The following is a 72,089-nucleotide window of genomic DNA, read 5'->3' as shown; positions in this document are numbered from 1 at the left end:
ACCGACATATGTGGACCAATCACCCTTGAATCTTTTAGCGGTAAAAGGTATTTCATTTCTTTTATCGATGATTTCTCACGAAAAACTTGGGTTTATTTTCTTAAAGAAAAATCCGAGGCATTGGAGGTGTTCAAAAAGTTCAAAGTGATGGTGGAAAAACAACTGGTAGACACATCAAATCTGTACGATCTGATAGAGGTGGCGAGTATACTTCGACGGCTTTCATGGAGTATTGTGAGGAGCAAGGCATAAGACGATTCCTAACCGCACCGTACTCTCCCCAACAAAATGGTGTGGCCGAGAGGAAGAATCGGACTATTCTCGACATGGTTCGATCAATGCTCAAGAGCAAGAAGATGCCGAAGGAATTTTGGGCGGAAGCCGTGCAATGTGCCATCTATGTGCAAAATCGATGTCCACATGCGAAGTTGGATGATCAAACACCACAAGAAGCTTGGAGCGGACAAAAACCATCAATTTCTCATCTTAAAGTATTTGGTAGTGAGGCCTATGCACATGTGCCGGATCAGCGAAGAACGAAGCTCGAAGACAAAAGCAAAATGTTTATTTTTATTGGGTATGATGAGAAAACAAAAGGATACAAGCTACTCGACCCGATAAGTAAGAAGGTTGTGGTAAGTCGTGATGTACGATTCAATGAAGCAAGCGAGTGGGATTGGAATAACTCAACGGAGGTTATCACCAAAGATGGAGGATCATCAATCACTACACCAACAATCATACAGACAAATCCTGAAACTACCGATGATGAAGATGAACCGCAACAACCAAAAATGCGAAGTTTGCAAGATTTGTATGATTCAACAAATGAGGTACATATTGTATGTCTTTTGGCAGATTCCGAGATTATAAGTTTTGAAGAGGCTGCACGGGACAAGAAGTGGCAAACTGCTATGGATGAGGAGATTAAAGCAATTGACCGTAACAACACATGGGAGTTAACAGAATTGCCGAAAGGAAGTCAACCCATTGGTGTGAAGTGGGTGTTCAAAAGAAAGATGAATGCTCAAGGCGAGTTAGAACGGTACAAGGCGCGACTTGTTGCAAAGGGGTATAAGCAAAAGGAGGGGATCGATTATGATGAGGTATTTGCTCCTGTTGTAAGAATGGAGACAATCCGGCTGCTCATTGCACAAGCGGCACAATTTAAATGGCCAATATTTCAAATGGATGTCAAGTCGGCATTCTTGAATGGTGTGCTCGAAGAAGAAGTCTACATCGAACAACCACCCGGGTACATGAAAAATGGAGAGGAGAAAAAGGTGCTGAAATTAAAGAAGGCACTTTACGGGTTGAAGCAAGCACCGCGGGCATGGAATACTCGTATCGATACATACTTCAAGGAGAATGGGTTCAAACAATGTCCTTATGAACATGCCCTCTACGTGAAGAAGAATGGAGGTAATATGTTATTTGTTGCTCTTTATGTCGATGACCTCATTTTTATGGGGAACAATGGTAAGATGATACTGGATTTTAAGAGCAAAATGACACAAGAATTCGAGATGACAGATTTGGGTTTAATGAAATTTTTCCTTGGTTTGGAGGTTCGACAAGAAAGGACAGGTATTTTTGTGTCACAGGAGGCATATGCAAAGGAAATTTTGAAGAAGTACAAGATGACACATTGCAACTCGGTATCAACACCAATGGAACCAGGTGTAAAACTCTCGAAATTCGATGGAGGAGAACGAGTCGACGCAAGTAAATACCGAAGTTTGGTGGGAAGCCTTCGCTATCTCACTTGCACAAGGCCTGACATTTCGCTAAGTGTTGGCATTGTAAGTCGGTTCATGGAGGAGCCGGTTTATTCACATTGGAAGGCGTTGAAGCGAATCCTACGGTACATTCAAGGAACGGTGTCACACGGGTTATTTTATTCAAATATGGAAGATTACAAGTTGATTGGGTATTCCGACAGTGATTGGTGCAGAGACTTAGATGATCGGAAAAGTACATCGGGATATGTGTTCTTTATGGGTAACACAGCATTTGCTTGGCTTTCAAAGAAGCAACCAATCATGACACTATCGACATGTGAAGCTGAATATGTGGCAGCATCTTGGTGTGTGTGTCACGCTATATGGCTCAGAAATTTGTTGGGTGGGTTGGAGCAACAACAACTTGGTGCAACTGAGATACGAGTTGACAATAAATCAGCGATTGAGTTGGCAAGGAACCCAGTGAATCATGAGAGAAGCAAACACATTGACATTCGTTTTCATTTCATCCGAGATCATGTAAAGGAAGGAAGTGTGAAATTAGTGCACGTGACAAGTCGGGACCAAGTCGCGGATATCTTTACAAAACCGCTACCGATGATACTCTTCGACAACTACAAGAAATTAATCGGCATGAAGGATGGCAGAAGCATTTAAGTTTACAGGGGAGTTTTGTTAAATAAACTTAAATGAAAGTTAAGAGTCATGTAAGTGAAAGGTCAAGAGTTGAAAGGTCAAAAGTTATATTGTTTTTTAATGGGTTTAAATTAGTAGTTTCTTGTTTAGGAAAATGAAAGGTCAAGAGTCATTGGTTTATGGTTATTATTAGATTTTAATATTTTCAATTTTTGTTGTTTTAAATGGTAAACTATAGCCTATAAATAGTTTGTAAGCTTTTGATTTTATATGAGAGAACAATTTTATATTGAGAACATTTTCCACAGAAACGAAGTTAAAAGTTTCACAATGTCAAGCTCATCTTTCCAATTAGTCTTCATATTTTGTTTTTCCATTCTTCTTCTTCTTATCATGCCCACCTCCATGCAAACTGTCTCAGCTGCTACTACTAACAAAGCTAGTGCCAAAACTTACAAAAAATTTATCAAATCCGCCTGTTCAACCACATATCCCAAAGTTTGCTACAAAGCTCTCTCTCCCAGTGCGTCCGCCATTAAAACCGATACCAACAAGCTTTGCAACATCGCCTTGTCCTTCACTCTAAATGCCACATACAATGCATCTTCATCGATAGACTCGTTATAAAAAATGAAGGGATTGAGTCCGTCCGAGAAAGAAATCACCCATGATTGCGCTGAAACTACTGGCGAGGCCATCGACGAGCTGGAGAAATCCTTGAAGACATTGGCTAATTTACAAGGCTCGGATCACAAGGCTGATGAGATGAATGATTTAAAAACTTGGGTGAGCGCTATCTTGACGGATGAGTACACATGCACCGATGAATTTGATGGCCAGAAAGTAAGCAAAGCTGTTAAGAACACAATCAATAAGAGTGTGTTGTATCTTGCTCAATTGACCAGCAATTGTTTGGCTCTTTTTAATCTTCTGGATTACTGATTTAGTGTTTTCATTAATAACTTCCATCTTTTATTCTGTTTAATAACATGTATGTTTGAGTATATTCTCCAAGTTAGTTCTGTGGGAAGGGTGCTCTGATCTTTTACATACATGCATTATCGATGTAATATAATTTGTTGCAATATGACATATGCTGCCAGTTATAGGTAATTTACATGTTTTGGTATACCGAGAATAACTAAAATAATTCCTACATAATTACATATAAACATTATATTCATTGCTAACAAGGCTTCCACCGTGTTAGTCAAGGTTGAGATATTGGAATCTTCATACTCTAGGATCAAGTTTTACTATAATTGGTATGTGTGCTTCTCTTTCAGAATTATTCTTGTTCAAATCTAGAAATATTTCGATTTTTAATTTATTATACTTAGCTTTATATTGATTTTAGTTTCATTTATTCAAAATTAGAAATTTATTTTTAATATGTATATGGATGGCAAAACTACTTAGAACACAAAATATATATGGTTTGAAACTAATTAATAATAACATATGAAATATGTACAATATTAAAATGAAAAAAAATTTAAATTGTAAGTAAAACAAAATTTAAACATGTAAAAGGCATCGGATTAAGAATACTAAATACACTACAATTATTTATTATGGTGTTGTCATCAATCTTTAGTTGGTATCAAGTTAACTAGTGACACCAACTTGATCAATAACTTGATCAATACTAGAAATTTTATCATATATGTATGCATGTTGAAATTGCATGATATTTAGAAAATAGAAGTGTGCTTGAAAATAATAAAACAATAAATAATAAAATGTATGATTTGAAACTAATTAATAATATCACACGAAATATTTATGATATTAAAAGAAAAAAATTAGATTAAATTGTGATACTAACTTAATTAACAACATTATTAAAATTTATGCAAGTGATGGAGGTAATAAAGTATGCATAATAGAATTAAAATGAATCAAATAAAAAAAATTTGTTTTAGTTGAATGGTAAAATTAAAGTTTTATTAACCCAAATGAAATGGGTTCAAATCCTAGCACTTTCAAATTTTTTATTGGCTCTTTTAAAAAAAATAAAAAGACTAAAGAAGTTAGTTTTAAAAAAATATAAATAAAAAGACTAAATAAATTGGTGCTCGGTTGACTCTAAATAATAGTATAGATTAAACCAATTTAGACATAGAACTCCTATAATTCATATAATATTATTTAATTAATAAAAAATATAAAAATATTAATGAAAAGTCTTGACTTTTAAGGATCGGTTATTAAATTTTTTATTATACATCTATTTGATAGGATTTGAAATTGTATAAGAAAAATAATGGCATGACTTATTTAGTTCTCCAATTTTATAAAAAGAAAAAAATATATTTTAGCTCTCTATTTAATTTTTTGTATTTTTTAGCCTTTAAATTTATATTTTTTTGTCAAATCAGCTTAACATGGATGAAAAAGTTAATATTTTTTAACTTTTCTGACATGGTTTAATTAATTGTTAAAAATTTTAAAAATTCAAAAAATATATATAAAAATATTTTTTAAAATTAAGAATCATTAAAATTATTAAAAAAAGTATAATAGTTATAAAAATATATATTTTAAAATTTTAAAAAATTAATTAAATGTCAACATGTCATCTACATGGTAATAGATGTGTATGTCATGTCAGCAAAGTTAAAAAAAGTAATTTTTTTGTTCAATTTTAAGTAATCTGACAAAGAATGTAAATTTAAGAATTAAAAAATTTTAAAAAAAATTAAATGAATACTTAAAATAATTTTTTATAAGGTTAGAGTGTGAAAAATTATACCAAAATAAAATCATTATGTGATTTGTATCAAGACACGTCCAACAGGTGCGAAACTTAAGAGAACCTTCAATGTACGAAAACTAAAAGATAAACAATTACAATAATCTGGTAGCATGTGCTGCTCTGGACCGTGGTCTGTACTCCCCACGAATAAAGGACATGCCAAATTAATTATAATTAGAGTTAACTTATAATAAAATGTAAAGAATTGAAAATTAAGATTTATTTCAACTTAGATTGAAATAAATTTGAGTAGGTTTACACATTATAAGATATAAGTTGTTGCCCTAAGTTTTATTTGATAAAAAATTTTAATATAGCAAACGAATAAACCATTTAACAAAATTGTACTTCAAATTATTTCTAAAATAAAAAAAATATTAAATTTATACTTAAAAATATTTCACGGCCAAGTAAATTAAAAATAACACTTTAAAAAAATTTTCAAACAAGTCAAAAATGTTCCAAGCCAAAAAGTATCGATACTTTTTGTCAGGAATCGATAAATTTCTAGAAATCGATACCAAAATAGGTTACTAACTTGCAGACAATTTAACAAGTATCGATACGGTATTGATAAATTTTAAATGGCATCGATTTTGACACACTTTATCCCTACATTTTTCAGTATCAATACGAAATTAGCATTATGTCATTTTGAGGTATTCATTAAGTATCGATATAATATTGAAACCTTTTATTTGGTATCGATAATTTTATCTTGGTATCAATTTTATCGGTTTTAATAGTCACTGAATCAAGGCATTAAATGCTAAATTATCGATACTTTTTCAAATAGTATTGATACCCTTTGTTGCATGTGAATTAAATGCACTGGTATTTTTATTTCAACGGCTCTATTAACTTCTACAACAACCTTAATGGTTAGAAATGAATTAGAGGGTATAAATACTATCTTACCTAACGGTTAGAAATGAATTAGAGGGTATAAATACTATCTTCCAAAGGTCCTACAACAACAAGAAAGTATTTTCAAGCAAAAAAAATCAATCAAACAACCTTTGTGCCAAATATTTTCATACTTTTCTTTCATACACTTGTGAGCTTCATTGTTATTCTATTACCTCAAGTGTTTTTCCTTGTAATTGAGCTTAATTTGCCACACTTTGATCTTGTAAATATTATTTCTTTGTTTGCTTCTTTGTATCTCTTTGAGAGGGTTTGTGTCTTAAGGTTTGGGTAGAAACTTTAAGGGAGTTTGTAAGGTTAAACATTATCCTCAAAAGTTATCAAATTAGTGAATTTGCACTACAACAAAATAGGCTTTTAGCGGCGTTTGAACAAAAAACGCCGCAAAAGTTGTACATTAGTGGCACTAGTTAGAAAACACCGCAAAAGATTAGAGTTATAGGACAAAAACGCCGCAAAAGGTCAAGCATTAGTGGCGTTTATTTGCGGCGTTTATGAAACAAACGCCGCAATAGATTGAGAATTAGCGGCGCTTTTCGAAAAACGCCGCTAAAGATCAAGCATTAGTGGCGCTTTCCCGAAAACGTCGCTAAAGATCAAGCATTAGTGGAAGATCGAGCGTTAGTGGTGCTTTTCAAAAAACGCCGCAAAAAGTTAACCAAAACGGCATCGTTTTATTGAGCTTTAGTGGTATTAGCGGCGCTTTTCGGAAAACGCCGCAAAAGGATAAGCATTAGCGGTGTTTTTCGAAAAACGCCGCAAACGAATCATTTTATTTTAGGATTTAAGGTTTAATGTCTATGGTTTGGGGTTTTAGGGTTTATGATATAATATTTTATTATTTTGTGATTAGAGTTTTGAGTTTAGGGTTTAGAGTTTAAAGTTTGTGGTTTAGGGTCTATTGTTTTATAGTTATGGTCTTAGTATTGTTCATGGTTTTAGGGGTTAGGCTATTAGGGTTTAAGGGTTAGAGTTTTTGATAAAATGACAAAAAATCAATTTATTTTAGAGTTTAGATAAGCAATAAAATTCCTTTTAATTACTTTTGTCCCTTGTAATATATATTTAAGATTTAGGGTGTAGGTTTATGGTCTAAGATTTATGGTTTATGATTTAGGGGTTGGGGTTTGGGGTTTATGGTTTAATTTTTAGGGTTTAAGGATAAATATGGTGAACTACTTGTGTATCTTGGAATTTTTTTATAATATAAATCTAAATAAGATAAATATAAATTATTATTTTAAAATATATATATCAAAATAGGTTAAATCCCAAAAGCATACATGAACAATGGTTTAGTGTGCAATGTACACATGAACTTTAATTTGATCCAGTTATTGTAAATTATTAACAGAATTATTGATATAACATCATTTTATATTTTTATATTGTATACATAAATATTTATATTTATTCAATATAAAAATATATTGATGTATTTATTTTTTAAAATGTGTATGATTAAGTCAAAATTAAAGTTTAATTTCAACTATATATTTAAACCACAATTAGAATTTCATGTCTACAATTACATATTAAACCGAAATTCATTTATAATTCTGAGATGTATCTCTATCAAAATTTAAGTGTTTACATATATAATTAAATGCCATTTATATAAAAGAATAATGTTGATGAAAAAAGAAAGAAAAAAGAAATCCTTTCAACAGTACTAGACCATGCCATACCCATCTATCAATTTAATTCCTAAAAGAGTTGATCACGGTAATTAAATTTTAACTTTCAATATTTATATATTTTTTATCAATTTGATTCTTATTTTTTGAACCAAAATTACCTTCCACTTTTTTAAAAATTGTTAAATATCATTTTTAATAGGAATGTAATTGTAAAATTAAAATTTTTAATGATATTAACGTGAAAACCTGCAAGGTAATTCACATGACATGATACTAGTTTTTTTATATTTTAATTTAAAAATTATAAAAATCTTCAAAAAATTTTAAAATTTAAAAATAAAAAATTAAAAACTTAAAACTTAAAAATTTAATATTTTAGTCCATATTTCAGTTAAAAAGTTCAATATTAAAATTTTTTTGAAAAAATTCTAAAAAATGATAATCTCAGCATAAAAAATTTGAAAGAAAAAAAGGAAAAAAATATGTTAAAAATGAAAAAAAAATTAAAACTAAAGAATAGTGGCGTTTTTAGCTAAGATGCCACAAAAAGTTTAACTATAGTGACGTTTTTAGTGAAAACGCCACAAATATGACCTAAATGGCGTTTTTGTAAAAACGCAGTAAAAAATTTCCATAGAAACGGCGCGGTTTATTTTCCCCCTCCCCTAAATCCCCAATTTTACCGGAAATCCTTTATTTTTTTCCCCATTTGATTTTCCCCAATTTTGCCCGAAATCCCTAAAATTTTTTCTATTCCTCTGCATCATCGTGCTGCATCTCCGTCGGTAGTCTCTTTCATTTCTTCAACTTATTGTTTGTCCTATTTCTCCTTTTGCTTCCAACCAAAACGAAACTTAGTGATAGCATTTCTAACTTCTCTTCTTCTAGTTTTTCTTTTGAAGTCATAAGAGAAAACCATGCAATATCTTTCTGTATATATAGAATTATATGGTTCATTCCACAGTTTAGCTCCTGTTTTTAGAACTTAGTTCTCATATATCATTCACACCATTTTCTGTGAATTTTGATTGTCTCAGGTTATTTTGTCTTATTCATGCTGAGAAGCTGGTCTCCGTTTATTGCGGTGTCGGTTTGATAGGAAAAAGCTCCTAAGCAGTTTAAGATTGTTATATCAAGAATTCCTGTATATTTGACGGCCAAGAAGAAACAAGTAATGTAGTTGATTACAGTTATCTCACTATCTGTTCTTTTCAATTTTGGAAATTAGGAGAAGGTTGTGAATCCATTGTTTGAGAAGCGTCCAAAGCAATTCGGTATTGGAGGAGCTTTACCTCCAAAGAAGGATCTGCACCATTTTGTGAAGTGGCCTAAGGTTGTTTGCATTCAAAGGAAAAAAGGATCCTTAAGTAGAGGTTGAAAGTCCCACCAGCACTGAACCAGTTTACAAAGACTCTTGATAAAAACCTTGGTACGTGATAAAATCTTCGCCTGTAAGCTGAATGGGTTGCATTTCTATTAAATCTAGGAAGCTACATAGTAAAATGGTTTTACAAATTTGGAAAAATAATGCAGAGGGTATTATTTAGTCTGAAACGAAAGATGTCAATAGTAATTAATTAAAAAAATCTTTCTTTAAAGTTAGGATTCATTGGAAAATGAAGATTTAAATTTGTTTAATGTCAATTAAAAAAAAGAAACTACGTTAGCATGCGCAAGTGCCATGTTTCCTACTCAGACAGCTCCTAATAAATCCTATATTTAATTGGATAAAAGGCTATGAATTTAGCTTCACACGTTTAATTAATTAAAGCTAAGCTAGTTTTCCGTATTCGGCCACACATATTTAAGTAGCAAGGGAAATTAATAAACGCAATTTTCCCAATTTTTTATGGCTATTGATAGGCTGATATTCTATGTTGGAATGGTGTGTTAGAGAACATCACAACTGGAACTGTAAACATTGGGAGTGAAGACTGTGCAGAACTTGTTGAGAATACTTCTCTTCAATTCCAGTCCTTCATTTCATTAACGCGTGACTATCTTGCTCATCTTCTTCTCTGGTTAGTCCACCTCCCCCCCATTCAATCACACACTCTTCTCATTTCTTTTAGATGATTTTGACCCAAGAAGCTTATGTATAATTAAAAAAAATATAAAATAAAATGAAATTTGGTTTTTCAGAAGTTTAACTGGATATCTGCAATACTATGTAATTATTTGCTCACCATACGGTACAATCCTGTTTAAATTTGAACGTATTTTTTGTATTTGACCACTACACTTTGTAAGAAAGAAAGATGTCCGAATGTAGATCTGAGAGATTTTCTTGTGTTTAAACTTCGAATAAGCTTCAGTCACTCTGTCTAAGATTCAAAGAATTTGTCTGAACCCCATCACTGTATTATAATATAGCTGAGTTCTAATATTCTCATATCTGTCCTAAAGGTGCATGCTGTTGGGGCACTACCTTAGAGGCCTCGAGTATTGGTTGGAGCTAATGGAGCTTCTATTGTTGACAAGCAGTCCCGGCAATAATAGTTGTGGTGATGAGCAGGTTGTTTAGAATTGCTCTTTGATTCCAGTGCTACCATCTGTATATATGTGTGTAAATCGGCATATCGACTAACTTCTTTTACTCGAAGAGGTAAGAATCGGACAAGATTAGGCCCTTCACTCTCTTGCAGATGGCGAATTTTTTTATGTATAAAAACGATACATTGTTTTGTGTTAGTGTCAAGTTTAGCGTTTGTATGTTAATGTTTTTTTACCGAGAAATGGAGAAACCTTGTTGATAATGCTCATCATTAGTTGCATTAAGGTTTGCTTTGAACCATCTTGAATGTCATTGTTGCAAGCCTAAACTAATAAAAAGGCAGTTTAACCGTCGCTTTATATTAGCCCTTAATTATTTCTTTAATTTTTTTTATTTCTTCAGTGTCAACTTTCAAATTTTAGTGAAAATCTTTTTCTTTGGACGAAAAATTTGACCAAACTGTTAAAATTTTAATGTTACTATGTTTTTTAAAATTTTAAAATTTTGAAAATTTTTTATTAATTTTATCATGTGTGGACTGCCAATAACTTTTCCGAAGAAAAATAATTTGATTAAAATTTGAATTTTGATGGTGAAAATGATAAAAATGAAAGAATAAGTGTTAAATTTGTGATTATGCTATGAAAAAGCCTTCATATATTTTCTGCACTTTTTCCTTTTAATTTGTATTCTAGTTAGTGGTTAATGTGCAAATATGTTTTAGTTAAAAATTGAATTTTTTTATTATACTTTTGGTTATTGTATAGAGCCTCAATACTTCTTTGCATAGTTCTAAATATGCCTTTGTATGTTTTTGTTTTTCTGCAGTTCTACTTCTATTGAACAGTTATGGCTTGGCTGAAACATTTAGCCATGCTTTTTATTGGTTCCTTATCTATACATGGTTACTAATAAGTGTTAAAAAAATGTTTTTCCTCTTGTTATTACCTGCTGTTGAGCTGCTCTAGACACAAACATACACATATCTTTTGGCTTTCTTTCTCTATCTTAATTTTCACTTTAAATTTTGAGATGAAGCATATGAATGGGTTTTCCACCTCTAAATGTAGCTAGTAATCAACAAGTTGTAAATATCTTGTGTTTAATATACCCTGTCCACCTCCATATTAAATCAATCATGATTATATTGTCAGGAAATTTTCCGCGGACTACTTTTATCAACTTTGGATGATCCTAATAGAAAACTTTGCACAGCAATCAGTATGACTGTAGCAGCTATTGCAGTCTACAACTGGCCAAAAAGTTGGCCAGACTTGTTGCCGTTCCTCCTAAAGTTGATTGGTGATCAAACTAGCATGAATGGAGGTAAGAAATATAGCATTCGTGCTCTAATTAATACTATTGCTTTTTGTTTCCTGATCTTGAACATTTTCTCTTCATGTTTCGGTGGTTTGATAGCCGTCCTAGATGGTTTACGTAGATGCCTTTTTTTGTAATAACTTAGTTTTGAATGATTGATGGCTATTCTTTCTAACCTTTTCCATAAAGTTCTATTTGTATTTAAGTGTGTTATTATTAGTATACTCTGAGAATTTGGTGTCTGGTGAAGGATTCATTGCTTATTTATGTTTTTGTTGTTATTAAGGAGGTTTGTGTAGATACAAATCTTCTCATCTGGTTATCTATTATTTTTCCCTTATATATTTTTTTCTTTTTTAACTCAGATTGGTTACTGTTTACTATTTAGTCATATGGAAACTGACTTACCCTAAGCTGTAGCTTTGAAACAATTATAGGTAGCTAATTTTATGAGAAGATTTTTAGTTTGATTCTACCTATGTCATAAAAACTTGAATTGATAGATGAAAAAATATTGAGTGAAGTGATAACCTATATTACATTTTAAAAAGAGAATGTATGTTTAAATTTTGAAGGTAATATTATTGAAAGAGACAGATACAAACTTCAAATATAATATTAACAGTAAATTTGACAAGAAAAATATAAAAAAAAATCATAAAAACTTTGAGTTTTAAATCAAAAGAGGAAGGGCAAATGTTGAGTTGAAATTAGAAACCTGTTGATTGTTTCCCCGGGGGGCCTCTGAGCTGGAACTGTGTTTGTACTTTGCATTTCGTGTTTAAATGGTTTAAATTTTCCTATAAATTACAAGAGAAATAATTTGTTTTTTTTCACAAGGTACATCCACTATCTTGTTTTTAGTGTTAGTAACAATTGTGGTTGTTTTGAGACCTCATGATTAATTAAAACTAATAAGTAAAAAAACCATCAATAATTGAGGTTTTTTATATGATAGAAGATATTTTTTATGCTGTTTTATCATTCATAAAAGTTAATTTTTTTTCGATGTTAATTTTAGATGTTAACTTTGAAGTACATTTGTCCGATTCTCAATGCATTTTCTTATAAAATTTTCTATCCAACATCCATTCTTTGGTCACAAAATGATTAAAATATATATGATTAAAATCATAGACTTGTTTTGATGTTTTTGTCTCATATATGATTAAAATATATATGATCTAAAAGCAAGAGAGAAGGAACTTAAAGCAAAAGAGGCTGAACTGAATAAGCGTGAATAGGTAATTTGTTGTTGGCTGTTTACAGTCGAGTGAGGCTGGCCCTTGAATAATAAGTGTGGTGCTTCCAATTTATTTTTGCGGTATTCGATACCAATTGTGATAAGTTGTTCCTTTCGTATTGCAGTTACAAATGATACAGATTTCTGAAGTAATTTAAATATTGCTATCTTGGCACAAAAAAATCAAAACCATAGTTTTTGAATCTGAATTTCCAATTCATATTTCAGTTTAGTTTTTCTGGCTGATTGCTTGTAAAATATCTTTATGTTCTGTAGTCTTTTTATTATGAAAATACTAAAATTATGTAATGAATTGATTCTTATATGTTCGGATGCAATATGTAACTGTGTTGTATGTAAGGTGATTTTGCTATTCATTTTGCTCTTAGATTAATTTATCCTTGTAGTAACTGAATGTTAACTTTATATTTTGCAGGAGTTGAGAAGGAAAGAGGATGCAATAGCACGAGGCAGGTTCTTTTTTATTTTTTATCTTGATAAGCCCCGAGTTTATCCATTACCAGTTTGATTTTGACATGAGTCCCTTAAACATCTTTTGCTTTTTTCTTCCAAAAGTTTAACGTCTTTCCATTAGAGTTTCATCGTCAAGTTTATCTCCTCTTCCTTTTGATCGACATTTTCAATACTTTGGGTTCAAGATCCCCTATATGCTAGAGGTATAGAGTTCGAACTTTGCCATGAGCTTGTTTTTCAGCAACTATGGCATTTTGCTCTCATCTTCAACGATTAGACATTTCAAAGTGACTAAAGATAATACCAAATTTTTTTGAATGAAAAAGAATAACTTTATCAATGCTATTGGACATAGAAATTATGATTATGATAAGTAAAAACCTGTGATATTTGTGAGCTTAATAAAAAAAGTGAAACATGTTATGAGTCGCATGAAATCGAGAAAGGAGATAAGACATTAAACATGTGAGGTTCGTCATAACATCTCCTTTAACCTTCAGTTGACCCTTTTTGTCTTTTTCATATATGGCTACTTATTTTCTTTTTGAGGCCTTTACAATTCCATTAACATGAAACTGGCTTATGCTTGTCACTTATTTACAGCGAAATTAGCATTTACGATTAGCCTAGCATCAGTTTTTTTATTATGGGTTTACATTTTACTGATTTCACTTTCATTACAGTAAATGGCATAGCTAATTTTCTTGTTTTGCTCAATCAGGTGACCAAGATTCCGTTTAACAATTTTCTTTATTGCTGGAACAAGTCTTAACCAAGATCAAGATCGAAGTACTTCATTAAGTTATATATGCAGGCACTGCAATATTTTGGCTTCATCTAAGCTTGAACCAGCCCTCTGTTGTATATTGTTTTTTCTTTTTTGATCTTTTTCCTTTGACAAATGAGAGGTGATGATGATTTGGCATTATTTTCTCACTAGGATGAATTTTGTTTTAGAAATTGTAAATACTTTGTGTGCCTGTGTGTGTTTTTTTATGTATTAAATTTAAATTCATTAATTTGTTATATTTAGTTTTGGAGTTTAAATTTTAATGGAAAGTTTAATTTCATTAATATTTTTTATTTATCCTTAAAAGTATATAGTTTGTTTAAATTTCAAAAATTAAATATAATATAATATTTAACATAGAAATAGATATTATTTAATTAAAATAAAATAATTTTTTTTAAATGTCATGACTTTTAGAGGCGTTTGTGGGTAAAGTGTCGCTAAAGGTCATGACTTTTAGCGGCGTTTTTTTCAAAAACGTCACAAAATGTTTGCGGCACTATCTTTAATGGCATTTTTTGTGGCGTTTGTAAAAGCGTCGCAAATAGTTTTAGCGGCGCTTATAAGTGCTGCTATAAATCTAAAAAAACGCCGCTAAAAACCTGTTTTGCTGTAGTGTTGGGAAAAACCTTAGTTGTGGAAAGCTAAGATAGTAAAGTAGGCAATTGGGACCGAACCACTCTAAATTCTTATGTTCAATTTTCTATCTTTTCTCTCTAACTTTCACAAAATTTTTAACAGTCAATTCACCCATTCTTGGCAATTTCGATTTGATTATTTGAGCTAACAATTGGTATCAGAGTAAGTCCTTTTTAGACAATTTAACAACCAAATAAGAGATCCTTAAGGAAGCTCAACATTCTACAAATCAATCCACAAGATACGACATCTACATTCGGTTCAATTTTCCTTGAAGAATCACAATCTATCTCTAAGCGTCCTTACTTCAATGGTGCCAACTATTCATATTGGAAGACAATAACGATGTTGTTCATACAAGCAAATGATCTTGTTGTATGAGACATTATCATGGACAGTCCATCCATACCTCTCAAGTAAGAAGGAGAGCTCATTATTCCAAAGAGCAAGAAAGAGTGGAATAAGGAAGATAGAAGAAGCATTCAGTTGAATACCAAGGCAATGCACACCTTATTTTGTGCACTTGGACTGGAAGAATATAGTAGAGTTTCATCTTATTCAAATGCCAAGGAATATGGGATAAGTTCGAAGTCACACATGAAGATACTAGCCAAGTAAAGAAGTCTAAAGTTGGCATTCTTACTTTAAATTATGAAACCTTCAAAATGAAACCCAAAGAAGATATCAAGATGATGTCCGATTGATTTACTATAATCATCAATGGATTGAATTCTTATGTGAAGACATATCCATATGAAGAGGTGGTAAGGAAGATGCTTCGAAGCTTGCCTAAATCATGGGAAGCCAATGTGACTGCAATTGAAGAAGCAAAAAATTTAGAAACCTTGACTTTGGATGAGCTCATCGGTTCTTTACTTAGGCATGAGAGGAGGCTTAATGAAGAGGCTGAAGAAGCCAAAATTGAGAAAAAAAAAAATGTTGGTGTTACACTTAAATCCACCACAAATGAAGATAGTGAATCAAGTGAAGAGGTGGATGAAGACAAAGAAATGGTCATGTTTACTAGGAGATTTAAGAATTATGAGGTCCAATAGAGGGAGAAAATTTTAAAAGAAGGAAGGTCTCAAGCTTGAATCTACCAAGGAGAAGGATCCTATCATATGCTATGAATGCAATAAGTCAGGACACATCAAGTTTAATTCTCCCCAATGAAAGAAAAAGGGATCAAGCAAATAAAAGCTCAAGGCTCATGTTACTACTTAGAGTGATGAGGATTCATCCGATGATGAAGATCAAAAAGTAGTCAAACTTTGCTTTATGGTTATAAATGATCCTAAGGTAACTTCTAACTTATCTAATTCAATTTCTTATTCATTTGATGAGTTACAAGATGTCTATAATGAGTTCGGTTTGGATTTTGAAACTATGGTTTCAAAATATCATAAAAACATTTCAAAATTAAAGGATGGTAATAGTTCACTCTCTAAAACCAATCATGAACTTGGAAGTAAAATTCATGATATGCAAGCTATTGTTAATGATTTTGAGAAAAAGAATTAAAATTTGCATAATTTTCTTTCAAAATTCCATGATGATCTTCAAAAGCAACTTGGGTTGCTTGAAAAACAAACTTCATCTAACAAAGTTTCTCCAAAAGATTTTAAAAAGGGAGAAAGTTTAAGGGGAAAATTTGTTAAATCAAGTACCCCAAGTTTTTACAAAGGAAATATTGTTAAAAGTGTATGGGTCCCTAAAGAACTCATAACTACTCAAGATAAGGATCTCCTTTCCGAAGGGATACCTTAAGGGACTAAAATTATAAGAACTAATACTTATGAACCCAAAAGAATTTGGGTACCAAAAAAATTTTTAATTTTCTGTTTGTAGGAAGAGGATTATTGCTTTAAGGTGGGAATTCAAGAAAAAACTCATGGTACCTTGATAGTGGATGCTCAAGGCACATGACCGATGACAAGAGCCACTTTATCAAATTGAAGCCAAAAAGTGGATGAGAAGTTACATTTGGTGACAACTCCATTGGTAAAAACTCTTCAATTCTTATTGAAAATGTTTTCTATGTCAACGGTCTTAAGCATAATTTATTAAGTATTAGTCAATTGTGTGATAAAGGTCTCAATGTCATTTTTAGTCTAATTGATGTAAAGTAATTAACATTGTTTCTAATAAGATTATGATTGTAGGATGTAGGATACGAAATACTTATATGGTCCATTTAGCTGACTTACATGATTCATTATTGTGGCATAGAAAACTAGGACATGCTAGCATGAGCATATTGCATAAACTAGCCAAAAATGAATTAGTTAGAGGATTGTATAAAATTGATTTTAATTTAGATAAATTTTGTGATGCATGTGTTAAAGGAAAACATAAGAGAGTTTATTTTTAACCTATGAATGTTGTATCTACTAATAGAGTTCTTCAATTAATTCACATTGATCTTTCTGGACCAATTAGGACTACTAGCTTGGGTGGAAAACAATATGCTTTTGTGCTTGTAGATGATTATTCTAGATTTACTTGGGCTCTTTTCTTAAGTACTAAAGATGAAGCTTTAGAAAAATTCATCACATTTTCAAAAATTAATCAAAATGAAAAATTGTACTTTATCATTAGTGTTAGAAGTGACCATGGAACTGAATTTCAAAATCTTGGTTATAACACCCTATACTTGACCCGATTTACTGGTTCTGAACTTAGGATGTTACTAAACTTAAACACTTAACAAAAAATTTTAAGACAGATGAAGACTTTACTGAACGTGCTGCTTTACTATTTACTTTTTGTTCTTAGTTAAAGATTTATAAGCTAATCGCTTATTCGGTTACAACTGATTCTCAATAATAGTGTAAGACAATATCACTTAAAACTTAAAAAAAAAAAAGAAACTCAATTATGGCGTATAGTTTTATTTTCTATTTAAAAACATATTTTCAAAGTGCCCCTCTGTATGCATAATATTGCTCTGCGATCATCGACATTAGTGCATTCCTGGCTTGGACCTCTTTGGTGAGCTAGTTCAACCTTAAAAACTTGCATTTCAAAATAGCATTCATAAGTTCAATAGAACTTAGTGAATCTTAATTAATTTTACCTTTAAACGATGGTGTTGGTTTCCTTGACGAAAAAATTCTGGACTTCCTTTCAAACTTTGGAGAATACGTTTTTTATTCTTGGTGGATAGCAATACGCCTGCCTCTACTCTTGAACACCCTATAGACAATCCATCTAACTAGTGGATTTCAACTTCGCCCAATAGTCTGAATAATATTTCACTATCCCTTTGAAGATAGCAGCTGAATTCATTCCAAAAGGTATTATTCATATGGGTACTACTCTTTGATTGTCTCTCCTACTAACTCTTGTGGTCATCAACTTAGTTCACACCAAATCTTCCAGTTAACCAACTCAGTTCACACCAAATCTTCCAATTAACCTAGGCAAACATATTTACTCGAACAAATGTAAGGTTTTGATCACCCAATAGAATTCCATATAACTGGATACATAATGTGAAGATTCCCAAGTTTGGCGGACTCTTACACCATCGTACCTCTAGATATGACAAGCTCACCCTCCTAGTGGTTTACTAAGGTGGATTTCTCAGTCGGAGACAATACTGAAAACTCTCTCAGGATCTAATTCCAAACCATTCCCTAATTACATGGTAAGGATGGTCTAACCACTCGTCATTTAGGCTATACGGAATTCGTTATGCAGTCTTTCCAGATAATACCCCACAAAAGCTTTCATAAGATTAGTCATAAAGGCATTCCAGATAATACACCACAAAGGCTTTTCATAAGATTAGATATAAAGCCTTTTTAGATAATACGCCACAAAGACTTTTCAGATAATACGCTACAAAGGCTTTCTATAAGATTAACCCCAAAGGCTTTTTAAGTAATTTGTGTTTACTGTCCCGACGAACCATCTTCGTGGATGCGATGGGGCTTCTTCCACATGGTATTATACCTTCACACCCTGTTAGCGTATTATCATATGATGCCATGGCCATGGATTTTTCACAACTTTATTCAATGATCTTCAAGTCCAGTTAGCATTATAGCTTCCTGACGAGCTACACAATTGATCTTCGTTTTCACAGTGATCTACCTATCTGGTCAACATTATACCTACCCTATCGGAGGCTACACAAATGGGTCTCTTTCTCACCTTTTTACATAACTCAAATTTTTCAGGTACTAGAATCAAATAATAGGAAAGTATTTAGCAATGACCATGCACACACCAGTAATAACATCTTATATCACGCACATCATATCATGTTTCTCTTTGTTTAGCTCATTTACATATTTGTGGATATCTCTCAACAAACACATATACACATATTTACATGACATGCAGCACTCAAGTTTAGAGACTCACTATAGACCTACCATTATTTTTACTAGAAGTTTTGTTTCGATTGTCTTTCCTAATCCAGTAGCAGCAACTACTTAAAAGGCCATAAGATTTCCATTAGAATCCCTATTGCAGACATTTTACTAACATTTCAACTACATGCAACCCCCATACAAGGCCTTCCAGTATCATTCTTCCCTTCTCTAATCGTAAAGTACAAATTTGTAAGACTTACTAGGATGTAGAATCATCTACTCATTTGACAAGATCTAAGTCTGATCTTAATCAAATAATAAGAAGAGAACGTGAAGGTTAGAAAGAAAAACATGAACATTAAACAGATGGACAAACCATCAGAAATACCTATTCTCATAAATATACTCTTGGTCCCACTAATTTCCCTACCAAATCAAGGGTAGGTATAAGAAAATTTGACAAAAGTTTTCCGTACTATTAACCGATCATAGGGAGGGTTAAATCAATCTAATTGACTCTTGTTGAGAAATGACCAGTCGTGTTGCTTGTGAGCTTGTTTTAGTGTACAAGCAATCTTTCACACATCTTAACACTTTTCTTGTAATTTGATCTCTACTTCTGTTTCTACAGAATCCCAAAAGCTCCCAATGAAACTCAATACAAAATTCAAGTAGACAGTACTCATACAAATCGGGTGTACCATATCTTGGCGATAACTCACCTTTGGTGTGATCTTAAAGACAATTAAGTCTTTTACAGCTTCCTTATACGCTTGATAGGCTCTTAGTGTTCAAACAAAACTCTGAGGCGTACCCCATCATAGGCGCACACTATCTTGGGCACAATCTTTCTTCACTTGGAAACATCCTACGATCAATTCCTTAAATACTGCCAATAAGCGGATGCTTTAACACTATTATGCGTCAATACTCTAACTCATCATTTGGCTAATAGGGTGGCAGATTATGTTACCACAGCATGCCCAATAGTCTACATATCTACCTTACCTATCTTTTTGGATCCATCGATTTTCGGGGTGTGACAACTCTCCTCTCCTTCAAGAAATTTCGTCCTCAAAATTTTTACCAACTTGGAAATCTCCATTACCATCAATGCATGGCCAATCTCCCTGGACCAAGTGTAATATACAACTTAGCGGAAAGCCCAAACCTAGCCATAACTGAGAAGTCTATGAAATACATTTTGTGGATCCCAACTGGCATGAATGTAAAAAGTTAATCTCGATTGGTAGATTCTAGGCTCGTAGGTAAATATTGCTGGGTACTCCCATGTTTTTAAATGTCCCATAACCCCAGCCTTAACAAGTGTCGAGCTACGATTAAAGGATTTGAATACTTGGCCTAAATTTTAAAACTTCTCACAAACATTTAGTTCTTTAAAAATATTGAAACCTAAACACTTCCAAAACGGAACCCTATATTTATTTTCTATCAGATCTTCTTTTTTCATTTCATCTTCAGTTTACATTTTCTTCAAAGGTAATTTCCTTTCTTCATCTTTCTTTCAAAATTTCAAAAATGGTTAAAAATAATTACCCGTAGAAGAGGAAGTGGTGGTCCTACCCAAAGTAACAGAAGTAATAGTCCCCGAAACACTGCCATGATTAGACCCAAGGGTCCTAATGCTATCCGTCGTATAGTAGGTCCTCTTTTTCAACTTGAGATTGGTTTTCATATGCTTATACATGATTTCTTTTGCTCGGTGCTCAACGAGTATAGTATTGCACTAGGGTAACTCTCTGCCATTTTCTGGTGGACTTTGGTGGCCCATTTCATTAACTGTTGTTTACACAATGAGCCATCATTCTTGGCATTGTCCAGAAGATTTACCATTGAAAATAAAAAGATAAGGTCCTTCGGTAATGACCCATTTCAATACATGCCAAGGTTTCGAGCCCATCATCCAAAACTGGGCCTCAAACCTCCACCTCAAAAAAAAATAAGTTCTTGAGGATCACATGTAAGCTTCAAATTGGTTTTGGCTTTCCCACTTTTTGGTCCCTGCCCTCGGAGGATATTTGCCAACAAAGCTAGCATATTGATTTGAATGTTGCTTGGAAACAATTTAAGTGACTTAGAAATGGGCATGTCCTAAAATTAAGGGAGATTGCTAATGTCTGAAACATTTTCCAATATTATTTACAAGGGCTGAGCCGCAACGGTCATTAAGTGAATGATCTACTTTGGGCAAACTCCCACAATGTCCTTTCTACTAAGAGGGCCTGGCTTTACCATGCCGACGATAATTTAGCACGGATCTTAGTAAGGAAGATCAGGAAGCTTCCGTTCATTTTCTAAAATCATTGTGGACTGCACCCAAGCCATTGGAACATCATTTGTCATGTTACATCTTCCACTCCTTCTTCCAGTCAAGCTAATTCTCTTGTTGATGCTGCAGGGTCTACTTCCAGTTTTCATACCACACGCCCATTTTAGTAGCCAATATGGATGTCTTAGCCTTATTAGATGAGGTTCAAAGAATGAAGGTGCTACTATTGCCTCAATAAGAACAGCGGCTGCTAGGAAAACTCAAAAGAGGCTAAGGGTGGAAAGAAGCACCCAATGTACTGAAGATATTAACCGCCCACAACTGACACAGCATAGACTCAGAAAAGAGCTTGCTCTTCCAAGAGTCAACACTCCTCTATTCTTTACCCTTACTCATACACCTACCTTTAATTAGATCAAAATGAGTTTAAAATCATTTTTAAACAATCTCTTAGCTCACAATTACGAGATTTACCATTTTCAAGTGAATGAAATTAATGGTAAAGATCTATAAATAAATGTTAAATATGATTTTATGTGGTAAGAATTTAGGATTAAGTTAAGTGAGAATAAAGAAATTAGAGTCCGAAGGAGGTGTGCGAGGTGAGCTCGCCAGAGAGGTGCGAATGGCAAGGTGCTAGGTAGGTAGGAAGGTTGTCTTACTTTAGATTGATTGTAACCTATTATGTGTGTTGTTATGCGAAGCCTTAGGTCGTGAAGGAGCATCCTAGAGCAAGGACAAAAGCAAGCAGAAGTTTACCTAGGCTCGACAAAGCAATGAAGTTGTGATAGGTGAGTGCCTTACATACTACAATAGCACACAAGTCATGTGTTAATGGCAAGCTTAAGTAGCCTAACTGCCTATCCTAGGTTTCTAAAGCAAGTGTTCCTACCTATGAGAGCTCTATTATTTATGCGAACTGTGTTAATTTGGTGAACTGTGTTATTTATGCAAACTGTGTATCGTGACATTTTATGGTATATGTGAGCCTTGATATGCGAGCTATGCCATATACAAACTAAGATTGTATGAGAGCTATGCCATATGGGAACTCAGCTTTTATGCGAGCTATGCCGTATACGAACTGTAACAGCCCGTTTTTTAGTGGTGTTGGAAGAGTGGTTTCAGGACCACAAATCTGATGAGTAAGTTCATATAATTAGTATTTAAATTATACGAGCCAATAATAATTTTTATATTGAATTTGTTTTGATGATTTTAAGAAATTGAATTAAAATTTAATATAAGTGGTTTGGTTCAAAAGTCAAGTCGTTATTGAAAATGAGGTATTAGGACCTCGTTTTCGTAAATATTTTTATTAAATATTGAGAGAGTCGTATTATCGGTGAATTGAAGTTTGGTCAGGTAATTTTGATGATTGATTACTTAATTAAGGTAAAAGGATTGAATTATAAAAGAGGTAAAAGTTAATTATTATAGATTTAAAATAGTAAATGGACCAATATTGTAATTAAACCATGGTAAAAAAACCCAAGCGGTGGTGGCATGATTAAATCCACTAACTTTTGGGCTATTTTCTCGTTTAGTCCTAATTAGTTAAGATTAAATTGTAATTAAGTTTATTTAGTTGGAATTTAAGTTAATTGAAGGACTAACTGTGCAATTAAACCTTCCTTAAATGGTAATTATACCATGTTTATATATATTGGACATTTTTGGGCATGTTTTAGTGACTTATAACTTATAAATTAAAGGTTGATTTTGTAAATAATTAAAGAATAAGTTAAATTAAAAGATTTAAAGGATGTTATTATCAATTTTCTTTCTTCTCCTTGTTGGACAAGCCGAGTGGTCATGGAGACATGGGAAACCTTTGGTCAAGCTAGGGCACCTTGATTGGGTAGGTAATTATTGTTCATTTTTAGTAATTTTTATGTTTTTGAGCTTGTATTAGTTTAATCTAGCTAACTTGGGGATTAATTTGTAAAAATTTAAAATACTGACGATTATGTCATTGATGAAATTGAGATGTTTATGAAGTTTTATGAAATATTATTGAGTTTTGTTGTTAGTTAAGACTATTGTGTAAAGTAGTTTTTGACAATTTTAACATTTAAGGACTAAATTGTTAAAGTGGTAAATTACTTGTACATGGTGTGAAATAATTGCAAATAGGGGCTGTATGGAGACCTTTGAATAATCGGTCAAGGTGGGTTTCAAATAAAAATGGTTAATTTACATGTTTGGGGATTAAGGACTAAATTGAATAGAAGTGAAATGTTGAGGGCGATTTTGTAAAAATATAAAAAAGACTTAATTGCATAAAATGAATTAATATTGTTGTTAAAATTAGTGAATTGAATGGAATTATTATTTTAGATCCTAAATGAGTGGAAAACTGGGGAAAAGAGAAAATTATCAAATAACTCTTGTACTTTGTTGTTGCTGTAATTTAGTCTAGTAAGTTTGTACGGTTTAAATTTAGTATATTTTTCAATGTATTATATGCCTTAATTGTATAATGTTTGGATCATATTGATGGGTGCTGATTGAAAATGAAAATAATGAATTGACAGAAAATCGATCATTGATTGAGCTATTCTGGACTGTTACTGCAAATCAGTCCTGTTAGTTCGTATTTCTAATTTTTATAATTAGTGTTTCTTTCCATACATTTTCTGTATTTGAGATGTGGAATTTCTAAGCATACTTGATCAATTGAGAGTTGGTGATACGAACGATTAAGGTGATTTGGCCTTGGGCTGGGACGTGAAATGATGAAATGATTAAATATTTTGTTATGATGGTATAGATCATTCAGTGGCTGAGAATCCTACATAAGTTGTGGATTTTCGACAACTTGTGTGAGCAACATTGAGTAGTGAAATGACTGCATGCTCTATTCTGATGAATGAACCGTAATGATGGCTGAGGTTCTGCATACATTGCAGATCCTCGTCAGCTTGTGTGAGTAGTATTGCGAAACTATCAATGTTCTGGAAACTAGCTCAAATGAGCGATACCCTGCATTTCTGAAATAATGATCTAATGACATTTGAGAAAATTGATTTAATGAAACATGTAGCTCTTACCTGTGGTGAATTGTGAATGGCAAGAAATCACCTTATTAGTTATTCAGTTGTGTTGTTAAGTTAAATTGTGGTAAGCTTTACCGTTATTTTCACGAACTTACTAAGCTTCAAGTAAGTTTACATCTGTTTGTCCTTTGTTTTGTAGATTTTGTTTTGCGGTTGGAAGATCGGATCAAGCTCAAAGAAACACACTATCTCAAGGACTCTTTTGGTAGATTTCAGATAACTTGGTTATATGGCATATAATAGGAATATCTGGTTATGTTTTGTTATGTCTCATTATATCTAAAATATGTGTGCGTTGGGTATTTGATGTTGTGAAGGAAGTAATTAAATGAAGTATGCATGTTTCATCCCGAGTTCAGTCAAGAAATAGTAAGTTGAAAGAATATGGCATGATAAATTTGGTGTATGAGTTATGATTTGTAGGTGTCATATATGATAGTGGTTTGGAATAGATAACATTTTTTGATTTCAAGCATGACATCATGTTCCTATATTATGTGATTGTTGCTTTTATTTGTGGTTACAGTTGCTTTTATTTGTGGTTACAGCCTTGTGAACATGTAATATGAATTGGTATAGGTACCTGTGCATATGGTTGGAAATCAAGCTTGAAATTGGTCATTTTTAGGCATACACAGTCTGAGACTTGGGCTATCACACGACCGTTTGATACACACAGGTAGGCCACATAAGCGTGTACCCAGAACGTGTTTAAAAATAGTATGGCTACAGTTTTCACACGGGCTAACACACAACTATGTGATCCAAATTAGAGAGTTACACGGTTCATGCACAAGAGCGTGTGAGGTCGAGCATGGGCGTGTAGGATAGCCACACGGGCATGTTTGGAGCCACAAAGGCTAGGTTTTGTCACATAGCCTTGACACACGGCGTGTGACCCTTGATTTGAAAATTTTTGAATTTGTCTTGAAAGTTTTGATTTGTTCCAATTTGGTCCCTGAATGTTCGTAACTTATTTTTAGGGTTTTAAAAGCTCGAATTTAATGTTGTAATAAAATGTTTTGTTTCATTATGAATATTATATGTAATTATTCAATTAAATTAATAATTGAATACTATTTGTTATGCAATGTTCCGACTTGTACGGTCATACCCAGTAACCCTATTCTGGTGATGGAAATGGGTTTGGGGTGTCACATGAACTAAGATTGTATATGAGCTATGCTGCATGCGAGCTATATTATATGCGAACTATGCTTTAATGAGAACTGTATGAGATGTGAATAATGTGTATTGCAAATTGTGCTATTCTACGAACTATGCTGAATTGCAAGCTGTACCATGTACGAGCTCTGCTAAAATGCGAGCCCTATTATATTCTATACTGTGAATTTGTTAAGAATGATATGTTGACATTGTGAAAACTTGAAACCGTTGGATATCATTGGTATGTCATAGGATTGTGAGTACTCAACAAAGAAGAGCGATGGATGAACGACTTTCCTCTTTTTTGAGGACAATAAATGCCCATGGTAGAACTTCCACCATATACAGAAAATTTTATTCACATCATATTGTGATAAGACACTGTGGCCCGAAGATTATGTTGGATATCATGCGAGCTATTATGCCGTTGTTACCATGCGAGCTGTATTTTGTGTAAACTGTATAGCATGACAACTTTTAACTTGATTGATGTATTCACTTGTAACATGTTTTGTATGCTCATTGAACTTCAATAAGCTCACACTTCTTATATTCATTGTACAAAAAAGTAGCTCGCAGGGCAATTGAGAAGTGGGGCTTTCTAGTGATCCATTGCAAGGCAAATTCCTTGAGTATGTATTGTGTTTCCAAACCCTAATGTGAAGGCACTATGGGACTATTCCAAAGGACTAGATTTAGATTTAGATTTTAAATAAATTTTGATGGGATGTAAAAAAGACATTATAGACGGTTAATTGTGGATTTTTGTGTCTTTTATAACTACTTGATTGAGTGATTGAATGTTTGGATTGTAATGGCATGCTGATTTGTTTGATAAATTAATGGACTAACAAATATATGCAGACTAAGGAGCTCACTGGACAATGAGGTACACGTCATTAATTCTTAAGTATGTTTAAATCAATTATTGTTTGGTATGCACGAGAGATAAATTTTCACTTGTAGTGTGAAATTATTGAAGCCTGCAAACTATCTAGTTGATGATTGAATGAGTAGGAAAAAACATTTTAGGGGTCGCAAGACTAAGGGGTTGTCATGTAGAAACATTAAATAGATGTAAGGTAAAAATAAGAAATACAAAGGGTAGAGTTTGCCAATATAGAGGTAGAGTTCGCGGATGGACTATTTGTAAAATCAATCTGTCAAATTCGTGAGGGTAGGATTTTTTTAGAGTTCACAAGATTTGGGTTCGCCAAGAATAGGGGTTCATAGGTTAGACTACGTGCTACGGATTCACCGAGTTGACTACAAGCTAGCAAAGTGTGAGCCTTGCCAACTGCGAGTTGTTAAAATCTTTCCTTTTGAGCTCGTCGCAAGGTCAAGTCGCAGGTATCGTATGATTGACTTTCATAAAATATTTTTGTTGATTTGATTAGTAAAGCATGTTCTAGGATTTATTTTTAATATGAATTAATCATATAATTGTGAGGTGTGATAGGTTGGATGGTGTGATTTGTGGTGGTTAATGGACAATCATTCTGGTGGCTAATGTGACGTTCAAAATTTGGGTCGGATCATCTTGTTTGGGTTTGGGGCACCTCAATTAATGTTCATGAGATTGCATAAATCAATGTATTCCAGTTCTATGAATTGAGTGGCCCTTATACCTTTCACATTACAGGTCTCTTAGTCATTTTACCTTCCAAGCAAGATTCACATTGTAAAAGATGCACCTTTTTAAATGATCTTAAGGTTACACCTTTCACAAGTCTAGTGGTTATATCCTGGTTAATATATTCAAGCCTTAGATGCCATAAGTATGTCTCATTAGAGTGAGAAATTTGAAGTTTCTTATTCACGAGTTCAATTTTTAGCAGTGAGTATATCATTGGTTTGATAAAATAGAGATTATTTTCCATCCACCCATGATAGATAAAAGAACAATAATTATGAATTTCAATACTTATATTAAATCTTACGATATACCTATCATGAAATAAACCTGCAACAGAAATTAAATTTACTGTTTCTGCTGCCACACTGCTCCCATCTCTAGTTTGCAATTAGTGATTCCTATCTTGTAGATTTATCATTTCTAGAACCCCTACAAAAAAACACAAACATGATTAGTGGCTCCAAAATTAATAACTCAATAGTTGCTTGAATATTCCACTAAAGAGATTTCAATGACTAAGATTTCATTACCTTTCTCTTTCAAGGTTAGATAGTCCTTATACTCTTTGGAATATACTTTGAAGTGTCATTTCTTATTGCAGAAGAAGCATTTAGACTTAGATAAGTCTTTAAGTTTTCAAGACTAGGATCGAATTCTTGGGCACAACCTTGCTAATGTCCTTATTGACAGTTGGATGGTATGTGTTGTTCCCTTACAACTAGATACTCTTCTACCATATAGAACCACCAGTTGCCCACCTAACTGAACCATTACATATATGCCTCAAAGGTTGGAAATTACTGTCTTCAATAATTTACCCATATATGCATTACTTAACTCGTTCGTCTCATAGCTCAACCTATCATGTATGTTTCATCAGCTATTTCTTATCCTGCTTCCTCAAATCTATCTTATGAAGTCGCTCAATGTTTTGTGGGTCATTTGGAATATCTTAGATGAACCCAAAATGTTATTTCACCTAGTCAGAGTGTTTCCACTCCATGATGTAGAAATTGATTATAGGCATCCACACCTTGAAAAACACATATGCTCAAAAGTTATCTTTGATATGATGGAAATTTTATTGTCCAAGTACATCATCCATAGAAATCACAAATATATACAAATAAAGTTATATACATTAATATAAATATTGAATTTAATTAAATGCAAATACAACATCAACATATGTCTTCATCAACTTGTCGATCGATTTCTTATTACACCCAAATCAAGTCCTCACTATAACAAGTATGATCTAAGCAACCACTAAATTCCTTCAAATATTTCATGCAATAAAGGATTACAAATACCAGTAGATGAAGTCATTTCAAGATATTGTACAAGATTTTGTTTTTACCTTCTATTGATAGAGAATTCTTATGGTTGCGAAAGGATGGGTGGTAACCACAACTTTGTACCCATCCCATTGTTTGCAAAAGTAGGGAACAATTGTTCAATTCACCGATTGGTTCTCATGTCACCCTACATAGCACTATGTACCTCCACACTAGAGTTGTAGAACCCCAACTAAACCTACCGACAGCCTTAAAAGGCTTTAATAGAGAAAGATATATGTAATGGACAATGTTTTGATACTTGCCTAGGAACAACATTTCCCTCTACCATCCAAAGTGTCCAAGCTCTAGCATATCAATCTATCAAGCTCTAGCATATCAATCTATCTCCTCCACTATTGCATGAAGTGGATGGGTCGGTTGGACAAGCCTTTCCAAACACGTGCATATCATACAATCCCTGTCTAGTTCATTCCCTGGCTAATTCTTAGATGGGATGGCATCCAAAAAACGATAGCACTCATACGTCAAGCGCCCTTCGACACATCCAGGAATTTTAGACTATGCCAAACTTGAAGAACTCAATTATCCAATAGTTCAAAAAATCATAAAATAAATATTAAATTTCTCAATATTTAAAAAATATTTCTGCAAAAATTACAAAATTTCAAAAAGAAAAAAAGAGTTTGAAACTTTACCATATTGATGGCATAGTTTGTAATGTATTCTTTCATAAACTTTGAAGCAATCATTTTTTCCTTTAATGAAAGAAGTGCAAAATCATGATTGTTTTGAACGAGATCAAACCAGTTAGAACGAAAATAGTTCAAGGTACCACCCGAGAGAGAGGCATCAAACCAATTGACCTCGAAACCAGTACGGACCGATTTAAAAAGCTAGTTGTACTAATTTTTTTTATTTTTTATAATTTTTGATAATTTATTTAATTGAACCGATTGACTGATTATACCAATATATCGGTGGCCTGATCGGTTCAACAACTCTTCCAATTTTAAAAAGCTGGTACAAAATAATAAAACTTTTTTTTTTAAAATTGAGAGAATTTTAAGTATAAAGAGAAGAGAAAAGGTAAGTATGTATAGAGTGAAAGTCAAGAACTATTGAAGTCGACTTCCAAAAATTTAAATAGTTTGATTGAGACAACAAGTAAATAAATTACCTAACTAAAGTTAAAAGCTCTAAACTTAACATTTATGAGTGTCTGAATGTATGAGATATTGTTGATTATAATTTACAATACTTTTCTCATAACATACATGACACAAACATCAAATTGAACTTGACCTCTTTAGATATCTTAAAATATCCCTTAGAAACATATTTGTTACTTATTTTAAAAAGTAAGATTAAAATCTATTATACCTAACTAAAAAACCCAGCAATGATTTGCGGAATACAGACATTCACTAACCCACGAATAACACTTATCGCCCTTTTGTACTTCAATTTATTTTATAAAATATCAGAAAAACATACATAATAGTATACTGAGAGGAGCTTTGCTTAACAGCTCACTTATCCAGATCAGATAAAAAATAAAAATAAAAAACAAAACAGCTGGAGCCTGGAATTGGCAGATGCCTCTGATATGGAGAATTATTAGGCATGTTTGGTATTCAATACTTGTTTCAGTCCCAGCTGTAAGTAAATCCAACCTTTTTTCGGGATTCATACGCTCCCAATCACACGAATTGATTTTTAAGCGACCTATGGCCTCTTTGCTGTCATTCAACTTTCCACGCATACACAAACAAGCAATATTCAGACGATCCACTGTGATTAAACCCTTCTGATGGAGCACTGCTCACTGTTTCAGAGGAAGAAGAAGAAGAAGAAGAAGAAGAAGAAGAAGAAGAAATAGGCTTGAATATAAACAAAGCATGCCTTAAACCAGGGCTAAAAAGCCAATCATGAACATTCCAATAAAGTTCAACTCTTGTTTTGTTGACATAAATGGATTCATTGCCTCTAAATTTCCATTGGAGATGCTTGACATGTAGGACTACATGTCCATCAATTCTCATCTCCATTTCAGGTTCATCATCAACCCCATTCTTGCATTCGATTGAGATCTCATGAAACCTACCTTTTTCATGAAATTTAGCTCTTGAACTGAACTTCTTTTTCCCAAATATATGCTCTTTTCTCGAGACAAAAATGGGGTTAAAACTTGCAGGCCTGCATCCGGTTTTCCTATAAGCATCTTGCTTTAGATCCCCAAGGAGTAAAACAATCTCTTCCTCGCTAACAACAGCAACGTAGTAATCAGATCCAGGCTCGGTTTCGCCGTTGAATTTAGCAGATTTCAAGTCCCAGAAGATATCAAAGGGTTTACCATCATCGACTGTGAAGCGTTTGGAGCCTTGTTTCCTCCAAAAATACCATGGTTTAAGCTCGATTTTGCAGGTATACTGAGACTCCCCCTCTGGACCTTCCACTGATATGGAAAGACCATGAAGCAACAGATTCTTGCACCAAGTGACGGTGATCAAACGACAGTGATCCGCCATTTTTGTACGGTAAACTGACATGAAAACACTCTGACCCCACCTGGTTACCGCCGGATCATGGTCGGTTGGCTTCTCACCTGATGAAAAACAAGCGGGAATCCCGATTGGGTCTTGCATGGTTATCTACAAGAATTAATAAAAGTGGAGTTGATGGATCAAAGATTGAATGAAGTAATTAAGGAGTAAGGTAGATATACTATATATTGTGACGTATGAACGAGTATGAGTGAGATATAGTGATGGTGCCAGAGGTGTTATTGGCTGCATTAATGGATATTAAAAGAATATAGTTCCAAACTGGCAAATGGATGTCAGTGAATTATGAGTAAAGATCGAAGAACGAATCATTTTCTTTTCTTGGGTTTTATAATATAGCAATGCTCAACTTTTTTCTTGCATGGATCAGTCTCCTTTTTTCTTTAGCTACTTTATAGGTGTTTGAAAGCGGAGATTCCCATGTTTTTCACCGGATTTGGAGTCTTGATTTCTTCGTTACTAGATGGAGTTCGAGGCAGGTGGTTTAATTGCTATTCTTTTTTCCTTCTTTATACACATAAAGAAGCTTATTCACTATTCTATTAATTAAACCTTTTATTGGGCTTATGACAACCTTAATCGAGTATTCAATTCGATTAAAAAATTATGAGAATATTTTATTGGATCTAAAACTCTAAATGTAGTATTTTTGTTCATGTATATTTATATTTTTCAAATAAACTGGTTTAATAATAATATTCATAAATTACTTTAATGTTCTTGTATATGGCCTTTAATGGTTTTTGCACATAAAGAAAGATGGAAGCAAATATTAGCTCATTGATTATCTAATGTTTAATTAATATTAAGCAGTATTACGTTGTCGGATCGTAATACGAAAAAATAGCTTACATTAGTAGATTAACATAAACATATCATTAGTCTAATCGGAAATGAGAAACTGATTGAAAGATTAATATGTCGTTTATCTAATCCAATTCAAAAGATGCTTTGTCTTAAACATCAGAGTGGATGAATTTCAGAAGATAGAGACATAAATGTGTTTGAGTAAACTGACAGTACATTGGTCAAGACCCAAGTATAGAATAGATCTTATATTCGTTTATGGATTTATTCACTTCTAACGTTCATAATGTGACATACATTAATCCTGAGTGGATGTTGGATTATGTATGCATGACTCGTATACTTTGATGTAAGTAAAAGTCTTAGTTCAAATAGATAAGAAATCGAAAGCTAGTGTTTTAAGTATACGACTTATGCAGTATGTAGTATCATTCACAATAGTGTAATCCATGGTCCAAGAAATGGGTAAATGATATTCTCTCATTGGCATTACATGACAGATGAAAAGTAAACGCAGTGATGGGTTGTTTGTCTTTGTGATAAATGACTTAATTACTATTTAATAGTATTTGACTTTCAATGAATGAAGATGTAATGGTTACCGTGAGATAAAATAGGATCATATTAGGATAACATATTTATACAAAAGAGATTAACAATATCTTATAAGCGTAACACGTTTATAACAAGGTTATTAGACGAGCACTGCTCGAATAACTTTCGTAATGGTATGTAACTAAGGAGAGCTCAATCACAATACTATAGTGGAATGACTTCGTGACTAAATGAGTTTGTAATTAATAGGCTAAAAGTTTGAACTTGATTATAAATCATTTGAGACCTAATTATATATGTTCAATAGGTCCCCCTACTAGCTTGTTGAAACCATAAATGAATTGCATAAAGAATCAAATGAATAGAAATGGATGAAATGGTAAAGGTATAGAAATGGGTTACATTCAGAATTGAATGTGTTCTTTCACTAAATATGGAAATTACATGAGAATTAATTTAAAATTTTTAATTATTATTTAATTAAATAATTAAAGTTCGAAAATAGAATTAAATTAATTGGTTACTATGAATCCACTGAATAAGAAAATTAAATATATTTTCTTATAAATTCTTTTACTGTAAAGTTGTCATGACTTTAACGAAATTAAAATTAAATTAAGAAAATTATTTAATTAAAAATTAATTTTTACTTTGGAAAATAGAAAAACATGTACTAAGTTGGATTAAATTACAAAGTATTAGGTTAAAAGCTAAGGAAACACATATTTGACCTAATACAAGAGAGGCTAAAAACCCCTCATAATACATATGAGGGGCAGCAACCCTAGTATATTTAACTATGGTGTGTCACCCCTCTCCTAGTAGAACTAAGGGATTAGTTTTTCTATCAAATAAGTATTATTTGTATTTTACTAATTCAATCAGGATTCTTCTATCCATCCCTAAAAATAGATGGCACTAATAGAGTTTAAAATGTACAACTTTGAGATATTTTTATTCTACCCGAAAATAGTGAGAATTTATTTTCTAAGCATAAATTTTATTTTCTAGGAATAATAATTCTACCGGTTTCTATTAAGATAGAATTATTTTCTTACTAAAAGTAAAAAAATATTTTTGGTTTTATGTTTGATTCGTGATTGTTCAAGACCACACTCGAAGTGATTCGTGGCACGAGAATAGTGGAGAAGGTTGTTCGGTTAAAATTCGAGAACATTTAAGATTCGTCTCGCACAAAGCACGGGTACTTTTCGAGAAAAATTTATTTCTATAAATTTCACAAATCATCTTGATAACTCTAGGATATATAGCTATTTTATTATTCTTAAGCTTATATTTCAATCAAGTTAAGAGCGATTTAGAGTATTTTTTTTCTAATTGTTTTAGTTATATTTATGTTAAGTAGTTAACTTTTAAAACTTTTATTTTAATAATATATATTTGCCAAATTAGACACTGAAAATGTGAAATTTTATTTTTGAAGGTGGCTAATAGAACATTGAAAAGGTGGAGAAAATAATATGCTCATTTTTTACATCTAAAGCCCCAATGTTGCAGCAAAGCCGTAAAGTCGAGCCTAACGAGAACAAATTGGGAAGCTCACACTTAAAGAATGCCACATCAGCTTTTGGGTTTAACACATCTTTTAATCAAGTGCGGATAATCATTAAGAATCAAAAAGAATAAGCTATGCGAAAATGTAAAGGCTCAAACACTCTCAAGAGGACAAAAAAATAATAGGAAAGGGAGTTGACCTAGCCTACAATCTTTTTGGGGATATAAATATCACACTTTGAAAACATAGAGGGGGATTCGTCGGGTGCAAAAAGAAAAGAACATCACTTTTTCAGAAGAAAGCAAGTCTGGGAAGAAAAAGATTCAAAGATGAAGAAAGAGAGAAGAACGTTTTGCCTTTTATTTCTTTTCTTTTGCTATTTTGAACCATGGTTGAGTTGTGATTGATTGTTTTTCATTTGATGATTATAGGCTAAGCATTTGTTAGCTAAAATAATTATGAAACCCTAATATGGGATTATTGATACTTTGATAAGGATAATTGTTGCAATATGAGGTTTATTCATTCAAGTGTTATTCATGTTTAATACTTGCTGTTGTTTGATCAACATTAGTGGATAATTCAGTTAATTGTTAATTCTGAAAAGTTGTGATTAATGGACATAAAACTTGAATGGTGCACGTTCAATTTTTTTTTTATTTTAAATGTGTAATGATATAGACATATATTGTTACCGTGCATAATCCTATAAGAATGGTGCTTGCAATTGTATTCTTGACATTAATTTGGCATAGAATATGTTAAATTAGTTATAGGATTAAGCATAGAGACTTCGAGAGAAGCCTATAAATTGTCGATTCCAAGTTAACAAAATGTCTTAATACTGCAGCATTGTCGCAACATCACTACCAATAATTGCATATTAGGGGAAATAATTATTTTGGCTCTTCAATTAATTGCTATTAATTTGTGTTACTATTTTTAAATTGTTTTGCATATTTCTTTGAATCCAATCATATTTTTATTTGCTTTCCAAATTGTCATTTTTTTATTTTTTTAATTTATGTTTTAAAATTAGTCCCTTTTGGAAATGATAATTCTAGTATTTACTACTATATTAATTGCTAGTGATTGTGTACACTTGCACATCATAAGAAAATTCATGACGCGGCTCAATCTCCAAAATTTTATTTTTTCGTTGTTACAGAAAACCATTTTTAAACCAAAATTTTTCCAACACGCCCTTCTGTAATTAAAACAAGTAATATTATTTGAGTGTATTTAAGTCTTTTCACTTTAAAAAAATATATAAATATATGCATATGATGAAATTTGAACCCACATCTATTGCATTAATAAAACCTTTAATTTTTCAATCAACTAAAACTTCATTTTTGATATTTTTATACATTTTTATTTTATTATGCACACTTTATTAATAATGTATTTGATTGAGTTGGTGTCACAAGTTAACTCTACACCAACTCAAGATTGATGACAACACCATGATAAACAATTTAATCTAATTTTTTTTCATTTTAATAGCGTACATATTCCATGTGTTATTATTAATTAGTGTCTAACCATACGTTTCATTATTTATTGCATGTTATTTTTAAATAGAAATTTGTGTTCTAAATTTGTGGTTTCGACATGCATACGCGTGTGATAAAAATTTTTAGATTAAGTAATGTAATTTACTTATTATTGCACTCATAATTAATTAAGTGGTATTTTTATTATAATTATGGATTAATTATGTTAGAATAATATTTAAAATATTTTATTTGTTGAGGGAAGTTGACTTTTTTGCTCAAATGTTTGAAAGTGACCGGTATATAAAATGGGAGCTCGAGTTTCTAATGAGGTAAACCATATGTGTTTCGCATGATTGGACGTGAATCTAAATACTATAGGATATAGGGCATTATTATTGCATGAGAATGCTACCACATGAGTATGGTTTGCCTTATCAAGCATTTGATGAGACACTTCTTTTTTTGTGAACTAGTTGTCTCTTCAGGTATCTGAGTCTTCAATAAAGTCAAAAGGCAAAGCCTCCCACCGAAATTAATATCGACTCGTTGAAGGGTCTACCAACTCCCAAAGAATCGTACATCGCAAACTTATCACAATGGAGTTGATCTCCCCTCAATAGTATTTTATAGTTATTATGAATATTTATATATTATTGTTTTATTAATATCATATTAGTATCATTTATGTCCCATTTTAATTTTTTTATTGTATTAGTAGCTTGTAATAATATGACACTATCTTTAACTCCCTCACTTTCATAGGGCTTTGGAACCTACAGTTGAAACTTGCAAAGAAAATAACTAATGATAATAAAAGTGCCCTATAAAGATGGCATTGTGATAAGAACAAAGAAAACAAGAATGTAACAAATTGTTTATGCAATTCAATTTCTCACTATCTTTAATATCAATTCCAATACAACAATTGATTTAAGTCTTATCTCAACTCAAAATAGTAACCTCACTTTTGTACCTAAAGATCTAGATCATTCACCTCTAAGTTCTCCCCCTGAAAACTTATGTTGTAAACCAAGCAATAAACTTGTTTACGCTCTCAATTACAAGTTCCTCAATGATCAAATAAGTGCTAATGTACTCGATAAAAAACCTATACAAGTCTCTTCAAATATTTAGGAATTTGAGACTTACTAACATACTAGATTGATTACAATCAATTCCCTTGCTATACAACAGCTAAAATAGCATACACAATATTCTATTAAATTCCAAGATAAAGTAGAATCATTTGGAGATAAGTCCTGAATGCAATATCAATTCAATATCCTTACTTCAATTCAATCTAATCTAATCCAATTTGGTCCAATCTGATTGCTTGATTTAATATGATCCAATCATCAAGATTTGTTGCTTCAAATGGATGGTTCTTCATAGATGGGTTGTCATCTACCACAATATCACCAAGCTTCTCAATCCAAGAATTTTCTTCTAAAATATTTTCAACTCCAAATATTACAAATTAGGTTGTCTGTCGTAGTGCTAACCACAGTGGCCACTACTGCTAACACTGTGTGAGTTACTACTCATATACTTGCTTCAACAATAAAACATTTATCAAGGTTGAACAAGCTTTCCATATTTAGAGCACGAATCCAGGTAACCTAAGCAAACTTCAATCCATCACGATCTACTAAAATTTCTTTAAATCAATTACCCTGTATATAAAGATACAAAAGATTTAGATAAATCTTCATAAAGCCAACCCATATTTTGGTCAAACTTAAAAAGTTTTGAAAAATACCCTTGCTTGATTCATTCTCTTCTTTAATAATAAACACAAGATTTTTTTTTGCATAAAATCCTCAAAAAGATACAAGAAAATAATTAAGATATTTTGGCTAAGTAGACAACAAATAAGGCAAATTATAAAACTTGCATAATAGCAAGTGCAGTGGTCACTGCTAAAGTTATTGGTCTCGTAACTTGCCTCAAGACTAGGGATTTATAATTGTTTTCAATAATTTATTTGATTAAATAATTTATTTAAATTAAGAAAAAGTAACTAATTAATTTTTAAGAACTAATAATATTAATATATTATGTGTAGCAGCCCAAATCTGCCCGGGCCTTAAAACCAAAAACAAAAAATAAATGAATAAATGAATATTTATTTATTTTAAAAGTCCGTTAAAAAGTCCAAACCCAATAACCCTTACAAACAGACCCATTACCCAAACTAATCTACTACAGACCCAACACACTCGGACCCAAAAGGCCCAATGACTTAAAACACCAGTAGGAAACCCTAAGGTTTCCTTGGAACCTCAGCGCCGCAGGAGCAGTTCCAGAAGCTTCGCCACGTCAGAGCCATTCCAGCTCCCAAAGCAAGGGCCATCAATAGCCCTGTCCCCTCACGTCACCCCAGTTGGCCCTCATCAATACTGGTCAGATCGATGGTCACCACGCATGAGGTCCCATCAAAGCACTGACCAGAGGCTTTGGGCACTCCGAACGTCACCGCCGTTTGCCTCACAATGATCGAGTGGCTTAAACATCACCACCATCAGTGCACCGTGATCTCAGGCCTCACCACTGACCTTTGCGCCTCCATCGGTGCCGAGATCTTCGCAGCAGAGGCCGTCCTGTGGTCACCAGGCAAGATTCGCATCCACAACGCGATCTTCGCCGGATTTTTGGTACGTGCAAGACAGAAAAAGGAAACCAACAGAAACGGAAAAGAAAAACGGAGCAGAAAAGGAAACCAAACAGACAAAAATGGCAAGAAATAACAGCAGATAAACTGAAACAAACAAGGAAAGAAATCAAAGATTTCTTTCCTAAACATGCATAGTCTAAAGGCTATAAAGCCTTTCTTCATATTTATAATTGGAGGGTTTTTTTACACGCACAGATACACATATACAGAGGTAGGAAGACACAAGCAGAGAGATAACAGAGGAGAGATTTACACAGCACACAGAGAGAAAAAACAGTGAGAAAAAGCAAAAAAAGAAAAAGAAAAAAGTGAACAGTTGTAATCTTTTTTTTCGAAGCATATATAAAAAAGAAAATAGTTTCTTGCTCGAAAGGTAATTTGAAACGTTTCTTCATTTTATTATTTTTTATTTTTCTTACCTGTTTGCTTGCGAGTGTGTGTTTACAGGCATTTTTATGAAAAAGTAATAAAGAAAAGAGAAAGGGGAAGTGATTACCTGAAGATTTGCAAAGAAAAGATGGTTTTTTTTTCGAACCCTAGCCACTGTATGCAGTTGTCCTGATGACGGCGTGTTGGCGCGTAAAGACTATGCACGACGGGGCTCGAGGATGAGCGGTGATGGCCCCCTAGTCCGAGCTCAGAGGGCCAGAGGATTTTTTTAGAGGCTCTCTCTGGTTTTGTTTTTGGGTAAAAAGGGCTGAAATGGTTTTTGAACTAAGAAATAGTCTTATATAGCTTCTACTAAACGACACCGTTTTTGCTTAACTCAATAAGCAGCAAAACGATGTCGTTTTGAATATAATCCAGGAAAGATTCGCATGTTGACCCGACCCGGAGAGAATCCGCGTGTTTATTTTGGGTTATTTATTCAATTAATCCTCCCGCATTTCTAACATTTATGATTTTGTTTTATTTTATTTTTAATTTAGCCCTAACATTTTAATTTTTTTTCAATTTGGTCCTCACAGTGACTTTAAAACTGTATTCGTGGAAACGGTGTCGTTTTGGGATTAGGTCAAATTGCCCAGTGAGTCCCTCAATTTTAACGCGCTTTCCAAATAGGCCCAATTTTTTTTATATTTTTCTAATTAGCCCAAAGTTTTTAATTGCTTTTAATTTTAGTCCTCTTACACTTTTAAATTTATTTATTTTAAATATTATTATTTATTTACTGTATATTATTATTTTATATTATATTAATACTCATTATTATTTTATATTAAAAATTATATGTTATATTTATATACTTTATTATTAAATATTGGAAATGCATTTATTTTATTATATTATATATTATTATATTATTTTATATGGTGTATATATTATTTATATTTTATTATATATAAAAATATTAATTAAATATTTTTTAAATATATGTATTATATTCTAGAAAATAGTATAAAAATCATTTTTATTATTTCAAAATATGTATTAAATATGTTATATTTTTGTCCATTATCATTTATTACCCCAAATGTGTTGTCTTCTTGTTTTTTATGAAAGTTTGTTTTAATATATACATACTCTTATTGCATGAATTATTTATTGTTATTAAAATTATGTTGGTATGAAAATTATTCATGTCGTATTGGTAACTTATATTTGCATATCTTACTTGCTTTATTTGCTATGGAACATTAATGCATGAAATTTATGTTGCCTATGTTTAATCACATGAAATATGAATGTTATATTGTATCTTCTATGCTATATTTATATCAAAACATGTATTATAATAGTTTAATTTTACCCTGTAATATATTATTTTGATTGTATCATCGTTAAACACATAAATAAAGAAATGTTTTTTTCAAAAATAAAGGCAATGTTTTTGTATTCAGGAATTCAGGAAATAGTGCCCTAACATGCTGGGTTACGATTTCTCGTTTGTCTAAATGCCTAAAATACCCTTCTAAACGATTTTATAAATTACGAGGTGATTTCAGTTACAAGAGTTTTAAAATATTGTGTCTTATCATGCTGGATGTGATATTCGTATTCTTTTGGAACGAAGAAATCTTGGTTTTAAACTCAAACTATTTTAATTTCAAAAGGAATCATATTTTTAAATACTTTCAAAATTCTAGCATTAAAGACAAAAAGTTATTCAATTTGGTACCAATTATTTGGGCGTTACGAGGGTGCTAACCCTTCCTCGTACGTAACCAACTCCCGAACCCGTTTTCTTGATTTCGTAGACCAAAACAAATGATTTCAAACAAAAGTGGTTTGAAAGTGGTTCAATCACACTTAAACTGATTGGTGGCGACTCCCATTTTTTATTTTTCAAAAAGTCGAACCCGGTTTTTCCAAACACCTTTTAAAATGGTTTCGACATTATGATTTTAAGTAAACTACCAAAATAGTTGCTTTTGTTTGTCTCAAGTTACGTTTTAGTCACTTATGTTTGAAATGTTACGTTTTAGTCACTTACGTTATCGTGTTGTAACATTTTAGCCACTGAGTTGTTAATTATCGTTAATAGTGTAACAGAGAAGGGAGAAGGGACTAGTTTTAACAAATGAAAAACATAGAAAAGCGGGGGAAAATAAAGGGAGAAGCAGAAGAGAAAGGAAAAAAAAGTTAAAAAACATAAAACAAAAATTAAATTGCTCAAAACAAAAAAAAAATATAAGGGCCAATTGTATAATTTAACCTAAAATTTCCGTTTAAAATGATTATTTAATGTGTCATGTGAGCTTATCGTTATACTGTTAACGGCAATTAACAGTTTAATGACTAAAATATTACAACACGATAACGTAAGTGACTAAAACGTAACATTTCAAGCATAAGTGACTAAAATGTAACATAAGGTAAAGAAAAGTGACTATTTTAATAGTTTAGCCTATGATTTTTAATTATAAAAATTAAATTTAGTTATAATAAGAGTTTAGGATTAGTTAAGTATATTATATCTAGTCAAATTTGAGACAAACATTTTAAATATATAATTAAAAGTAAAATTATAAGATAATTCTTTCTCCGAGGGATTGAATTTGGAATTAAATAAACCTACAAAAGAACTATTTTATTTTTAAAAAGTTGCATAACTATTAATAATATTATATTTTGTTATGGTAAAAATCAAATTTATAATATTTATAAAAATTAATTATTTTAAATTTTAAAACACTTATTTTTTCGAGTAGTGAACAAATACGAAAGTCACCCACTGGTAAACGTATACTTTAACTCCATTAAATATATTTCTTTAAAAAAAAAAACTCCACTAGATAAATTATTTAAAATTTATTTTTTAAGAATTTATAACATTAAATGGTGGTTTAAGATAATAATTCAAAAAAAATTGCAAACAAATCAAATATGGATTTAAATTTATTGGAAAAATTGTAATTTTTTATAATTTTGAGACATATTCTCAATTGGTAAAGGTGGAAAGTTGAATCATAAATTATGGTTTTATATTCTACTTCAGGAGACCTTTACAATGGTATATCATATGCTCAAAATTATTGAGTGATGAATGAGAAATTGATATTCAAAGTAAGCTACTTGAGAATATTTGTTGAGAAAAAGAAAAGCTTAGATCTAACATTGGTTAAAGACTAAGTGTGAGATATGAATATATATGAGAACCCACTTAAAATGTAATTGAATGGCTAAGCTTGAAACATCATCTTGTGCATAGAGGGTACAGGTTTTAACTTCTTGGGGTTGGGATGCATAGGGGGTGAAAGTTCTAACTTCTTGGGGTTGGGGTGCACCTACACGATGTTGACAACGCAAAGTGTTCGGATTGATTAGGCCTAAAATGAGCCTATAAATATTTTAATTCAACACGAAATTTATTTTTCCTCAACAAATATATATAAAAAATCTGACTTAAAAAGACATATATCATGCATATTACCAAAATTCCTCCATTTTGAATACCTATAAAAAGGCTAAGACTTCTTCATAATTTTTTCATCGTATTGTTGTATCTTCGGAGACAGTCAACTGACATTTTTTGAAGTACCATAGGAGCGGTCGAATCTGTCTTAAGGAAATTGTGTTAAACAGGCCTCAACATTTAGTAAATCTCTATCCTGCTTTTCGATTTCTGGTTTTTGTTATGGTATTTATTAGTTTTCGTATTTGAAAATTTAAATATAAATTGTTTAGTTTATATTTTATTTTTATATATAAATCTTTGTTTATTTATATTTATATATTTTGTTTGCTAATGTGTTTTGTCCAACAAAATTAACTTGAAAGTAAATATATGAACAATGTAACACCCCACACCCGAGCCCTACGCTGGGGCAGAATACGAGGCTTTACCCCACTTAAACACATGCAGACAAACGTTCCAAGTCACTAGGGATTGCTCAAAATTTTAAAAATTTTGGAATTATGTCTAAACTTCTTTAACATGGGCTTACGAAAACCCAAACATCCCTTGGAACCAACTCGGGTCCTTAAATCGACTAAATAAAAATAACTCTTGAAACAGGGCACACGCCCGTGTGGAAGGGATACACACCCGTGTGGTCATTATAACATGGCTGTGCTAATGTCCCGTGTGACACACACAGCCTAAGCATCTAGGGACATGCCCCGTGTCCCATACCCGTATGAATTAAATTCTAAATTCGAACCTACTGGGGTTTTCACACGGCCTGTCACATGCCCGTGTCTATGGCCCGTGTCCCTCACACGGCCATGACACGCCCGTGTTTTAGCTCGTGTCTAAAAACCTTGACATTTTGTTTCTGACATCAGCACCCAATTTGGGGCACACGGCCAAGACACACGCCCGTGGCTAAAGGCCGTGTCCTCTACACGGTTGAGACACACGGCTGTGTCTCTGCCCGTGTGTTTACTACCATGCATTCTGACTTATAAATTTTATGTGCAGGGGATACACGACCGAACAACACGCCCATGGGACTGACCGTATGTCACACACGACTTAGACACACGCCCGTGTGTCTACTCGTGTGGATGATATAAGGCTATCTACCAAGCCTTTGCCACCCTGAAACAAAATATAACATCAACCAACACATCAAATATTAACTTAATATGATTTCTCAACCAAACAACCATAGTTAAAACCGATATACATTACAAATATTCAACCATGCCAACAATTTCACATTCATGAAAGGCTAGCTTGCATTCACATAATAACTTTCAATATTAGTCATTTTCCATGGCCTTATACAAAATGAATCAAATGCTAAAGTAATCCAACATATTGGCCAATTAACAATGACACAAAACTCAAAAGTCAGAGTCTTATACATGCCATAATCGAAATAAAAGATCTAACTATACCAAGTGCTTCGATTAATAGTGTGATCGATGCCTCCGACGTCTGTTGATCCACAAGCTAATTAGGCGGCTATAAGAAAATGGAAAGAAACAAGGTAAGCATAAAGCTAAGTTGTATGATAATAAACAACAACTACTTATCATAAAACAATATGCTCATAACCTTTCATAGTTTATTCATGAGTACCATAAATAAATGTAAGTACAACTTACTCATCACCATCCAATACAACTCATATTGCATGCATTGAGCCCATTCTCATACATTTCAATTAGGTACCTGTACCACTCATCACATGATCATAACTTTTCTCATTTCGATATAAATCATTAACCTTTTGTTGAACCATTTGGAATACTACCGAATACTCAATAGCCCTAACATGGGTTAAAATGTTGACGCCATGTCCCAGACATAGTCTTACACAGGCTTTCATATAGCGAGGCCGATGCCATATTCTAGACATGTCTTACACTGGCTCTCATCTATCGGTGTCAATGCCATGTCCCAGACAGGTCTTACATTGACACACCACAAGCTGACGCCATCTCCCAGACAGGTCCTACACTAGCTTGTATATTGCAAGGCTGAAGCATGTCCCAAACATGTCTTACACTAGCTCTCGTCTCAATGCCGATGCATGTCCTGGACATGTCTTACAGTAGCTTCAATATCTCGAGGCCGATGCATGTCCCAGACATGTCTTACACTGGCTCTCATGCTATCGCTAATGCATGTCCCAGACATGTCTTACACTAGCACACATATCACCTATTATCAGGGTGTAACATCCTATACTCGTAACCCACGCCAGGTCGGAGTACAAGGCATTACCTAACTTTATCTCATGCATACAAACAGTCTCAAGTCACTGAGACTTGGTCCAAATTAAAACTTTTTCAATTTCTACTTTAAACTTTTTATTATGGGCCTACAAGCCCCAAATCGACCGTTAAAAACTATTCGAAACCATTCTGGGTCCTTAAACCAACCTTAAGAAATTTGCCTTAAAATAGGGCACACTCCCGTGTGGAAGGGTAACACGCCCGTGTGACCATTTTGACATGGTCGTGCTGGTGGTCCGAGTGGCTCACACGGCCTAAGCACCCTGGGACACGCCCGTGTCCCTCACCCTTGTGGAATTGAATTCTAATTCACACCTACAAGGGTTTTCACATGGCCAGAAACACGCCCGTGTCAATGTCCCGTATCCCTCACACGGCCACAACACACCCGTGTCTTAACCCGTGTACAAAAACCTAGGTAATTTGTTTTTGACGTCAGCATTCCTAAATTGTCACACGGCCAAGGCACATACCCGTGTACTAGGCCGTGTCCTCCACACGGCTGAGACACAAGGCCGTGTCTCTGCCCGTGTTTTTATTATCATGCATACTAACATCAAATTTTTACGTGCAAAGGTCACACAGCCAAACCATACGTCTATAGGGCTGGCCGTGTGTCATACACGGCCTAGACACACGCCCGTGTGGGCAATATAAGGCTATTTACCAAACCTCATTGCCACCCTTTCATACTTATTTTCACGCAAATACCAGCGAATACCAAAACAAGCATAATTTCCAAAATCAAATCAGCCGCAATAGACATTCATTTAACCATGTAGATGCAACTTTTATAAACTCAAAATAAATATTAGCCATTATTCATGGCTTAATACTAAGTGTGGGATCTATCCCAAGCCAACACATTTGGCCAAATCTCCAAGACTCAAAATAATAAGTTCTAATCCTATACATGTCATATTCAAAAATATAAATCCAACTATACCGAATGTTTCGGCTAATAGTGTGATCAATATCTCTGACTACTGGTGATCCTTGAGCTAGTAAGGCAGCACTGAAAGAAAGGGAAAAGAAAGGGAGTAAGCATAAAGCTTAGTAAGTTGCATATAAATAAATATACAACAATAAGTCTACAATTTACCAACAACTTATGATACCAAAGTGGGCATAAGCATTACTTACTCTTTACTTCATACAAATTACATAGCATATACAATGAGTTCACATCTTATACATATGTATCACTTAGGTACTTGTAATACTCATAATATGGTTATACTTTTCTCATTAACTTAAATTTATAACTCTCGTCGTTGAACCATTCGGAACACTATCTGATATTCCATAGGCCTTAATCATGGGTAAAGTGCCGATGCCATGTCCTAGACATGGTCTTACACTGGCTATCATCTTCGAGGCAGATGCCATGTCCCAGACATGGTCTTACAGTAGCTTTCCCATAACCATGCCAATGCCATGTCCTAGACATGGTCTTACAGTGACACATCTCGTAGCCGATGCATGTCCCAGACATGTCTTACACTAGCACTCGTCTCAATGCTGATGCCCTGTCCCAGACATAGTCTTACACTGGCTCTCATAATGTGGCCGATGCATGTCGCAGACATGTCTTACACTAGCTCACACAAATGACCCAACTAATACGGCATGAATATCCGGTTTACTTCCTACGGTCCCAACGGGAATTCTACTATCTCAATGATCATTACACATTCTCAATCTCGAACTCAAGCAATTCATGCCATATCTATTCAATGAAAATTTAAATACGGATAGTAGCAATGTAGTTATATTATTTACATACAACTTACCTTGGATTTCAAAATGTAGATACTATACGGTTTAGTCGATTTGCTTGGCTTTTCCCCGATCTTGGTTCGGATTTGACAATTCTTGATCTATATTATCAAAATACACTCATTTAGTCACTAATTACAATTAGAAAATTGAAAATTCACATTTTCGGTAAAATGACCTTTTTCCCCTAGACTTTGGCAAAATGACCATTTTACCCCCTATGCCCGAAAATCAATTTTTATCAAATTTTTTCGCCTCTTAAGCTTAGCTGAACTCTTTTTACTCTTACAGCAACCTAAAATTCCCACTATTTCACACATTTATCACTTATTTTGCAACTTATGCAAAATAGTCCCTTTAGGTGTTTTCATGCTAACACCTTTCAAAAAAGTTGTTTATAAGAGAACCAAGACTCATTTTCTTCCATAAAAACTCAGCAAACAACACAAATTCTGCAAAATCCTAAACTCTTGATCATTTTGCAAGATAGCACCCTCATTTGAAAACTCATGTTTCAAGAGTCTCAAAACTACAAAAATATTTTAGAAAAGCCATTAGGATTCACTTACTTATGAGTGCTTCAAGTTGCTGAAAATTTTTGATCTGATAATTTCAGCTAAGAAGAAATGGGAAATCGGGTGATATCATTTCCTTTTTCTATTTTCTATTTTAGTCAAAATTAGTCACCTAATCCCACCAAAAATTGAAAATTTTGACCACACATGTCTCCTATGGCCCGCCACCCTATTTCTAAGGGTCTAATTGCCCTTTAGAGGCCCCCAATTTAGGTTCTCTAGCTATTTAACACCTTTAGCTATCAATTAGGCCTTTTACACTTTATGCGATTTGGTCATTTTTCATAATCGGGCTCACAAATGTCAAAATTAATTCACCAAATTTTTCATGTACTATATAAACATGCTATGACTCCAAAATAATAATAAAGTAATTTCTCCAACTTCAAATTTGTGGTCCTAAGACCACTATTCTGACTAGGCCCTAAATCGAGCTGTTACACACAGTACAAATATCCAAGTCTATTCCAAATGTTCAACGAAAGTCTTTACTAAGTAAATTTCTCAACATGTATTCTCATATTCAAAATCAAGACAATTTAGGCCATATCAACTCAATTACACATCATAAAGCTATAGTTGTATTATTAACATACAATTTACCTCGGTATTCAAAATATAGCGACTATTTTTCCTCGGTGTAGGCCCAGATTTTATAATTCTTGATCTATAATAATGAAAATTCACACATTTAATCATTTTATTAATCTAGGTGCTCAACAATTCATAATTGGGAAAAATGACCATTTTGCCCTTAGACTTTCACAAAATGATCATTTTACCCTTAAACCAGAAAATCAATTTTTATCGAATTTCCTTGTTAGCCAAGCCTAACCGACCATTTATTACTCTTATGAAAACCCCCAAATTCCTAATATTTCACAACATTATTATCTATTTTACAAACTTTACAAAATGGTCCTATTAGGGTTTTCATGAGAAGTCCCTTCACAAAAGTTGCTTATTTCACAACCATGATTCATTTTCTTCCATAAGATTTCAGAAAACAACATGAACATTCTCATGGTAAAACCTAGACTTTCAACCATTTTACAAAATAGTCCCCTCATTTGAAAGCCCATGCAACAAGGGTTCTAAAAATACAAAAATCATCAAGAAAGACCATCAAAATCACTTATTTGAAAGGGTTACAAGTTGCTGAAATTTTCAACCTTTCAAACCCCAACAATGGCTGAATTTTTGGTGGAGAAGAAATGGTGAAAATGGATGATATCATCTTTCTTTTATTTTATTTCTATTTTAGTCAAATAAGCTACCAAAACCCAGCCAAGCACTCATTTTAAGGTCTATTTTCCCTTTAAAGACCCCCAATTTTGGTTCTCTAGCTATTTAACACCCTTAGCTATCAAATAGGACCTTGCACTTTATGCGATTTAGTCATTTTTTGCGATTAAACTCTCAAACGCTAAAACTAATTCACCAAATTTTTCATGCACCTTTATAATCATGTCATCACACATAAAATAATATTAAAATAATTTCTATGGCTTCAGAACAGTGGTTTCGTAACCACTGTTCTGACTAGCCCCAAAATTGGGCTGTTACAATTCTCCCCCTTAAGGATTTTCGTCCCCGAAAATCTTGCCGGTGAATAAGTTTGGGTATTGATCTCTCATAGTCTCTTCGGGTTCCTACGTGGCTTCCTCGACTCCATGTCTATGCCACAAAAACTTCACGAGCGCTACACTTTTATTTCTCAATTTCTTGACCTCTCGATCCAAAATCTTAATCGGTTCTTCACCATAGGTCATATCCGAGCTTATTTCAATTTCTTTAGGTGAAATCACGTGTGAGGGTCAGATCGGTAGCGGCGCAACATCGATACATGTAACACATCATGAATTTTTTGTAGCTCATGAGGCAAGGCTAATCGGTATGCTACCGGTCCAATTCTCCCAGTCACCTCATAAGGTCCACTAAACCGCCGGCTCAGCTTGCCTTTTCTACCGAATCTAAGGACCTTTTTCAGCGAGGATACTTTCAAAAACACTTTATCACCGACTAGGAACTCGATTTCCTTTCATTTTAAATCTGCATAGGATTTCTGTCGATCTGAAGCGGCTCTAAAGCAGTCACGAATCACCTTAACCTTCTCTTCAGTCTCTCTCACCAAATCGACCCCATGAATTCGATTCTTTCTCAGCTCAATCCAATACAATGGTGTTCGACACCTACGCCCATACAAAGCCTCAAAAGGTGTCATTTTCAAACTTGACTGATAACTGTTGTTGTAGGCGAATTCGAGCAGCGGTAAATACTTTTCCCAACTCCCTTGAAACTCTAGAACACAACACCGTAACATGTCTTCAAGGACTTGGATTACTCTCTTCGACTGGCCATTAGTTTGCGGGTGGAAAGTTGTGTTAAAATTCAACTTTGTCCCTAAAGTTTCTTGCAATTTCTTCCAAAACCTCGAGGTAAACCTTGAATCCCTATTCGAGATAATCGACAAGGGCACTCCGTGAAGTCTTACGATCTCCGAAACATACAAATCAGCCAATTTCTCAAGGGAGTAGTCGGTATGCACCGGTATAAAATATGCCAAATTTGTAAGCCTATCAACAACGACCCAAACAGAATTCTTTTTCCTTAGTGTTAAGGGCAATCCCGATACAAAATCCATGTTTACCCGGTGCCATTTCCACTCGGGAACCATCACAGGTTGAAGTAATCCCGAAGGTACTTGGTGTTCGGCCTTCACTTGTTGACAAACCAGACACTTAGAAACAAACTCAAAAATGTCTCTTTTCAACCCCGACCACCAGTACAACTTCTTCAAGTTGTTATACATTTTCACACTACCCGGATGGATAGACAAGCAACCACTATGTGTCTCTCGTAAAATCTTCTGAATAAGCTCATTATATTTGGGTACACAAACCCTATCTTGGAACATCAAGCAGCCTTCGGTATTAATCTGAAAATCTGATTCATCACCCAACTCACACTGAGCCACCTTAGCTTGTAAGTCCTTACCACCTTTCTGAGCCTCACGAATCTCTTGAAGGAACATAGGTCTAGCTCTCATCTCGGCTAGAATTTAACCATCATCAACCACAGTTAATTGAGTATTCATAGCCCTCAAGGTGAATAATGACTTTCTACTCAGAGCGTCAACGAGTACATTCGCCTTTCCCGAATGGTAGTCAATCACCAACTCGTAATCCTTTATCAACTCAACCACCTTCATTGCCGTAAATTCAGCTCCTTCTGAGTCATCAAATACTTTAGACTCTTATGGTCGGTGAATACTCAGCATCTCTCGCCATACAAATGGTGTCTCCAAATTTTCAACGCGAACACGATGGCAGCCAACTCCAAATCGTGCATCAAATAATTCTTCTCGTGTGGCTTTAACTGTCTCGAAGCATATGCTATCACTTTTCCTTCTTGCATGAGCATGCACCCTAATCCATTTAAGGAGGCGTCACTATATACCATGAATTCTTTCCCCTATTCTGTTGGGGCTTCAGTCAACAAAGCTATTAGTTTGTCGAAACTCTGTTGGCATTTCTCTATTCATTCAAACTTGACATCCTTTTGTAACAACCTTGTCATCGGAGTAGCTATTATCGAGAATCCATTCACAATTCTCATGTAGTATCCAGCCAAACCTAAAAAGCTTCAAATCTCTGACACATTCTTCGGCAGTTTCCACTCAACAATAGCCGAGATCTTACTTGGGTCAACTCTGATCACATCTCCTTACACGATATGTCCTAGAAATCCAACCTCTTTAAGCCAAAATTCACTCTTAGTGAACTTGGCATATAACTGCTTATCTCTCAAGGTTTGTAAAACCGTTCTCAGATGCTTCGCGTGCTCACTCTCATCACGTGAGTAAATCAGTATGTCATCAATAAAGACCACTACAAACTTATCCAAATACGGCTGGAAAATGCAGTTCATCAACTCCATAAACACCGTAGGGGTATTTGTTAAACCAAAGGGCATAACAAGAAACTCATAGTGCCCATACCTTGTCCTAAACGTGATTTTCGATACATCTTGCTCCTTAACCCTTAGGTGGTAGTAGCCAGACCTTAACTCGATTTTAGAAAACATGGTAGCTCCCTTCAACTGATCGAATAAATCATCGATCCTTGGCAAGGGGTACTTGTTCTTCACAGTGACCTTGTTGAGCTAATTATAATCTATACATAACTTCATCAATCCGTCTTTCTTTTTCACAAAAAGTACCGGAGCACCCCATGAGGAAAAACTCGGTCTCACAAAACCCTTATCAGCCAATTCTTGTAGTTGAACCTTCAACTCCTTCAACTCCATAGGAGTCATTCTATACGGAGCAATCGAGATGGGTGTCGTACCGGGGACTAACTCAATTCTAAATTCAAGTTCTCTCACGAGAGGTAATCCGGGTAATTCCTCCGGAAACACATCTGTAAACTTACAAACCACTGGTACCGATTCAATTTTCGACTCAGAGACTTGAGTATTCAGAACAAAAGCGAGATAAGCCTCATACCCTTTTCTCAAATATCTCACTGCCAGCATAGATGATATCACCATAGACAAGTTATTTGTTCTATTCAATTCAACCAGAAGACATCCCCTATAACAACCCTATCTTGTAACCGTTGCCGGAATAGGTAAGGGGCATTACTAGACAGACAGAACATTTCAGACCGATTCAATATAACAGATATCACATAACATTAATACATGAGCAATCATCAACAATTTATCCCTTATGATGGTCTATGAGACCTAAAACATACTTTTAAGGAAAGTCGGGACTAAACCGAACACATTCATAAATTTCAGAACTCAGAAAATTTTTCAATTCTGTTAAAGTCACACGCCTATATGACCCGGCCGTGTGCCTCACACGGGCACCAGACACGCCCATGTGATCCAACTGCGCCAAAACAGAGCATACATACTGACTTTCACCCACGGCCACCAGTTACGCCCGTGTGCTATAGCCGTGTGATACTTAGCTAGCTACTGGCTTTAGCCCACGGCCATATGACATGCCCATGTGTCTTAACCATGTGATCTTAAGAGGTTACTACTTTGCATACACGGCCACAAGGCATGCTCATGTTCCCTGACCGTGTGGCACAATGCAGGCTTGGTTTAAGCCAACTTGCCACCCCTATTTGGGTCATTCCTACAAGCAATATTAAGCAACTTATATACCAAAATTTTCAGCCAATTCCATGCTCAACACATGCTTCATTATAACTAAATCATCATCGTTCAATAACCTATTCAAATCCATACCAAAACACATTAAAAATCTTATTACAACAACATGCCAAAATACTCATTTCATAACTCACTTATGGCACCTTCTAACCCATGCTTAAACTTACCATTTCCTCAACTTGGTACATTTCAAAATGACCCACATACAATGCTATATAACCATTACAAACATACACAATTTGGCATCACAAACCATTACCAAAACTAAGCACAAACATACCAGTTGATAGCCAACTCTCATGGCATAACATATATACATATCAAAGCTTAAATATATATACATTCTAGCCTATACATGCCATACCTAAAAATATTTACATTTTCAAATGTATCAAAATGAGTTCGATAGTATGGTGATGATCCTTGATGGTCCTCGAGCTTGTGGTAGCTTCGATATCTATAAAACAATTCAAGCACGCACACATAGTAAGCTTTCAAAAGCTTAGTAAGCTCGTACTAAAATTATCAACAGTGTATAAACATAAAACATCAATACATAAATATATATAAATTCTCAAATCATCTATCAAATCTATACCAATCTGATCCATAAGTTCATAATAATTCAATGAACTTCACCTAGATAATGTCGTATACCAAAAAGGTATCATACTTACCTGGATCTTCCCATACTTATTCACTTTCATTCTTACCTCTTGCTTGAGTAATTCAAGACTTTTCGTAAACTATTCATACTTTAACATCTGCACACTTAGTGTTGTAAGAGTTACCCGAAGCTAAAATGATTCCGCACACTTAATGCCATTTTAGTTAGCTGAAGCTAAGTTGGTATCGCACACTTAGTGCCTTATATAGCCGAAGCTATTCCAACTTGCACATTTAGTGCCATTTGTAGCCGAAACTATATTAAACCGCACGCTTAGTGCCAAGCATAGTCGAATAACATTATGCTCAAATTGTAATCAAATATCTATACAATTTATGCATTACCAACGCATTAAAACATAGCTTTAACATCACTTATTACGTACGAACTTACCTCGCACTCGGAATTGTCGATTTGAATTGTCTAATCGATAACCTTCGACTTTCCTCGATCTAAGTTCGAATTCCTCCTTTCTTGATCTATATGTTTTCAAAATTAACCCTTTATTCACCAAATAATCCAGTTCAATCCATAAACACATATTTAGGGCATTTTACAAGCTAGCCCTCATATTTTCACATTTCGACACTTTAGTCCCTATTTCATAAATTCACAAAATACACATAATTTACATATACACAAGCTTAGTCGAATTCTCCTAGTGCTCATACTAGTCCACACATTTCATTTATTTCACATTTTAGTCCCTCAAAATAACATTTTTACAATTTAGCCCAAATTGCTCAAATTCATCGAAAATCCAAAAACAAAACATTCTAACACAACATCAAGCTTTCTTAATTCATCATATAACATCACAAAGCTCATGAATTCATCCATGGCACATTTTCAAATCATCAACAAAATCAGAAATTGAGGCATGGGCTAGTTACAATACTTAACAACGATCACAAAAACGTAGAAATTATCAAAAACCGATCAAAACTCATACCTTAATTAAGCCTTGTGTGCGCCGAAACTTAAAGCTCTTCAAACATAGGTTTTCTTTTCTATTTTTGGTGGATGAACATACATAATGGCCTTATTTTTCATATTTTTTTATAATAATATTTACATAATAAACATTTTACCATTATAACCTTTGTTAAACCATTATAAAATCACATAATGGATGGTTATTAATGTCCATTCAAACTTCCAATGGTCAAATAACCACATAAGGACCTCTTATTTACAAAGCCATATCATATAGACACTTTAACAAGTAGCAGGCAACTTTTACATTTTACGCGATTAGGTCCTTTTTTCAAAATTAAGCACACAAACATTCAAATTTTCATACGAGACTTTCACCCATGCTCATTCATATATAATAGGCATGGAAAATAATATTAAAATATTTTTCTAATTCGGATATGTGGTTCCGAAACAACTATTCCGACTAGGGTCAAAATCGGACTGTTACATCCCCGTTTTCACACTTCAACTCAATAACTTTTCTTCCACAGTCTACTACAACACTATGAGAACTCAACCAATCCATCCCAAGGATTACATCAAATTCATTGAACGGCAATAACATCAAGTTAGTTGAAAAACAGTGACCTCTAATTGTCAAAGGACAATTTCTACACACTTGATCAACTAACACATGTCTGCCTAAAGGGTTCGACACTTTTATCACAAATTCGGTAGACTCTACTAGCATGTTCATACGGGGTATCAATTCTATACAAATATAAGAGTGGATAGACCTCAAATCAATTAAAGCAACAACAGGTGTATCATGGATAGAAAAGGTACCCGTGATCACATCGGGAGACTCTGCCTCTTCATGGGCATGTATCGCATAGGTCCTTGCAGGTGCTCTACCCTCTAACCTCACTGCAGCATCTCTTGGTGCACCTCTACTATTAGCCCCACTTCCAGGGTTCTTATGTGGTCTACCCCTTAAAGGAGCACTATTCGCCCTCACATCTTACTTTTTCTCTTTATCTTCAAATTTGAGACAGTTTCGGATGAAGTGGTCTAGTGATCCACATTTGAAGCAGCCCCTCTCATTCCCTTGGCACTCGCTGAAATGACGCCTAACACATTGTTAACACTCTAGCCTATTTGGTCGAGCACTATCAACACTAGCGATAAAAATGGCTTAAGCTTTAGACGCCGTGTGCTGCCTGTTCTTGCTCTTGCTCGAGAACCCCACTGACGCATTGGGTCGGGTAGGAAACTTTCTTGATTTCTTAGATGAGGTCTATTGTGATTTCCCCATCTGTCTTTTCTTGACTTTCGAAACTCGATGTCAGCTTTTCTTTTCTCTTTGGCCAATTCCTCGGCCTTACATGCCCTCTACACGAGCACCACAAATTCCCTTATCTCCAAGATGTCAACTAATAAACGAATGTCTTCATTCAAACCTCTTATACATAATGGCTTCTGTAGATACGCACTCTCGCGTATACTTATTGAGTCTCAGAAACTCACGCTCGTATTCAGTCACTGTCCTACGGCCTTGCTTCAGCTCTAAAAACTCTTTCCTTTTCTAGTCTATAAACCTCTGGCTAATATACTTCTTTCGGAACTCTTCTTGAAAGAATTCCAACATTATCTGCTCTCTTGGTACGACTGACACGAGAGTATTCCTTCATTGATAAGCTGAATCTCATAGGAGTGGCACTACGTACTTCATACACTCCTCCGGCGTGCATAATAATTCATTGATTACCTTGATTGTATTTTCCAACCAAAACTTAGCCCTTTCAGGGTCATCCTCAATATTTGCCTGAAATTCTTTGGCCCCATGTTTACGGATTCTGTCTACTGGAGGTTTCTCTCTCCTAGCTATCTCTGCTCCTTAAGGAGCTATATGAACGGTTTGAGGAATTGAGAGAGGTGAGGGTGGAGTATTCGAATTTGCATGAATGAACTCCGAATACCATACGTCCATCATGTGGAGGTAAGCTTCCCTAGCTCTTCCACCCTGACTCATCGTCACAGGACCACTATCTACTGGCCTGATCCCTTCAACTGGAGTCGGCGCATTACTCTCCATGTCACCCGTCGTAGCTAGTCAGGATCCATTTACTATATAAAAAAAACACAATTTATCTCGTCAGGAGTCGTCACACTATTAATATACAGCAGTGGCATGTATAGCTAGACTTGTACTCATGCTAGGTTAGTCCTAGAATCGACTAAACCATAGCTCTAATTCCACTAAATGTAACACCCCACACCTGAGCCCTACACTGGGGCAGAATACGAGGCATTACCACACTTAAACACATGCATACAAACGTTCCAAGTCACCAAGACTTGCTCAAAATTTAAAAATTTTTTGAATTATGTCTAAATCTCTTTAACATGGGCTTACGAAAACCCAAACATCCCTTGGAAACCACTTGGAACCAACTCGGGTCCTTAAACTGACTAAATAAAAATAACTCTTGAAACAGGGCACACACCTGTATGGAAGGGAAACACGCCCGAGTGGTCATTATAACATAACCGTGCTAATAACCCGTGTGACACACACGGCTTAAGCATCTAGGGACACACCCGTGTCTCATGCCCGTGTGAATTAAATTCTAAATTCGAACCTACAGGGGTTTTTGCACTACCTGTCACACGCCTGTGTCTATGGCCCGTATCCCTCACACGGCCATGACACACCCGTGTCTTAGCCCGTGTTTCTAAACCTTGACATTTTGTTTCTGACGTCAGCACCTAATTTGACACACGGACGAATGACACGCCCATGGGACTGACCGTGTGTCACACACAGCCTAGACACATGCCCGTATGTCTACCCGTGTGGACGATATAAGGCTATCTACCAAGCCTTTGTCACCCTGAAACAAAATCTAACATCAACCAACACATCAAAGATTAACTTAATATGATTTCTCAACCAAACAACCATAGTTAAGACCCATATAAATTACATGTATTCAACCATGCCAACAATTTCACATTTATGAAAGGCTAGCTTGCAATCACATAATAACTTTCAATATTAGTCATTTTCTATGGCCTGATGCAAAATAAATCAAATGCTAAAGTTAGCAAACATATTGTCCAATTAACAATGACACAAAACTCAAAAGTCAGAGTCCTATACATGTCATAATCAAAATAAAAGATCTAACTATACCAAGTGCTGATGCCTCCAACGTCCGTTGATCCACGAGCTAATTAGGTGGCACTATAAGAAAATGGAAAGAAACGAGGTAAGCATAAAGCTTAGTAAGTTACATGATAATCAACAACAACTACTTATCATAAAACAATATGCTCATAACCTTTCATAGTTTATTCATGAGTACCATAAATAAATGTAAGTACAACTTACTCATCACTATCCAGTGCAACTCATATTGCATACATTGAGCCCATATCCCATACATTTCAATTAGGTACCTGTACCACTCGTCACATGTTCATAACTTTTCTCATTTCGATATAACTCATAAACTTGAACCATTTAGAATACTATCGGATACTCAATAGCCCTAACATGGGTTAAGATGTCGACGCCATGTCCCAGACATGGTCTTACACTGGCTTTCATATAGCGAGGCTGGTGCTATGTCCTAGACAGGTCTTATACTGGCTTTCATCTATCGGTGTCGATGCCTTGTCCCAGACAAGTCTTACACTAACACACCACAAGCTGACGCCAAGTCCCAGATAGGTTTTACGCTAGCTTGTATATCGCGAGGCCGATGCATGTCCTAGACATGTCTTACACTGGCTTAAATATCTCGAGGCCGATGCATGTCCCAGACATGTCTTACATTGGCTCTCATGCTATGGCTGATGCATGTCTCAAACATGTCTTACACTAGCACACATATCACCCATTATCACGGTACAAATATCCAAGTTTATTCCAAATGTTCAACGAAAGTCTTTATTACGTAAATTTCTCAACATCTATTCTCATATTCAAAATCAAGACAATTTAGGCCATATCAACTCAATTACACATCATAAAGCTATAGTTGTATTATTAACATACAACTTACCTCGATATTCAAAATATGGCGACTATTTCGGCTTAGTCCACTAGCTTTGCTTTTCCTCGGTGTAGGCCCAGATTTTATAATTCTTAATCTATAATGATGAAAATTCACACATTTAATCATTTTATTAATCTATGTACTCAACAATTCATAATTGGGCAAAATGACCATTTTGCCCTTAGACTTTCACAAAATGACCATTTTACCCCTAGACCCGAAAATCAATTTTTATCGAATTTCCTTGTTAGCCAAGCCTAACCGACCATTTATTACTCTTATGACAACCCAAAATTCCTAATATTTCACAACATTATTATCTATGTTACAAACTTTACAAAATGGTCCTATTAGGGTTTTCATGAGAAGTCCCTTCACAAAAGTTGCTTATTTCACAACCATGATTCATTTTCTTTCATAAAATTTCAGAAAACAACATGAACACTCTCATGGTAAAACCCTAGAATTTCAACCATTTTACAAAATAGTCCCCTCATTCGAAAGCTCATGCAACAAGGGTTCTAAAAATACAAAAATTATCAAGAAAAATTATTAAGAAAGATCATCAAAATCACTTACTTGAGAGGGTTACAAGTTGCTGAAATTTTCAAGCTTTCAAACCCTAACAATGGCTGAATTTCTGATGGAGAATAAATGGTGAAAAGGGATGATATCATCTTTGTTTTATTTTATTTCTCTTTTAGTCAAATAAACTATCAAAACCAACCTAATTTGACTTTTTGACCATTCTTGTCCCCATGGCCAGCCAAACACTCATTTTAAGGTTTATTTTCCCTCTAAAGATCTCCAATTTTGGTTCTCTAGCTATTTGACACCCTTAGCTATCAAAATAGGACTTTTGCACTTTATACGATTTAGTCATTTTTTCGCGATTAAGCTCTCAAACGCTAAAATTAACTCACCAAATTTTTCATGCACCTTTATAATCATGTCATCACACATAAAATAATATTAAAATAATTTCTATGGCTTCGGAATAGTGGTTTCGTAACCACTGTTCCGACTAGCCCCAAAATTAGGCTATTACAAACAAAATTATTTAAATAATTAGATTCAAACTAAACAAGTGTTTTTTTTATTTTAAATATTTTATCATATATCAATCTTGAATCAATCTATGAGCCAACATCCAAACTAATCACTTTAAATACATTATTTAACAAGAAACTAAAAAATTTCTCCACATAAATTTACAACAATAAATATATAATATTTAGAGAAAAAAATAACACAAATATACCATTTTTTATCTCTTTTCTTTCTTTCTATTTTTTCTATCTCTCTTTTCAATTTAATTATGTATCATGTCAATGTACTATTCGAACTTTAAAATTTTAATCTTTTGATTTTAATTTAAAGAATTTAGCTTATATATGAATAATTTAAAAATTAAAATCCAGTTAATAATTTTTTTATTAGACTTCTATTGATTTTAAATATGTTGCATTTTAATATTCAACGATTTGATTTAAAAATTAAAGTTTAATTGATAATTCATAAATTCCTTCACTTTGAATGCCTATAAAAGGCTAAAACTTCTTCAGAATTATTTACTCAATTTTCCACTCTCTCACATCGACTTTCTATTGCTCTCTGATAAACCATAATTTATACATATTTTTACCCCATGCTTAACACATTTTATGGATGATTTTCCCTTAGAATTGGTGAATTCAAAGCTCCTAATGCCTTAATTTCATGTTTTATACTTAAGAGAGCATAGGAGAGTGAAAGGAATGAGAAAAAGGTCAAAAACGGAGAAAATGGGCCAAAGTACGAAATCAACACGGCCTGGACTTACTCACACAGGCAGACCACACGGCCGTGTCAATTTGGTAGAATCGAAGCACGACTCACACGGGTAGAACACACACCCGTGCCATTCTAACAGGTTCAAGCACGGCTTGAAGTAATCACACATGGGCGTGTCACACGGGCGTGTCCCTGCCAAGCCCAAGTTGATTCCAATTCGGAAAAGGCTAATTTCGAGGGTTCTTAAGCATTCCAAAGCCTATAAATGCACCTTAGAGGAGGAAGAAAGGGACAAACAGAGAGAAGGAGGTAGGGAACTACTCAAGGGAAGCCGATTGATCCATCTCAGAAGTCAGATTCACCATCAAGACTGAAGATCTCCCCTCAATTTCCCACCAGGAGTTTTGGGTTTTCTTTATGTTTTGTAGTCATTATTCTTCTGAGATGTTTTCCTTTTTACCTAAGGGGAATGAAACCTAAGATGAGTCTTGTTATTATTTTCTGAATTGTATGATAAATATTTGGCTTGTTCTTAATTATGTGTTCCTAATTCTTGTTTTGATATTCCAGGATATTGATTCAAGTTAAGCTTTTATTCAGAGGAGGAATAGACCGTGTCTAAGAGTACAATTGTCATAATTAAGCGGTGTTGATTGCGCGCCTAGAGATAGGGTGACAAGATTTTACCAGATTAGGGTGAAACCTAATAAAGGGATCCACAGATCGAGTTAATGCAACCCTAAGGTGTTAATTAGAGAAAAGTCTCAATTATTCAATCTAGGGATTAGACGTTATTAGTCGTGAATAGGGATAATAACATAACTTAGGGATGTCTACGGAACAAGTTAAATGAATAAATCGTCCGATTCGCAGTCAGAATAGCAAGTGAAGTCTAGGTGGATTCTTCCTTAGGTATTGTCTTAATTCAATTGTTTTCCAAAACTATTCCCCCAATTCTATTTTCTGTGAATTCTTAGTCTAGTTAATTAGTTAGTTAAAATAAACCCCCTTATTCTTAGGCTAGATAATAAAAAGACAGTCATTACTAGTACTTTTAGTTCCTTTGGGTTCGACAATCCGGTCTTGCTAAAACTATACTATTGTTTGATAGGTACACTTGCCTACATCGTGATAATAGTTAGTTTCAAGAATGATTCTTTATAAATATTTAAAATCTGTCACACAAAATCGAGATCAAGTTTTTGGTGCCGTTGCCGGGGAAATAAGATATTATGAACGCTCAATTTTTATTACTTTAGCCATTTATTTTTCTTGCAAGTTAATTCTATTTTATTATTATTATTTATTAATTTACTTTTTCTTTCTCTTGGCAGGATTTTATAGTTTATTACTAGAAGAAACCTATCAGGACCACTATTTTTTGACGAAGAAATCGATCGCATAGTTCGCAGAAACCAAAGAGAAATAATGTGAAGCTTAAGATACACAGAGAACGAGCAAGAGGACAACATTCAAACCCCAACTGAGGAGATGGCTGAAAACCAAGACAATCAGCTACCTCCTGCGATACCCGTCAAACTAGCAAATCAAAATCCTATTCCTCGTACTATGTATGATTATGCTAAACCTACTTTAACAGGAACTGAGTCAAGTATAGTTAGGCCTGCTATTGCTGCAAATAATTTTGAACTAAAACCTAACACTATTCAAATGATACAGCAATTTGTTCAGTTTGATGGTTTGCAGGATGAAGATCCAAACACTCACTCGGCAAATTTCTTGGAATTCTGCGATACATTTAAAATTAATGGTGTTTCTGACGATGCCATTCGTTTTCAGTTATTCTCTTTTTCATTGAGGAACAAAGCTACACAGTGGTTGAACTCATTACCACGAGGGTCAATTACTACTTGGGAACAAAGAACCGAAAAAATTTTATTAAAATATTTCCCGCCGGCTAAAATAGCCAAATTTCATAATGATATCTCTTCGTTTGTGTAAATGGGCTTAGAAACTCTTTACGATGCATGGGAGAGATACAAGGACCTACTGCGAAGGTGTCCTCACCATGGATTACCTCTATGGTTGCAAGTTCAAACATTCTACAATGGTGTGAACCCCTCGACAAGGCAAATGATTGATGCAGCAGCCGGGGGAACAATCAACAACAAAACACCTGAAGAGGCTTACGAATTTATTGAAGAGATGTCACTGAATAACTATCAGTGACAAGTCATGAGGACTAAGCCAACTAAAACAGTAGGCATTTATAACGCCGATTCGGTTACTATGCTGTCAAATCAGGTAGAACTTCTAAATAAAAAGATTGATGGTTTACTTGGTTTTACTCAGGTACATACAGTAATGATACTTGGTTCTACTCAGGTACATACAATAATGAGGTGCGAGATGAATGGAAGAGGAGCATGCACAGAGTATAAACCCTTCAACCTAGCATCGAGGAGGAACAAGTCCAATATATGGGTAACAATAACTCTAGATTCCAAAATAACCCATATAGTAACACTTATAATGCAGGTTGGAGGAACCACGCAAATTTCTCATGAGGAGGTCAAGGGAATCAAAGGCCATAGAATCCTCCAGGCTTCCAACAACCACCCTACCAATAAGAAAAGAAGCTGAACCTTGAAGAGATGCTATCTAAATTTATCTCAGCGTCAGAAACCCATTTCCAGAACATCAAGACAGCACTCAAAAATCAACAAGCTTCGATCCAAGGGCTCGAAACTCAGATAGGCCAGCTTTCCAAACTAATCTCCGAACGACCACAAGGTAGCTTGCCAAGTAATACTGAAACCAACCCAAGGGAACAGCTCAACGTGATTAATGTTCAAGATGAAGAAGGATTCGTTGAGCCTGAGCCAGGACCGAGGCAAGAAACTGTGGTGAGCAGAGGTCAAGGTGAGCTAAGTCATAATAAAAACAAATCAATGAATGTCGAATATAAACCTTGTGTGTCATACCCCAACGCGGCAAGAAAAGACTGCTCAAATAAACAATTTGGTAAATTCCTTAAACTCTTAAAAAAATTACATATTAACTTACCGCTTATTGAAGCTCTATGGCAGATGCCAAACAAAATGAAATTTTTAAAGGAGCTTTTTGAAAATAAGTAGAAGTTGGACGAGGCATCGCATGTGGAGCTAAACGCAGTTTGCTCAGCTATTCTACAGAATAAACTACCCAACAAACTAAAAGATCCAGGGAGTTTTACGATTCCTTGCTTAATTGGTAGTTTGGATGTTAATAATGCATTAGCTGATTTAAGGGCTAGTATTAACGTCATACCCTACAAAATTTTCAAACAATTAGGTCTTGGGAAACCCAAATAGACTAGGATCAGCATTCAATTAGCAGATAAAACTATAAGATTTCCTAGGGTTATTATTGAAGAAGTGCTAGTTAAAATCGATAAATTTATATTTCCCGTTGACTTCATTGTTCTAGACATAGAGGAGGATAGCAACACTCCTTTGATTTTAGGACGGCCCATGTTAGCAACTGCTAAAACGATTATTGTGTTGGCACAGGTGAGCTCACACTCCGTTTGGGAGACAAAACAATCACCCTTCAAGCTCGCAATTCTGGCAACACATTGGAAACTGAAGGTGATCGTCTAAACCATTCTACTAAAACTGACAATATGGTGCAACCTACTTTGCAGGAAATGAGTCTAAAGGAAGTACATGATCCATTTCAAGCAGTAGTAGAGGACCTATTCATTAAGATCGAAGGCTACAAATCGAGGAGCTAGATGAATGGCGAACGCATACACCGAGAAAACATGATAAACCAAAACTACGCTAGAACGAGCTCAATACCTTCCCAAATCAACTTAACATTGGAGATAAAGTATTATTAGATGCCGCACATCCTCACATTGTCACTACCAAACTGAATGAAGAAATCCCTCTTATGGTACTTAGCATTTTCCCATTCGGTACAGTCAAGGTAAGTCATCCCAAGTTCGGTACTTTTAAGGTAAACAACACCCGTCTAAAAACTTATTTTGATGAGAATGATAGTAGGAATGAGGAGTATAAACTCCTTGAACCACCTTGACCATTCAATGGAGAGGTAAGTCGAGCTTAGACTATAAATAAGTGCTTCTCGGGAGGTAACCCGAGCACTAACTGTATTAACCTCTTTAAATTTTAGTGTTTAACACCTAACTTACTAACAGAGCTCTTGAATACAGGTTTACCACACAGACACAGCCAAGCACACGGAAGTTCTTAGGGCCGTGTGAAAACAGGGCAAAGATTTCCCCAAAACGGGTACGATAAATTGCCACGGTCGTGCAACATGGTCGTGGGCAAACCTGCCAAAACAACATGGGCGTGCGACACGCCCGTGCCTTGAAACCGTAGCCGAAACTATCAAATTAACACAGGCATGCGACACGCCCATAGTCGAACCTGTTAAATTAACACAGGTTTGGGCCTACATACACAGGCGTGGAAGATGCAAATAAAGCCAGACACGGTCGTACAACATGGCCGTGTGAACCAACATGCCCAAGGTACACGGGGGTAGGGAAATTATCAGGCGCGCCCAAATTCAAAATTCGTGAATCACACAAGCAAAAATTAGGGAACACAGGCATGTTTCCTGGCCGTGTGCCCCAAAATCTATAAATAGGCTGCACTATTCATTGTCTTCTTCACCTAAAAACCTTAACCAGCCGCTGCAAGTCCACACGCCCTCCCTACCACGCCCTTGCGCCGCTTCCCACTCCATTTTTTACACCCAATCTCTCTCCCTTAGTGTTTGTTTACTCTTTTCACTTCTATTTTACTTATTTTTAATGTTTATTATCAAAATAATTTTTATTTTTCTCATACTATTTCCATTTTGCTCATTATTATCATTTCATTTGCATTATTAGATATTTATCCTACATTTCATGTTGAATCGAGTTGTTAGGAAAGCCTCACTCTATTGTCATACCCATTCCATTACTATGCTCATTTTCATGCTATTACCATGCCAATGTCGCGAAATTATGCTATCAAATCGATTATTTTGGTTGACTTTGGTTAGTATTAGTATTTTTGGCTGAAATTGTTATTTCAAATTCATTGTTTTTTTTTCCTTTTCAAATTCATGTACCTACTATTATTCTTTTTATATTGCAGGCATACAATGTCATCTTCACGTGGTAAAAAGGCTGTCATCCCTGCTTCAAAGAAAAGGAAGCGAGCGTCATATTCCTCGGGTCCTACCACGAAAATTTGCCATCCTTTCCTGCAATTTCCCATCGGGCCCCAAGAAGAACTTTTCCAAATACTCCGGGCCCAACCTTTAATTGCAGGCCGCTGCATCGACTGGGCTGCAGTAGGACAAGTTCAGTTGGCTGATGCGATTCGGGCCCTCCTAACCACCGACCCTTGGGAGCTTTTCTTTGAGATCATCGAGCCAATATATCTCGAGCTCACGATGGAACTATGCTCAACGTTTCATCTTCAGACCGTAATGATGAACTACGATGATCTCGGTACGGTGCAATTTTGCCTAGGCGGATTAGTCCGCCAGCGTAGCGTCCTAGAATTCGGTACTGCTCTGGGCTTATATACGGAGGAGTTCAAAGAGGAGAATGACTTAGATACTCTCAACCGCCATATCCATCGTTCTCCTTCACGGTGCTGGGACACACTAGTACCAGGTTCAACCACCTATAATCCTAGCCGCTCCAAGGCATCAGCTCTTCCTCCCTCTCTGAGGTACCTTTACGCCATTTTGGCTCACATGATTACAGGAAGGCGAGAGAGCACTGGCGTCATCAACACTCACGATGCCTACTTTTTATGGTGCATGTCACACGGACACGTCATCGACCTTACCTATTTCATTGCCCTTGCCATTCAACACCAGACAGAGCGGCATAAGAAAGGGGTCATCTCCATTAGACCCTATGTTACTCGGTTGGCTCGACACTTCGGGCTCCTCAACACCGCGGCCCAAGAATCATCCTTGACCCTCATTGGCCAGATGTCTCCACAAGGCATCTCGAGCATGCTAAGCATAAGGATGATTGAAAAGCGCCGAGGAACCTACCCTCCTCAATATCGTCTCACCCAATCTACCGAGGAAGAGGCCCCCGAGGATATTACTGATGATGTCCCCCCACAGCACGAGGACCCACCGTCTCAGCCATCACCACCCTCTTGTCCAGTTCATGCGGCGGCTTCATATGCTGACATTTTTGAGTGCCTCACTCGATTCGACCAGCAGTGTTTTCAACAATTTGACAACATTGATGCTACTATACAGCAGATCTGTCAGCACCTTCACATCTCATCGCCACCTGATAAATCGTAATTTATACATATTTTTACCCCATGCTTAACGCATTTTACGGATGATTTTCTATTAGAATTGGAAAATTCGATGCTCTTAATGCTTTAATTTCATATTTTATACTTAGGAGAGCATGGGAGAGCAAAAGGAACGAGAAACGAACCAAAAACGTAGAAAATGGGCATAAGTACGAAATCAACATGGCCTGGACTTCCTCACACGGGGAGACCACACGGCCTTGTCAATTTGGCAGTTTCGAAGCATGATTCACACGAGCATGTCACGCAGGCGTGTCCCTACCAAGCCCAAGTTGAGCCCAATTCAGAAAAGGCTAATTTTGAGGGCTTTTAGGCATTCCAAAGCCTGTAAATACACCCTAGAGGAGGAAGAAAATGGGGCACAGAAGAGGGAGTAAGGAATTACTCCAAGAAAGTGTAACGCCCCAATTTTTGGGAATTCTGTGAATGTTGGCAAAATTTCATGCTTTGATTGTCATTTGTGAGTGAAATTATGAAATAGAACCTATGTGAAAATGTTTGAAAATGCTATAGGCTAAATTGAAGTGGCCAAATAAATAGGAGTGCAAAATAGGAGGATTTGCATGACAAACCTCCCATTTTACATGAAGTGGCCAGCCATCATGTTGTTGTAGACAATATGAGCACTTGATATCCATAATTAATGGTACAAATTGATAATAGGTTAGGTAAATGTTCCATGATAATGGATTAGGTAAATATTCCATGATAATGGGTTAGGTAAATGTTCCATGATAATGGTTTAGGTAAATATTCCATGATGGGCATTTCATGTCTTTTGTATTAAAGAATTAAATGGATGAAATATGAAATTTTATTAAAAGAAAAAGGGGTGAAAAGAACAAAGTTTTGTCCATCTTTTTTCATCATAGCCTAAAGTTAGAGAAGAGAAAGAAGAGGAGAAAGCTCTTGAATGTTCGGTCACTTGGGGAAGAAAATTGAAGGTAAGTTCATGGTAGTTTGCTTCTATCTTGATGTTCATGAGTTCTTCTTGATTCTACCTTAACTCTTGAAGCATATTTTGGTTTTTGGTTGTGTTGTGAGCATTTGGTCATGAATTAAAATGAAGAAAATGGTTGTTGTTTCATGTTCTTTTGATGAAAAATGGAAGATAGGTGAAGTTGAGCCAAACAAATTAGCATGCATGTGCCTTAGATGCTAAGGGGAAAAATCGGCTAACATGTTGTGCTTTAAAATGATGAAATGGAGACTATACTTAAGTAAACTCATAGATATGTGATGATTGATTGGTGATACACATGTTTAAATAACATGCATCCAAGTTATGTGTGAAAGAGTGATTTGGTAATAAATTTGCTTGGGACAGCACTAGTAACGTGAATTTGGAAAATCACCATAAATTGTGAGAGATGAGTTAGAAGGTGAATAAATTATGTAATTAAAGCTTTATGAGTCTAGTTTCAAATGAAATAAACGAGAACATATTTTGAATTCTATACAATGAGAAATTTGATTTGTAATGAAGAGTGGTCAGATTAGTCAAATAGTGAAACATGGGAAACTTTAAGAAAAATCTGGTATTGATTGGCCAAACCAAAAATTATGAAAATTTTATGGATAGAAGATATATGAGTCTATTTTCAAGGAAAATTAACGGCACTTGATTTGGAGTTTTGTAGCTCCAGTTATAAATGATTTAGTGACTGTTGCTCAGGAAGACAGCTTGCAGTGAAATTATGATTATGTGGTAAACATTGACAAAAATTTGTTAATGAGTTGCTTATTGATTTCTTATAAGCTTACTATGATCTGTAGGTGTGGTTGGTCGAATATTGTAAGGGGTTAATACGTAGTTTGTATTTGAATAGTTAGATTAACGTGTTAGAAATCCAATTGTAGGCGGTTCGTGTGTGGATCTCGTCAGCATATCGTCGCAAACAGGTGTGTAACTGACACCCTCTCATAGACTAGATTGGCAAAAGCCGAAAAGCCGAAATGCCGAAAAGTCGGTATTTTGGGAATTTGCGAGTGTGCAAATGCTCGTAAGATAGTTGGGTTTGTATATTTGGTAATCTAAAGTAATAAACTGCAGTACGCGCGATTTCGTACATTTTGATCATTTGGGCTTAATGGGCCAAAGATCGGGTTCATGGGCCAACGGGCCCAATTCGGTAAGTATGCACGGTAAGTGTTCTGATAGTATGTAAATAGTTAGGATATGCATGAAAACCCTAAAAGTAGCTAAATTACTATAATACCCCTATGTATGGAAAATTATTATTATACCCCTAGGTACAAAATTACCGTTATACCCCTAGGGTTAATTTTGACTGAAAAGCATGACGATCTAATTCTGTATGATGTATGCCATGATTATATATCTGTTGCATGGGGACATGGGTTATATTATGGAGGAAGCGTCCTGGTGGCTATGCCACAATTATCTGATCTAGAGGCTCTGCCACATATATCTGTTCTGGTGGTCTGCCACAATATTTGTATCTGGTGACTTCGTCACAATATCTGGTAGCCTCGCTGCGATTTCTGTGGTGTGTAGCGGTTGGGTGGGTCGAGTAGTCTCCCCACATGGTGTAAGGCTGGTACGGGGGTGTTATGGATGAATCTGGGTTGGGTTTCTGCATAAACATGTAATATTTGTTCTGTTCTGTTATGGGCCTATGGGCTTTATTATGAATTCTGTTCTGGGCTAAGGCCAACTTATTCTATTTCTGTGGTTTGAGCTGATATAGGCTATGGTTGGGTTATTTTACACACTGAGTTTCCCCAAACTCACCCCTTTTATTTTCATCCACGCAGGTAATCCCCAACCATAGTGGGCTTGGAGCTGTGAGGGAATTCGGAGTGGCCACCCGTTCTGAAAGTTTGATTTTCTTCTGGTGAACTGGACATCCTTTTAATTACATTTGAGGTTTTGGGCTTTTAAATGTAATAAGGTCGCTTATTTATTTTTGATGGTTTTTATATGTTTTATTAAGATAGGTAATATTTATATTTAACTGTTGAAATTGGATAGCTTTAGGGCGCGTTTTCAAAAACAACAATTGATTTCAAAATAACACGACAACAAGCAAAGCTTCCGCAATGAAAGTATTTTCCAAAATTAATCACTTTTCCTAAAAATGACTTAATCAAATCGGTTTCCTAGAAATATCCATGACGTTAAGGTGTGGCAATGGTGGTAAGCATGTCTAGGATTGGATCCGAAGGGAGCTTGGTACTTAAGCAGTCCGATGGACTCACCACCTCTTTTCTGGTTTCCTACCTGGTGCACAGCTTCCATTCACTTTAACCTATAATGAAATTATCTTTTAAAACACTAAGTAAGTTTTTCAGGATCAACAATATAAAATGTTTTGAACGCTTCGATGTGGCATGTCGGATCCGGTCACAACGTCTGGGCCGAGTTTGGGGTGTTACAGAAAGCCTATTGATCCATCTCAGAAGCCGGATTCACCATCAAGACTAAAGATCTCTCCTCAAATTCCCCTTTAGGAGTTTTGGGTTTTCTTTATGTTTTGTATTATTTATTATTCTGAGATGTTTTCTTATTTAGTTATGAACTAAAACCCCTAAATACCTAAGGGGAATGAAACCTAAGACGATTCTATTTATTATTTTCTAAATTGTATGATAAATATTTAACTTGTTCTTAACTATGTGTTCTTAATTCTTGTTTTGATATCCTAGGATACTGATTCAAGATAAGCTCTTATTCAGAGGAGGAATAGACCCTGCCTAAGAGTACATTTGTCATAATTGAGCGGAGTTGTTTGCGCGCCTAGACATAGGGTGACAAGATTTTGTCAAATTAGGGTGAAACCTAATAAGGGGATCCATAGATCGAGTTAATGCAACCCTAGGTGTTAATTAGAGAAAGGTCTCAATTATTCAATCTAGCGATTAGACGTTATTAGTATTGAATAGGGATAATACCATAACTTAGGGATCTCTACAGAACAAGTTAAATGAATAATTTGTCTGATTCGGAGCCGGAATAACAAGTACAGTCTAGGTGGATTTTTCCTTAGGTATTGTCTTAATTCAATCGATTTTCCCAAAAGCAATTCCCCAATTTCATTCTCTGTGAATTCTTAGTTTAGATAATTAGTTAGTTAAAACAAAAACCTCTTTAATCTTAGGCTAGATAATAAAAAGACAGTCATTACTAGTACTTTTAGTTCCTTTGGGTTTGACAATTCGATCTTGCAAAAACTATACTACTGTTCGATAGGTACACTTGCCTACATCGCGATAATAGTTAGTTTCAAGAACGATTAATTATAAATATTTAAAACCTATCACGAAATCACGCGATCAAGTTTTTGGTGTCGTTGCCGGGGAACTAAGATATTAGGAACGCTCAATTTTTATTACTTTAGCCATTTATTTTTCTTGCAATTTAATTTTATTTTTTTATTATTACTTATTAATTTACTTTTTCCTTCTCTTGGATGGTGTTTATAGTTTATGACTAGAAGAAACCCATCAGGACCACTACTTTTTAACGAAGAAATTGATCGCACAGTTCGCATAAACCAAAGAGAAATAAGGCGAAGCTTAAGATACACAGAGAACGAACAAGAGGATGATACTCAACCCCCAACCAAAAATATGGCTAAAAACCAAGACAATCAGCTACCTCCTGTAATTGCGGTTAATTAAAATCCTGCTCCACGCACTATGTATGATTATGCTAAACCTTCTTTAACAGGAACTGAATCAAGCATAGTTAGACCTGCTATAGCTGCAAATACTTTTGAACTAAAACCTAAGACTATTCAAATGATACAGCAATTTGTTCAGTTTGATGGTTTACAGGATGAGGATCGCAACGCTCACTTAGCAAACTTCCTGGTATTCTACAATACATTTAAAATCAATGACGTTTGTGATGATGCTATACGTCTTCGGTTGTTTCCCTTTTTATTAAGAAACAAAGCTAAACAGTGGTTGAACTCGTTACCACGAGAGTCAATTACTACTTGGGAATAAATGACCGAAAAATTTTTACTAAAATATTTTTCACCGGCTAAAACGGCTAAATTACATAATGATATCTCTTCTTTTGTGCAGATGGATTTAGAAACACTCTACGATGCATGGGAGAGATACAATGACCTTTTGAGAAGGTGCCCTCACAATGGGTTACCGCTTTGGCTACAAGTTCAAATGTTCCATAATGGTCTAAATCCTTCGACTCGACAAATGGTTGACGCAGCTGCTGGTGGAACCATCAATAATAAAACACCTGAAGATGCTTATTAGTTTATAGAGGATATGTCACTGAATAACTATCAGTGGCAAGTCATGAGGACAAATCCAATGAAAACAGCCGGCGTTTATAACGTCGATTCGGTCACCATGCTCTCTAATCAGGTAGAACTCTTAAATAAGAAAATTGATGGTATTCTTAGTTCTTCATAGGTTCACTTAGTAATGCAGTGCGAAACAAGTGGAGGTGGAACAAGCCATTCGGAATACCAACCTTATGGCCACAACATGGATAACAAGCAATTAAATTACATGGGTAATAATCCTCGACCTCAAAACAATCCATATAGTAACACTTACAATGCAGGTTGGAGGAACTACCCCAATTTCTCGTAAGACGGTCAAGGAAATCAAAAACCACAACCACCTCCAAGCTACCAACAACCACCTTATCAACAGGAAAAGAAGCCGAACCTTGAAGAGATGCTCTCAAAGTTTATATCAGTGTTAGAAACCTGTTTTCAGAACACTGAGACAGCACTTAAAAATCAACAAGCATCGATCCAAGGGCTCAAAACTCAGATAGGCCAGCTTTCCAAACTAATCTCTGAACGACCACAAGGTAGTTTACCAAGTAATACCGAACCTAACCCAAGGGAACAGCTTAACGCGATTAATGTTCAAGATGAAGAAGGATTTGTTGAGCCTAAGCCAGAATCGAGGTAAGAAACTATGGTAAGCAAAGGTCAAGGTGAGGTAGATCACAACAAAAATAAAATGGTGAATGTCGAATATAAACCTCGTGTGCCGTACCCCAACGCAACAAGGAAAGACCGCCCAGGTGAACAATTTGGTAAATTCCTTAAACTCTTAAAAAAGTACACATTAACTTACCGTTTATTGAAGCTCTATCGCAGATGTAAAACGCAATGAAATTTTTAAAGGAGCTTTTAGCAAATAAGCAGAGGTTGGATGAGGCATCGCATGTGGAGCTAAATGTAGTTTGCTCAGCTATTCTCCAAAATAAACTACCCAACAAACTAAAAGATCCAGGGAGTTTTAGGATTCCTTGTTTAATTGGTAGTTTAGATGTTAATAATGCATTAGCTGATTTAGGGGCTAGTATCAACGTCATGCCTTACAAAATGTTTAAGCAATTAGGTATTAGGAAACCCAAACAGACTAGGATGAGCATTCAATTAGTAGATAAAACTATAAGATTTCCTAGGGGTATCATTGAAGATGTGCTAGTTAAAATTGATAAATTTATATTTCCCGTTGACTTCATTGTTCTAGACATAGAGGAGGATAGCAACACTCCTTTAATTCTAGGAAGGCCCTTTTTAGCAACTGCTAAAACAATTATTGATGTTGGCATAGGTGAACTCACACTCCATGTGGGAGACTAAACAATCACCCTTCAAG

At 34.7% G+C, this 72,089-nt stretch overlaps 3 protein-coding genes, 1 long non-coding RNA gene and 2 other non-coding genes across 22 annotated transcripts; 2 read left to right on the top strand and 4 right to left on the bottom strand.

The window, feature by feature from the left end:
* Positions 1 to 3,008: 3,008 nt before the first annotated feature.
* LOC107887815 (pectinesterase inhibitor 7-like) lies at positions 3,009 to 3,320 on the top strand. Its single transcript, XM_016812040.1, has one exon. It carries the CDS (start codon positions 3,009 to 3,011, stop codon positions 3,318 to 3,320), a length of 312 nt encoding a protein of 103 aa, XP_016667529.1.
* Positions 3,321 to 8,354: 5,034 nt separating this feature from the next.
* Positions 8,355 to 14,266, top strand: LOC107887057 (uncharacterized). 17 transcript variants are annotated; one of them, XM_041093940.1, is made up of 7 exons: positions 8,355 to 8,488; positions 8,741 to 9,132; positions 9,598 to 9,724; positions 10,110 to 10,218; positions 11,352 to 11,523; positions 13,197 to 13,234; positions 13,956 to 14,266. In XM_041093940.1, exons 4-7 carry the CDS (start codon positions 10,114 to 10,116, stop codon positions 14,004 to 14,006), a joined length of 366 nt encoding a protein of 121 aa, XP_040949874.1. In that variant the 5' UTR covers positions 8,355 to 8,488; positions 8,741 to 9,132; positions 9,598 to 9,724; positions 10,110 to 10,113; the 3' UTR covers positions 14,007 to 14,266. The 17 variants fall into 17 exon arrangements, 7 of the variants coding, with proteins under 7 accessions (XP_040949874.1, XP_040949872.1, XP_040949881.1 ...); XR_001680984.2 differs by having other exon boundaries at positions 8,363 to 8,484; positions 10,110 to 10,308; XM_041093938.1 differs by having other exon boundaries at positions 8,363 to 8,484.
* Positions 14,267 to 29,848: 15,582 nt separating this feature from the next.
* Positions 29,849 to 31,168, bottom strand: LOC107887058 (uncharacterized). The gene has a single exon (XM_016811186.2). It carries the CDS (start codon positions 31,081 to 31,083, stop codon positions 30,181 to 30,183), a length of 903 nt encoding a protein of 300 aa, XP_016666675.1. The 5' UTR covers positions 31,084 to 31,168; the 3' UTR covers positions 29,849 to 30,180.
* A 6,321-nt stretch (positions 31,169 to 37,489) lies between these two features.
* On the bottom strand, positions 37,490 to 38,795 carry LOC107888151 (uncharacterized). Its single transcript, XR_001681299.2, has 2 exons — positions 38,550 to 38,795; positions 37,490 to 38,017 (listed from the first exon to the last, which is right to left on the bottom strand). It is a non-coding gene; the product is annotated as an uncharacterized lncRNA (long non-coding RNA).
* A 22,286-nt stretch (positions 38,796 to 61,081) lies between these two features.
* LOC121227605 (small nucleolar RNA R71) lies at positions 61,082 to 61,187 on the bottom strand. The gene has a single exon (XR_005925163.1). It is a non-coding gene; the product is annotated as a small nucleolar RNA R71 (small nucleolar RNA).
* Positions 61,188 to 70,494: 9,307 nt separating this feature from the next.
* LOC121227791 (small nucleolar RNA R71) lies at positions 70,495 to 70,600 on the bottom strand. The gene has a single exon (XR_005925314.1). It is a non-coding gene; the product is annotated as a small nucleolar RNA R71 (small nucleolar RNA).
* Between the last annotated feature and the right edge of the window lie 1,489 nt (positions 70,601 to 72,089).

Source organism: Gossypium hirsutum, chromosome A03 (assembly GCF_007990345.1).
Source record: "Gossypium hirsutum isolate 1008001.06 chromosome A03, Gossypium_hirsutum_v2.1, whole genome shotgun sequence".
NCBI lineage: Eukaryota > Viridiplantae > Streptophyta > Magnoliopsida > Malvales > Malvaceae > Gossypium > Gossypium hirsutum.
Note: the sequence above shows the minus strand (reverse complement) of the source record. Positions and strands in the feature narration are given on the sequence as shown.

Excerpts from the sequence above, each read along its gene's own strand:
- LOC107887057 (XM_041093940.1), top strand. The coding sequence starts at position 10,114 with ATGCTGTTGGGGCACTACCTTAGAGGCCTCGAGTATTGGTTGGAGCTA. Across the intron at positions 10,219-11,351 it reads ATAGTTGTGGTGATGAGCAG|GAAATTTTCCGCGGACTACT; the intron begins GTTGTTTAGAAT and ends TTATATTGTCAG. Across the intron at positions 11,524-13,196 it reads TCAAACTAGCATGAATGGAG|GAGTTGAGAAGGAAAGAGGA; the intron begins GTAAGAAATATA and ends TATATTTTGCAG.
- LOC107887058 (XM_016811186.2), bottom strand. The coding sequence starts at position 31,083 with ATGCAAGACCCAATCGGGATTCCCGCTTGTTTTTCATCAGGTGAGAAG.
- LOC107887815 (XM_016812040.1), top strand. The coding sequence starts at position 3,009 with ATGAAGGGATTGAGTCCGTCCGAGAAAGAAATCACCCATGATTGCGCT.